The sequence below is a fragment of the Urocampus carinirostris genome, chromosome 14 (assembly GCF_059441175.1).
Source record: "Urocampus carinirostris isolate Australia breed hairy pipefish chromosome 14, RoL_Ucar_1.0, whole genome shotgun sequence".
Taxonomy (NCBI): domain Eukaryota; kingdom Metazoa; phylum Chordata; class Actinopteri; order Syngnathiformes; family Syngnathidae; genus Urocampus; species Urocampus carinirostris.
In genome coordinates, this window is record NC_142362.1 from 16,835,887 (window position 1) to 16,907,975 (window position 72,089).

Sequence of the window (72,089 nt, forward strand, 5' to 3'; positions counted from 1 at the left end):
CCACTATTAGGCACTAAATATTACACACTATCCTTTTAATGAATAAGTGTAAGACAGTTTATAATAACGGAACTGTATTTAGTCTCAAAGGCCAAAAAGTAGAAAAAAATTGATTAATGTTTATTGTCAATTTGTCATTGATTAAAACGCTGTCTACAGTGTTTACAGCAAGAATAAATGTGACACTCCAGGATAAACATGTAATAAAATACTGTAAGGGAAAAGTAAGATTTAAAAAAACATAAGAATAGATATACAGTATGTATAAAAATATTTACAAGGTAGTAGTTCTAGTCCAGCCAAGATTGGCTGCACATCAGAAATAGCAGACATTAGCAGCAACATTATGCAAAAACTTAAAAAAAACAATACAAATAAGAATAAATAAATAAAATACGAATCTAAATATTTCTATGTGCCTTGGGAGAAGTTCTTATAAATAATAATGAAGGAGAAAGTCGTATATATACACAAAAATCCCTCGTGAGGGGATATTTTCATATTGAAGAATGAAAATAACAGCGTGTACAATGCAAAATATTGTTTTGTTTTTCAGTCCCTTCAGTTAAAAAAACAGATTTCTGGACTCTCAAAAAGTTTAAGACAATAGGTAACTGCAGAAAAGTGCTACAGTTATGAACATTTTATTAAATACAATTGAAATATTTGGAATACGATAAACGTGGCAAAGAAATCCCTGCAAATAGACTTCCTTTAACTGTCATTCAATGATCCAAAATAATTTATGAAAATAAAATATAGCTATTTCAAATTTGCACTCAGATTCAGGATGGGAAGTACGTAAACAGCGTAATTTGGTAATCGGGTTAAGAGAGCGATTCAGATAGAAAATCACATTTTATATTTCTACGTAATCTACATTCCAGAACTGTTAACTTTTACATACTTCTTCGCTGTGCTTTCGAATAAAGTTCTCAGCACAAACAAATAATGAAGTAGCACAGATGTGTACACCAAATTCGGATTCGCTAATTCAAGCTAGCAAACGATCACATGACGTCACAAGATTGCCACCGATCGCACCCTTACCTTCATCTGGAGATTAAAGTTGAATTTCATGTGCGGAGCTCAAACTCTTTTGCACAAAAGGTACACACACACGCGCAAAAGTTAGGAAGTGGTGTTGAGGATATGGCGAAGTTTGTGTTTTTACATAGCCTACTTAGTGGAGTTGGGAACTTCCCTCGGGGAATCCCCCGCCGCTGAGTGCACTTCCGCCTTTGGTCGGCTTTGGCCAATGCAAGCGCGGCTTTGACGATACCGCGGCCCGCTCTTGGAATCTGGCCACGCCCACATGTCTGTGGTGTGAAACCTGTAACTCAGGGGTCTCAAACTCAATTTATTTGGGGGACGCTGGAGCGAGGGTCTAATGGAGGATGGGCCAAATGGGGTTTTACACAAGAAGAATGTTGATGAAAAACATCCCGGTGTTCTTAAATAGCTGTAAAAAATCTTTACAAACCAAGATCTAAGGATGAGGAAAATTATATAACCCAGTAATAAATCCTCATGAACTGTACTTAAAGGGACAGTGTGTGTTAATTAGGGCCTCCTGTTGCTCGAAAAGCACTTGTTTTTCTTTATTTTTCCCGTTTCTTCCCTCTTCTCATTTTTTCTATTTGTCTTATTTCTCTTCTTTTCCCATTTTTTCTTTTTCTTCTTTCTTTTTATTTTATTCTTGCTTTTTGATTTCTTCTTTGCCTTTTTCTATTTTCAGCATGTTTTACCTTTATAGCTTACTCCCTTTTTCTATCCTTTATTTCTTTTATTTTCCTTAATTTTCTTTTTAACTTTTTTTTAGTCCTCTTATTTCTCTTTTCTTTTCATTTTCTATTTCCTCCCCCTTATTCTCATTTCTTTTTTTCTTGGAATTTTCTTTTTTAATTCCTTTTTCTTTTCTATTTTATTTCTTTTTTGACCTTGTCTTGGCTTTTTTCCTGCTTCTTTCCTATTTCTCTTTTCTATTTCTCTTACTTTTTTTTTACCATTTTCTTGTCTTTATGCTTTTGTCTTCTTATTTCTTTTAATTTCATTTTTCTTTTTGTTTTTTCTCATTTTTTTCTTGCTCTTTTCTTTGTTGTTCCCCCCTTTTTTTTCTTCTTTCTTTTTTATATTTCTTCTTGCTTTTTGTCTGCTTATTTATCTTCTTTTAAAATATAATAAGGTGCTTTTTGGTCACTTTGAGTATAGTACTTTTTTCCCTTTGTGCCCAGTTGCACTACACAATGCAGCAACATCTAGTGGTCAACTTATACACACTGTCCCTTTTTACTCTCATATTAAGGCACCAAACATCCTCCTGAAGGCTGCAATTTGTCCCTGGACCGTTCAATGGTGAGATTGAGACCTGTGGTAAAAATAGTCCTCAATCGTAAAGCAACTTATGTAATAAATCGATTTAAGTTTCATTTTATGATCATTATTACTGTGATTGCTTATATTTCTAATGATACTTTTTTTCCACAACAAAAATTAAATTAATCTTTATTGTCATCGATAATAATGTTTTGAAAATTGTTTACAGTGAGATTATATGTAGTTCTCCAGAATAAACATGTAATAAAATACTCAAATTATAAAAAAAGATAAAAAAGAATGTCAACCTAAATCTGTAAATGTGTACAATGTTAAAAGTAAAATAATCCCGTGGAACAAGTTGTATTTTGTTTTCTTTTTTCAACTGTCACAACGAAAAGACATCTATGCGAGTTCGTTTGTTTTTACGTGACTTTAATCATCAGGCAAAAACTCATGTGATCTCAGTTTATGTTGCAACTTCCTTTTATTCAAATTAAAAATTGTGTGTAAGAATTGCTTAAAATAGCCAGCAGATGGCAGCAAAATGATTTACAAACTTCAGTGCAGCAATTGAAAAGGTTAACTTTGTAATGTGTCATGCTAATTTTGTTTTTTAATGATGCAATGTTCAAAATTTAAAAAGCGTTAGGAATACTTATTACATCAATGACGCATGTAGGTGAGATAACAAAGACGGTAAATAACTTAAATACATTTTGGATCGTAATAAGTAAGAAAGATGCAATACTATATTCGAATTGTAATTGGAATCGTGTTTAAAATTGTCTTTATTGTCATTGATAGCAAAGTAGTGACATAGTTTACAACAAGATTAGTCGAAAAAAATACTTAAAATGAGTATGTTTATCTGATATCTGGCGTATCAGAACATTTTGCTCGTTTGAAGTATCGCTTTCTTCTTTCAATAAAATAAATAATCAAACATATAAATAAACAAATGAATAAATACGCGTTTTATATTGTTTAAATGAACAAATTAATAAACAAACTCATAAAAAAAGAAAACTATGAAAACCAACTAATTAAACGATAAAATTAATAAATAAGTGTTGTTGTTTTTTAAATACGTAAATAGATATACTTATAAATAAACTTATAAAAAATAAATAGATAAGAAATTTCATGAAAAAAAGAATTAGATAAATGTATGTTTTTGTACTCCTAATATAGATGAATAACCATAATTATACAACTCAATAAATTAAAACTAACTAACTAAAAAACTGAAAACTAATAACTAAAAACTAAAAACTGAAAAACTAAAAAAAATCTAAAAATTAAATTAAAAAACAAAAACATTGAAAAACCAAAAATATAAAAAACTGAAAAACTAAATACACGAAAAAACGACATATTTTTTAAAAAAATTAAAACTTAGAAAACAAGAAAACTAAAAACATAAACAAAACAAAACAAAAATACCTAAAACAATTTAAAATAAGAAAACTTAAAAAAAAAATACGAAACTAAAAAAAAACAACAACAAAAATTTTTTAATAGGGCATATTTTTAAGTCCCCTCATTGATAAAATATGATCTGAGAGCAGTACAAAAGGTAGAAAAGCTAAACGTTTGTCTCAATGCACCACTTGATGTGTTTGTAGAGAATGCAGAGAGATCATCTGAGGTTGCCATGCTCCAACCAGCCAACGCAAAGATAAATTCTGACTGGACCTCTGCAATAAATCTCGTGACAGCATGTGCTTCATTCATGCTCCCACTGTGGAAAACAAACAGTGTGGTGTAGCATTGCAGAATTGCCAGATCACACGGAGGCCAAAGCAGAAGACTCGGCTCTTCGGCATGATGGTGGGGAGTGTGAGGAATGCAGGATATCAAATTTCAAGAGGACGGATTAACAGTTCTGCACAAAGGGACCTTAAATCAATCAGAATATTGATGTGAAATCAAATCAGTTTTTCTCAATGACAAAACTCCCCTGTCGCGCAAAGGAACACTAAATCTCTTGACTATGTTGCAATGGATTTTCTGAACTTCCAGGAATGCAAGCAAACAGGATGTCCTCAAGAGTGACGCGATGGGCTGTGCCGACTTCCACGCCAAAGTAACGCTGCAGCTATCTCAGTGGAGGCTCCGGCCAGGGAGCTTCCTGCTATTTAAATCCGAAGAACCACTCAGACCCGTCAATGATTTGTCATACAAATCATTCAAGAACTGCTGCTTGCAGGAGAAGAATTTATTATACCTATCTACTCACCATCACAATATCTTTTTTGACCACTTGTTTATTGTTCTGGGGTCACTATCATGATTCCTGCAGACACCAGGTAGTCCCCTAAGAACACATTTTCTCAACTGGTCTGACTTCAGGACCCATCATTCCACCCTAATGACAAGCTGTGACCCAAATCAAGAAAAAATGTCCACTTCCCAAGTTTAGTGGATAACAGTATTGTGCAGTTTAAACTAGAGATGAAACAAGATATTCACTTTAAAAATTTATTAAAAAAACAAACACAAAAATAACCAGCAAAACTGAAACAACTCCAAGCATATACTAATATATAAGCCTACATCGCATAAAAGCGACCCTCTAAAACTCCTTTAAAATAGCCACATATTAAAATAAATTTCTACAAAAAAATATCACAAAATTGTGTAAATAACCAAATAAATAATTACTGGTGTAGATAATAAAGATCAATATACTAGTAAAAAAGCTAAAAACACGACATTCTAAAACATTTACTGTACCTTCAAGGAGTGCTTCAATGGCAGACACTCATACAATGTTTTCATATTTCGCAATCATTTCCTTCTTGTGTCTAGTTTTCATTTTTTCCCCCCACATATCACTAACTTTATTGGGACACGTTATCAGGGTTGGGTAGGGTTACTTTAACTTGATTACTTTCAATTACTTTTGGATTACTCCTCTATCAAATATGCTAATAAAAGACAAAAGAAATTAAATATGAATAAAATTATATACTCACAACACGTGGTAAGCTTTCTCTCCTGACTTTGATCTCTTTGATCTCCGGCAAAACTAACATAAAATGCGACAGAAACAAAATTAAAATAAATCCAAACGGCTTGCCGACATGGCAGTTCGGCGGCGCAGTGGTTAGCGCATGTGCGGCACAGTTCTAAGGTCTTGGGAACCTCCTGTGTGGGTTCAAATCCAGCTACCGGACTTACTGTGCGGAGTTTGTATGTAATTTGAGTATTTTATTACGTTTCCTCCGGGCACTCCGGTTTCCTCCGACTTTCCAAAGACATGCATTTCAGGTGGATTGGCCGGTCCAAATTGTCCCTAGGTGTGAATGAGCAAGCGAGTTGTCTGTCCCTGTGTGCCCTGCGATTGGCTGGCAACCAGTTCAGGGTGTCCCCTGCCCACTGCCCGATGATTGCTGGGATGGACTCCAGCACCCCCGCGACCCTACTGAGGATAAGCGGTGCAGCTAATGAGATGAGCTTGCCAACATCATTTTTGCCGTTCCATGTATTCTGTTACTCCCCAAGCCTGCACAAAATTTAGTAATTTTATTCACATTTAGTTTCTTTTGTCTTTTATTAGCGGAGTAATCCAAAAATAATTGAAAGTAATCAAGTTAAAGTAACCCTACCCAAGCCTGCACATTATCATGGGCAGAAAGAAAATAAAACCAAATAACCACGATAAAATGAGTAGTGTTCCCTCTCAAACATGATTAGGACGGCACTGATTGACTGGACAGGAAGAAGAGATCAGGCTTGGCATTATCGCCATCCACTGTGTATTGACCCTTAGTTTTTTTTCTACTCCTTGGCATTATCTAGCCAGTGCAAGAGCCCACAACACACTGAAAATGTGTCCGTGACACACTTTTGGGTCCCAAACCACCAGTTGAGAAACCCTGCCCTAAGAACACCTGAGTAGCCCGTGTGGCAGTTATGAAAATAACACACCAGCGATGAGCATTGCAATATTCTTGGAAATTTTACTTCAACTACTTCCAACTAGCACCTTTCTGCCCTCCATTGAACATGACTCCTATCATTCACACTGTTCCGGGGTAATTTTAGAGTAGTAGAGTAGCGGTGGGCTGAACCAAATAAAAATTTGGGAGGGGAGAATTCCCCTGGATGGTAACTCTTACCTTATGTGCTACAATTTTGGGGTCAGTTTTCCCTGTAATCTTCATCGGGTCTGTGCATTTACACAAAATCTGTGAGCATCGCTTGAAATCACGGTGAGCAACATCAATCCCAAGTGTGCCAACAAAATCATTAACAAGCATGGTAAATGTTAACTTATTTTTCGGATTTGAATAAATTGATTAATGTTCTATTGAAAATGTTGTACAGCTCACAAAGGTCAGTGGTTTCTACAACTTTTACATGAGATTTCCATTTTTAAAAAAGTATATTTTGTTCCATAATACAACTTTTGGGGGGGATTTATTTACTCAGTTCCGCAATAATAAACTGTATTTAATCGCACATTTTAGAGAAAGTCGAATGTTTGGACTTGCTATATTTAGAAATTTAATATAGTCACCCCTCTCGAGGGATATGACCAGGGAAAATAGATAGATCTAAATTATTCGAATGCAACACAAGACCAATCAAAGAGACCACCCCCCAAAACATATTTTTCATTCTTCTTCTAGACTTTACCGTAAATACTTGCATATAAGACCGCATCGCATATAAGCGACCTCCTAAAAGGCTTTAAATTGCCTTGTATTAAAAGAAGAAATATGAATAAAGTATAATCTAAACATAGACAATTATTTTATTATGTTGTTAATAAAGAATAATATACTGGTAAAAAGCTAAAAATATAACAATTTTAAACCATTTATTGTACCTTCCAGCAACGCTTCAATCAGGGATACAATCGCAATTGTTTCCTTCTTCGACTCAATCGTTGTCACTGTTTTCCACTTTTCCTTCCCCTTATAACTCATTTTCTTGGGACCCATTATTATGGGCAGGAAACAGGAATAAAACCAACAAAATCACAATAAAATGAGATGCGTTCCCTCTCAAAGAAGAGATCGAGGAGGGTAGAATCACTATTTACTGTAAAGGAGTATGATAGACCCTCTGTTTCTTTCCTTCTTAGCATTTTGCAAAGATCCACTGAAAACAGGTCCGCAACCTACTTTTGGCTCCCAACCCAGTAGTCGAGAAAAACTAATGTAAACTGAACAAGCACCTTGATAATGTATGAAAAAAATAAACATGCGAGCAAATGTGTCTTTAACAGTAAAACTCCACACGGCGAGTCAGTGGTAGCTGGAATTGAACCCTAAACCTCCGCACCGTTGCACGAATTGTCCAGCTGCCATGCCGTCCAGTCCTAATGTTGATTTCTGCTAAATGTAAAGTATGCCACAAAGGTGAGTACCCCCCTCAAATTCTCAGCAGAAATTTAATTATAATGTTAAATAGAACATCACTGAAAAAACATCGCTTTGACACAATAAATATAAGTATGCAAACAAAGGCCATGGCTTACTGGAAGGATACCTTCTGGTCTGATGAGACAATGATTCATTTATTTGGCTCAGATGGTGTGAAGCAAGTGTGGCGGCAACTAGGTGAGGAGTACAAACATGTTTGTGTCATCCCTAAAGTCAAGCATAGTGTTAGGGAAGTCATGGTTTGGGGCTGCATGACTGTAACTGGAATTGGGGAGCATTTTATTAAGGGAGACACAAACTCAAGCATGTAGTGTGAGTTACTGGAGTAGAAAATGATCCCTTCACCCTGAAACTCGGTTACAGGGCAATGTTCCAGCCTGACAATGACCCCAAATACTCTTCCAACATGACAAAACCTTTTCTAAAGGGACTAAGGTTACATGAGATGGACTGGCCAAGCATGTCTCCAGATCTAAATCCAATAGAACATCTTTGGGGCATCCTCAAGCAGTAAGTGGAGAAGCAAAACATCTCGTACATCCCCAAGCTCAGTCATGTTTTCATGAAGGAGTGAAAGCGTGTTCCAGTAGTAATTTGCGGGTCTCTGGTGAAATCCATGGCCAAGAGGATTAAAGTGGTTCTGCAAATTCACAGTGGCCAAACAAAATAATCAACTTCAGGAACTTTTACTTTAGAATGTACAGTGGAACCTTGGTTCTCGACCATAATCCGTTCCAGAACCCTGTTCGAAAACCGATTTGGTCGATCACCGAAAATCTTTTTTCCCATTAAAAGTAATGTAAAATAGTTTTAATCTGTTCCAACACCCTGGATGTTTACAATGAACGTAAACCTTGAAGCTAACCCAGGCTAATCGTACGTTCGCGTTAGCGTAATCTTCCATACGAAAGATTACGCTAACATGAACGTGTAAAAATAAAAAAAAGGATTATGAATAGGATTTCTTACCTTTGTGGTGGACGGTGGGGAGAGAGAAATCATCAAAAGTTTTTCAACCTCTTCCAAAACTTGCGGCAGTTGCTTGCTTATAGCGCTAACTTCCTTAGCCGCATCACTCGATTTCACAGCCTCCTTATTCTTTACTATCGTACTGATAGTAGCTTTAGCCATGCTGTATTCACGAGCAAGATCGGAAATTCGTACACCTCTTTCATATTTAGCTATTATGTCTTTCTTAAAGGCAATAGTTGGACGAACAACTTGGTTTTTTTTCACCTGTCCTGCTTGCACTGACCTTCTTCGGAGGCATAATTAGGGGCTAAAACACCCGTACGCCGCTCAGCATCGCACCCTAGCGTACAGGCGTTCGAACTCCCATTTTTTGACCGAACAGCGAAGCAAGAATTTCTCGAAAGTTTTGGTCGAACACCGATTTGACTGAACTGAGAGGTGTTCGTAAACTAAGGTTCCACTTTACTTGTTTTTGTTACCAGGGGTTTAGCTACTAATGTGTCATGATTACTGATTTGACTCACCTGTGCCCGCTACTTTGGCGCCAACTGCTTCGGACTGTTGTCAGTCCGTCTGCGAATCTCAGTTTACTCTAGGCAGGCTTTTCGACCCTGACTCACTCCTGTTTTGGCTCCCGTCTGTTTCCCGGCTTCGACCCGTTTTTTGATCTTGACCACATTTACTCTTCTCTCTTCTCTCCTGGCTTTCGACTCGTTGCTGACCACGTTTTTATGCTCTTCTGTCCCGGCTTCGTTTTTCCGTTCCCGACACCGCCATCGATCGACACGGAAGTGTTTTCCTGCCTTCCCGACCAGCGATCACCAAATCGTGTGTGCAATCCTTTCCTCTCTTCCCAATAAAACTGAGAAAAACGTGACGCAAGTGGGTCCCGTCTCCGTTCTGGTCCTGACATAATGGCTATATTTTGAGTTTGTTTTTTTTACGGGAAAAATAGACACAGAACTACCTTTTATTGTGTCAAAGCGATGTTTCTTCAGTGTTGTTCAATTAAACATTATGCTGAAATCCCTGCAGAAATGTGAAGGGTCTACTAACCTTTGTGACATACCGTAGCTTAACCAAATTCATGTATGGCATTTATTTAGCTTGAAATACGAATTGTTTTTTGTTTTGCAAACGGTTCATTTTTGCAGTTTGAAAATAAAATGAAAACACCTTATGCAACTGCAACGGCAATCAACATGTACAATAAACCACAGTGAAGAAGTTACAGGGCAATTGAGGATCTTCGGAAAGTCCAATTAACGGCCTCAGGGAAAATCGGGTTACACAAGCGACTTGCAGTCTGCTTCGTTGATCTGTTGTGTATGATTACTTTTTATCAGTGGACTTTTTCCATCGCAACACAAAACGAACCGTGTCGTCTGGCGGATGATTGTGAACAATAGTTCCTCAGTCTCGATTCGAAATTCAAGTGTCTGAAGTGATTCATGGTACTGAAAACATTTGTTCTCGGGGAATCAAATTCGTTATCATTTGACTGCATTTTGTTACTAATTAGCCAAAAGGCTAACAGTTTGATATGCTTTTCTAAAATAATAACTTGTCATGCTATCACTAGGTTTTAACAATGTTATTACTGGTTTGTGATTTTTAAAAGTAGGATTAAAGTAGGGCACAGTTAACTATTAAAAATGTCTGCATTATATAAGGGAGCTAAGTGATTTCACAAGTTCACGGGTCTTTTAACAGTCTGGGTTGTCAGGGCACCACTTCCTGTGATATGACTTGGGCAAGTACAGCCTGGAGGCGCCTATCCCCCTCCAGGCTGTTTTTTGGGTAGGGGTTTGTTCCACCACTTGAAACAGATGGTTCTGGTTTCCATGGTTACCATTAGCAGGAGAGGCCTCCTGTTCTGATTCAGATATAGCACCTTTGTCATCTGGTCACCGTTGTTGTCGGTTCAAAGTGTCCTCCCGCTGTTCAGAGTTGAACCGGACCTTACGGCGCACTTTGCCCTCAAAGCTTTCTGGCATGCGTATGACGATACTGAGCAGGCCTTGCAAAAGGGAAGCTCTATATCTATCAAAAAATCTTGCGAACAATACTGTTTTACTCAATTTATTTTTGCACCACTCGGCCAATAATATGTATTTTTTTCTTCAATTTTGGGAGTCATTGGACTTAACCGTAAGGGTTTTTCTTATCTTGTTTTTGTAATTGTTTGATAACTATCATATTCCAAGGGTTGAGTTTTATTGTGAAATTTGAATATTGTTATAGCTCTATTTCTGGGACTACAGCTAACAAGGAAATCATACTAATAACACTGTTGTACCCAGTGTATTATTCCACCACTAGTAGTGTGCATTTTTTGTCTTTCAATTTGAGGATTTTGTTTTACTTTATTGTAACCTGTACACATAATAATTATAACTTAGCTTTGAAATAATTTTAAAAGAAGTGATTATGTATTTAAAGACACTGCTCATGTCAATATTTTTGCTTTAAAAGTTGAAATCAAAATTCCAAGAAAAAAAATTGAGGACCCATGTAGCGCATTCAACTTTGGGTCAGGATTACATTTTGCAATGTCAAAAGAAATGACGAGACAATGTCAGAACATGTTAACTGAATACTATGCTTTAATTCAATTATTCACAGTGACTGAGTTATCTGATAAAAGCGGGGCGAGAGATTTGTTATATTGCATGCATGTGTGAAACAAAGGAACAGGCCAGTCGGAGGGAAGGGAGTCCCCGGGTTTTGGCATTGTTGTGACATTAAGGGGGAATTCTATCAAATTACAATCACGTAATAATAAAGCCAACATTGTTTTCTATCTAAAGGATGCCAGTTAAGATCTCAACTCCTATCTTCTTTATTTCCTTATTCTGTCACGATTACCCATTACCCTCACCTGTTCTCGCTCCCCTGGCTTCCTGATAGTCTCCGGCTCCCAGACTTTTTCCTCCCTTCGACCATGCTCTGATCTCCCGTCCCGGCTACTTGACTCGTTTCTGCCCATCGACCACGCTCCGATACCCCGTCCCGGCTACTCAACTTGTTCCCGCCTTCCGACCACGCTCACAGCCCGTGAGCTCCCTGCTCCTCCTGCCTAGCGATCGCCGGATTGCTGGCGCTTGCCTTCCCATACCTGACTTCTCAACTTCCGAAATAAAGTTTGTTGTGAAACGTTACGCATTTGGGTCTACCATCTGTTCTGGTTCTGACATACTCTTTTTTGTTTCGTGTTCTTTACAAGTTAATTCTGTATATGTTTGGATGAAGAAAATTACATAAATCCGAGAGTGTGTGTGTGTGTGTGTGTCTTGATTAAAGTATATTGAACTATCAAAAATGGTGAAAAGAATTCACTTAAAGTTGTGTGTAGCCATCCTTCAGATTAACTAAAAATCTGTTTTTCCCGATATAATGATCTAAAAACGTATGTTGTGCTCCAAAAAGGTGAGACGAGTTTTGAAAAGAATAAACTCTGCTCTTTCATTTATTAGGTTGATCAATGATTTGTTAAAATCATTTATTTACCACCTAAATTTGGCTACACCCATAACTAGTTTTTTTTAACCGATCTAGGAGACACTTGGGTGATTTTAAGGGCAACCTGGTGCCCGCGGGTACTACGTTGGTGACTCATGCAGTAGGATTTGCTCCTTTTTAAGTTCTTTATTGCATATATACATATATATTCAATTAAATGCTGATAATTTGAAAAAGATGGAAAAAAATTTTTTGGCCTTTCAATGAACTTCAGGAACAAAGAGACTACATCATCATTAAAATGGAAAACAGTAAATTGTAATTAATTTCCCCGGGGATAAAAATGTTGAAAAGTGGCTTCAAATGATTTTTTTTGTATATGTGAGTTCTAAAAGAACACAATAACTCTCGGACATGGGACGAGAATGAGAGCAGGGCGGCGGAGTGAAACCTTTTTTGCCGCCGTTTAGGATATCCTCCCATTCACTGGACAGGATTTAAATCATCTGGGTGAAATGCCGCTGACAACTACTGTAATTTAAACACCATTAATGGTTGTTATGCTTGATGGCTTATACCGTACCAATACTGAAAAATGTGCATTACAGTTTTTGATACCAAGTCAATTTTTTTTCCCCAAACCCTTTCTAACTGTAGTTTTTTTATTGGTAAGTTGTTTGGTATTTCGGGGTTAATTACTTTGTTTTACTGGATACATAGTTTTTAATCCAATTTAACCTGTGAGTTTATGTACTGTATATACAGTGTTATGAAAAAGTATCTGATTCTTTTGTAATCTTGCACATTAGTGCACAAAATCACTTCTCTGTTCAGTTCAGAATCTTGAGTGAAAAATGTTAATTTGTTGAGCTCTGTATCCCAAGACTTGCAGTGATGCTAAAGGGAGAAGCAAAAATATGATGACAATGGAAAGGAAGTTAGTGATTATCAGGAAATGTGAAAAAAGCACACGCATTGCTACCGTCGCTGAGCAATATGGCATTTATTAAGAGTAAGCAGGCAACTAAAGCAACAAATTATTCTAACGTACCAGCTCAAGTCACTTCACACCAAATTTCAAATTGTCTGTTAGCGTCTTTTCATTGCTTTTCCCCTGGTTGCTCTGCTTCCAGATGTGTGCTTTCATATCTAAGCACTTAACCAATCAAATTTCAGCGATTAACTTATTGCCAGGGTCAGAAATGTTCTTGGAGACCTTCACAATCAGCTCTGCAAGCCCTCAGGCATGAAATAAATGACGATGAAGCTGTTGGTTAAGCCAATCGGAATCCGAGTTGGTGGGCCAGCCCCTTCTAGGTGTGTAAAAACTTCAATGGTTTCATAAATGTAGAGACAATTTCTTTGAATTACTTTTTTTGGGGTTCAGACTCTAGTTTGGTGATTACCGATTCGGCCAGCAGGTAGTGTTCACGGTTTCCCACCCAAATTAATTTGACATAGCCTCATATTGTGTCTAGCATTTATCATGAAGAAAGCAATACTGAATTGGGTAGAAGCGTTGAAAGTACTAATCAATAAACCCGGTTTTAAGATAATCAACTGATTTAAATGACCAACAATTATTTTCATAGCATGTCAGTAATGAAAGATTATTTGCGTTACACTTACTCACACACCGTTGGCGGTATCAGCCATGCAAGGCACCTACTTGCATGTCGGGGAATTAGGGATTCAGTGTCATGCCCAAGGACACTTTGACATTTAACTCGGAGGAGCCGGGAATTGAACCTGAAGCCTCTCTGTCCCGAGACATGCACACTACGTGCAAAAAATATCTCAACTATTCCATTTCTATAATTAATAATTGATTGAATTCTTAGTCTGACTGCATGCATTTATATTGCATCGGTTAGTCCAGGGGTCGGGAACCGATGGCTCTTTTCATGACTACATGCTGCTTGGAGATCAAATGGATCTTATGCAATTGCTTAATGCATAACATTCAACGGCATTTGTCACGAGCGCAAAGCTGAGACAACACTGTCTACCTCTACGTTTCAGTCCAGTATATACAGGACACAATTTTACAGTGAAGGTGTCACACCAACAGACCCTGTCTTAGCTTTAAATTGCTAAATTATCCTTTAAATGGAAGCTTATTAAACAATCTATGTCCATTGTTGAGACAGTTTATGATAAAAAAAAGCCCCATAACAAACTATAAACACCCAGAAGCTCTAGCAAACCACCTAGAGCAATTTGATTGGGTGAGTGGTAGGAATGGGCGGAACTACACAGGGTTGCGCACACACCCTCCCCTTGCCCGGCGCCGTCTGCCCTAAAGGTAAATCTGTCTGTATCCTCGTTTGCAGTACTGTATGTTGTGAAGTTTGCTCGTACCTTGGTTTTGAAACTATTTTAATTCGTATATACAATTTTATTGTTAGGCAGCACGGCGGCGCAGTGGTCAGCGCGTGTGCGGCACAGTTCTGAGGTCGTGGGAACCTCCTGCCTGGGTTCAAATCCAGCTACCGGCCTTACTGTGCGGAGTTTGTATGTTCTCCCCATGCTTGCGTGGGTTTCCTCCGGGCACTCCGGTTTCCTCACACATTCCAAAGACATGCATTTCAGGTGGATTGGCCGGTCCAAATTGTCCCTAGGTGTGAATGAGCGAGCGAGTTGTCTGTCCCTGTGTGCCCTGCGATTGGCTGGCAACCAGTTCAGGGTGTCCCCTGCCCACGGCCTGATGATTGCTGGGATGGGCTCCAGCACCCCTGCGACCCCACTGAGGATAAGCGGTGCAGCTAATTAGATGAGATGAGGAATTTTATTATTATTACCTTGGTTAACGGGGATTCGAAACACATTTGCCAATTATCCCGTTTGCGACAACTTTACTTTTGAATACCCACCTCAGAATGGACTCATGTCGTTTTTCTACTAAACACTACAGACGCTGGCCTAGTTACGAACGAGAGGTTCCGGGCGATCGTTCGTAAGCTGAATGTGTTCGTAAGTTGCTTCAGTGCTATATTTTGTATGTTTAAGGTTTATATGTTTAAGACTTGTATAAGTAAGTATTGTTTTGTATTAAAAAACAAACATTTAATAAGATACCATGCTTTATAAAGATAAATGAAGTGAAGTTTAACTTGTGGAAGATGGGCTTCAAGAGGTAGGTTACTTCTTCCTCCGTGGTAGAAAGTGGGCAAAAAAAAGCAATCCAACCATTTTCTCAACCGCATCAAGCTTTCTTATGTCTTTTTCATTTAAAAAAACCCGTCTCGCCTCTTCTTTACACTTTACACCAACCATATTGAATGGATGCACAAGTTATTAAAAAATAAAATGTCAAAGTTTTTAGCGCACTGGAGATACAGTATAGAATGTTTACACATGAACTAGGAAGGGGAAGCGGATTTCTTCTTTGGGGTGGATGATGGGTGACCTCTTACAGCGCCACTTGCTGGAAGGGCTGGAAAGAAGCAACACAGTACTGTCCCATACTCGGAAAAAGGTGCACACAATACAAAATCTAACTTTCAGCAATGTCCGGATATTTTTCGACATCCCGAAAAAATTGTTCGTACCTACCATTTTTCGTAAGTTAAATGGTCGTAAGTAGGGGAGCGTCTGAATTCATAATTATCTACTGTATACATTATTTGTACTTCTTTTGAAATCTCCGACACAACCGTTGATTAATAGGAGTGCGTAAGATGAAGGCTCAAACCAGTACCCTGGAAAAGATGAATTTGCTCCTATCCTGCATCCCCCCACTGAAAAAATAGTGCCAACTCAGACTTTTCTCTTTTTTCCTCATGCTGCTGACCCCATTGACATCTGTTGGCTGGGTAAACACATATACATGCTCTACCGGTGACCTTCAGGTTCATTTAGCAATGACCCGTCATAAATCTCACTAATAGTGCCTTAACATATATGGTTTTAGTTAGATACAAATGGACCACAGTGAAGCAGTAACTGCACTTTACCAAACCAATTTATTTCAAAACAAAATGTTGATTAACGCCATTTCTATCACAGCTATAGTATAGGAAAATGTTTTAATCACTGATAAGCATAATAAAGAATAATTTTGTTTTGGACTTCAGTGCTGTTAAGCAGCTACTGTTCACAAAAAATATTTTCGTCAATACAAATTAAATATATTATTTAAGGACGAGCGAGTACTGATGCCAAGTAATGGTATGGGTGCCATTTCAAGCATTTCAGGCATGCCAACCTTTTGTCATTAAAAAACGGTAGATGTTATCACGCACTCTATTTTCATGCGCAAAACACAATCCGTCTCCAGAATATAAAAAAAAAACAACAACATGCACTTGTTTAAAAAAGGAAGTTGCTAACTTTTACCAAAACACAAAATTGATGTGATTGTTGGGAGCGGTTTATTTACACACAAAACTAAGTCTTGCTTCAAAATAAAGCAGCTAAAGATTAAAATACGTACTCGTCTTGAGTCAAGATTTTGTTGTTGTTTTTTACATTTGAAAAGGCAGTAGGTTTAAAATTAAATAAATCAGGAGGCGTTTTTAGGGGGAAAGGTGGTCTAATGTTTAAAGCAGTAGTGTGGTAGGTATGGTATTTTATGAATTACATGTGAGGGGGCTTTTAGTGGCCATTAAAAATCATGACCGTAAAATTTGTTTATTAAATCATAAGTATGTTATATTAAGAAAAGGTATGATAAATTTATAGGTATCATATCAGTGATTTATTTTGCACACCAAGGTGATTTTCATTTACACATGGTATTTCTAAGTATTGCTACTCAATTGTCATATCAGTTTGGAAAATATATTGAACATCCTTAATACAGTCTATCCCCGAGATATAGTGAACCCGTCTTACAATGTTAATCCCTTTGCGTTGTGGAATAAAATATTTTTTCGGCCGAGCTTCACAGCATTTTCTCTCAAAAACAACATCAAATAACGAATTATTTTGCGTCTGCATTATGATACTTTTTTCTACTTGTTTTCGAATCAATTTACTCTCTATGCGTCCAGGACTTGCATTGGTGCTAAGAGAAGAGGCAAAAACTTGATAACTATGGAAACGAAGCTTGCAATCAGCAAGAAATACGAATCGCTAGCCTTGCTAAGTTGCATGCCCAGAATCGACGATCGAGATTATTATTAAAAATAGGGATGCGATTAAAGCAAGAAAATCTTCTAAGGGAATACAGTCTTGCAAATGGAAATTTAAAAACCATATTCATCAACCCCCTTGCATCCACCTGCTACTCCAGGTAACCAGGTCAAGTCACACCACACCAAAGGTAAATACAATTTCATTTTTCTTTTACTTGTATATTTATTTATAATCATCTCTTATCATACACATATGCATTACACCAAAGTAGTACTTACTATATAGTATTTAATCATTTAATCTGTAAAAAATAAATTAGCTAATTACCACCCCTTGCTATACAGCAATTCACTCTGCAGTGCCCACCCCAGAATGGATTGTTGTTGTATTCCGGGGTTTCTCAGCATTAGTCAAAACTGTCTTAAACTATACCTGTGTATGATTCAAATTTTAAGGGATTTTTTTTTTTAGTTTGAACAATTCTATTGACACTTTTAACAGCAATTAAACACATTCACAATTTCATTATATCATATTCTAACAATATGAGGTTTGAACAATTTTTATCAACACTTTTAACAGCAATTACGATACTATTGAATATATACTTAAAAAACAGGAAAAGGGGTGAAGGTATTCTGAGTAACGTTTCAGATTTCTACGACGAATTTGTGACGTCACGCTTTTCTCATCTATCATTCAAATGCACGGACGAGGGCGACGTCACGGTTTGCTGTGTTTGCGTGATCAAATTTAGATTGTATATTTTGGGTTATTTTGATGATTTTTTCTTTGTTGAAAGCAACGTTTTAAGCAAAAGGCAGGCAGAAAAAAAGAACCATGAGGACGAGCCACACCGTGGAATGTTAACTATGCATCATGTAACATTGCAAACAACATGGGTAAATGGCGCGGTCTGAGAAGAAATTTGCCATTATAAATTAAATCAAAGTAAAATACATACATCCACAAATATTAAAAATTGTGTTTTATTGAGTCGACATGGCCTGTTGTTGGCAAAAGATCATGATATTTCTGTGATCAGCGTTTATTATGACTGAGCACCCCCCTACGCGCCCTGAGGAATGGTTTGCCCTAACATTTCAGCCCCTCTCCTTCTTCCCGCTGACTACGAGTCATGAAGCCCGTCAAACGAGCGAGGCAGGGCCGCGGTCGAACTTGGGACGGGGGCGTCTTTTGCCGGAGAGTCGACGACACCACCGATATGCTAACAATTCCTTCTCTACTCGTCAATTGAACAGTTGATGTATGTTATATTTCGACTTGTTAAGCGTACTTTAGATAATCGCAGTCCAAGTAAAAAAAGCAACTCTTCCTTCATCAGACTGAGGATGATTTTTTCCAATACTGGAAACACACTAAGGACTCAGTTTCGCAAGCAGGTACGGTAAATACGACGTTTTTTTTCATATATTGTCTTCAAAATTAACTTATTTTCTATTGAATGAACCGTCAAACCGAGTAAGGCAAACTCGAACCTAAAATCCATGTTTATTTTGGTAAAATGGTAGTGTTGCGTTCAGAGTTTCGCTCCTCTGTAGGATTAAATTGTTCCGTGAAAAGGGAGGGTGGAATATTTTATTAGTAAAGTAGAGAAATAATCTAGTAGTGTTACTGCTTTGTGTCTGTTATTCAGAAGTCTCTGTGGAGTACATCGTAGATTGAACGAAACAACCCTTGGACTTGACATAGCATATTTTTCGGAAAATTGCCCATTAATTGTGAGGTGCGCCTTATAAACCGGTACCGCAAAATTCAGCAAATAGGATTGAAAATGCTTATATTGTTTATATGTGTGTGTTACTACAGTTTTACGGTATACTACCGTCTTAGTGCAATGAGTGATCAATCGAAAAACATCGCTGACCAAAACCGCAAAACATTGTATGCAACGGGAATCAAACCCGCAAAGTCGGATTCATCATCAGATAAACCAAAAGTTTTTTTTCTCCTCATTGTGTTTTTTGCAATTATTTATATATTTCTGAATAACTTTGTTTTCTCTATATTCTAACATTTGGTTCTGGCAGCGTAAGTAAAAACGGTGTGATAATTAGGTGACATTGAATGCCTTTTCGTATGTCATCTGTATCACTGGTGATCTTGTGGTCAGGTTTTGGCGCTCTAACCGCTGCGACACAGGTTTGATACCCTTTACAATATGCACAACCGCTATACACAAATATATATGGTAGATCTTTAATTCCATGCCCCTAATTCTCTAGTGTGCCTTGTATATGAAGTATATATGACAACATACTTTTTGCGGGCAAAGGGGTGTGCCTTATAATCCGGTGCAGTTTATAGTGTGGAAAACACGGTATGTTTTTCCTAAATACGTCAAAATGCACCAAAGGAAAAATAAAGTTCTACAACATGATGTTGGTGCCCCTCAAAAATGATCTTGTACATCTGGATTGTCCCTGAGAGGTGATAAAGATATTCCCTCTCTTTTGTCCCAGTTGCATTTACCGACTTCTCTGAGAATCTGCCCAAAAATGAGCATATTTGCTCATATCATCCTGTGGCGGGAGCATACTGGGCGAGGCCTGTTACTGGAAGCCTTGCATATTATACAGTATGACAGGCTCAGCTGGTCTGTTGCTGACTGATAAGATGTCGTCCTCTCCCCATTCTCCTCACAGTTCTGTATCCGTGTGAATTGATCGCTGAATGAAACCCAAAACCGCCCCTGGCTCTCGCAGGCAAAAGGAAATGCCAGTTTCGTTCAACTCAAAGTGAACTCTACATCTGGTTACATGCTGGAGATTATTTTTGGATTAGTGACCTGATATATTAGATTCTTGTATAGATTGTTTGTAGGATCTAAGTTATTATTGTGGTTTCTATATTGGTCATCTGCATTTTCTTTAGGGTTTTACTCTATTCTGCAAAGAACCACGCTGAATTTTTTTTATTACGTGTCAGAGCTTTCTAAAGTCACTTTTTAAAAACATGATTCAAGACAAACTGTACGTGCGCCAACACATATAACTATTTTTTTCAGAGTATTCATATTCTAAATTTCCCAATGTATGAAACTGATTTGTAGAACCCATCAAAATAGAAAAGTTTAGTCTTTGTTGTCAATGTCAAACAACAAAGTGTACATTGTTTATCATGAGATTAGAATTGGCACTCCTGGATAAATATGTAATAACACTTAATAGAAAAAAAATAAAAGAAATATTTAGATAAATTGGCTAATACTTGACTAGTTGTAGGTGCAACAGAACATAATCCAATCACAGTAGCAACACGGTGCAAAACAAGAACAAATAAATAAAATATGGATATAATTTTTTTTATGTCTGTCTGTCAGGATCCCTTAACAAATAGGGTCACCATTTCCCGTGTGTCTTGGGAAAGTACAGTCTGGTGGAACCCATCCTCCTCCAGTCCAACAAATGTTTCCACCTGGTCTTAAACCGGGGACCTTTCGCGTGTTAAGCGAATGTGCTAATCACTGCACAATAGAAACAGGCATTTTTTATACATAGGCACAATATTTTGTGTGCTTGTTTAGGGTGGGTATGATGGGGGAAGAAACTGTCTCTAAACCTGTTAGTCGAGGTTTTTGAGTTTTTCCTTGCCCTCATGTAGGTTTTAGATCAGAGGATGGTGTCATAATAGTCTGTGGTTTGCAATAATCTGTGGTATGTACAGCCCTTTGAGACTCTTTGTGAATAAGGGCTATACAAATAAACATGACTTGACTTGACCTAAGGGATCTGAAGCTGGGGTGAGAGGAGACTTTATTATTGTCAGCTCTGCTACAGTTGTGCGCACTGGCAATGTCCTCTAGACTGGGTTGATGACAGCAGATAATTTTCTGGGCTGTGTTGATGACTCTGTAAGGTTCTTCTGTCTGCTGTCCTGCAGTATACTACACAATGATGCCGTATGTTATTGTGTTGCTCTATTTAGACACAGGAAATGGTGCCCCTACAACCCTAGTGGTTAGGGGTTCCAACCAAATAGTGGAATTGTATACCTGAGACTTGTCAGCCAATCAAAACTGGAGTTACCCGAGCAGCAGCCTAAATGAGAAAGAAGACAATTTGTGTTTTTAAGAACAAAAATGTCATTGTCAAATATTCTATGTGCTATCAGCCCACGTGTAAACATTTAATAACAACTAGGTAAACAAAGTAATCATTTAAAAACATATGAGGTTTAGAATGAAAAATGTGCCAAGTATAAGCTGGAATCTAGTCTAGTTTTCTTTCTCCACCACCAGGCTCAAAAACAAAGTTTCTCCACAATTCATTAACAGCTTTCCAGAATTTTTGTTTCATTTTTGTCACCAAACTCCACCCTGCTTAACAGACATTCTTTGGCTTTTAATGTTTGCAACATTAACCTAGTGACAGAATTAATTTGTGGTTGAATATAATGATTGTAATATGATTATTTTCTTTTTGTGACATTTGTTTAGCTTCATGTCATGTAAAGCTAATGCTTTGGCTCAATATAAGGTTGGGGGACACTGGAATTATGATTAATTTATAGACTAGTGAAGCGTTTTGAGTTTTTTTGAGTTACTTGTGTGGTGGTAAGCATTCCACCTTGAAATAGATTATTTGGTCATTTTAGTAAAGCGCTTTGGGAGGTCTTTATCGACTTGAAAAGCGCTATATAAATGCAGACCATTTACCATTTGAAATAACTGCAAAATTTGTGAAATTGACCACTATGAAATGGCCGCTGGTCATTAAAAATTGGTCATGCTTATTATTTTTTCTTTTTTTTTTTAAATTTGGCAACTTATACTATTATATAGCGTATTCATGTGACAACAGTTGTACCATAATTCCTTGCAGTTAAAGTGAAATGAGTAGCCACCTTTAATTCATTAAAAATTGTCATCCCTCAGAGGACATTTTCTCATTTAAAAGAAATTGGACCGCTACATCGAGTAATTTAGGTCATTCATAAATGGAGAGAGAGCAATAAAAACAAACACAATTAAGGGATCATGATGACTACAGGGTTTGTATGGGTGCTTGAAATCCCTGGAATTGCTTGAATTTTAATGTTTTTCAGGTCAGAAATATGTTTTTAATTTTAGGTGAGGTGCTTGAATATGCTTGAAATTTTTGCCATGTTTCTTGTCAGCATGACTCTATAGACATCGCAATAAATGAGCATTTGTTTTTCTTAAAAAGTGCTGCAGATGTCGCCAACACGCTGGCTCTCATTCATTATGGCGTTGTTGTGTGAAGCGCCACCGCCCCCTACTTTTCACAACCAAGAGGCCAGCTCACTGAGAAGAGCAAACTCTTTTAGCTCCCGATAGGCTCTTCAGATTTTTTGTTTTTTTTTAATGATATAGTATCAATAATAGTAAAACATGCACCAACTTATTTAGTAATAAGTAATGTCACATGTTTTGCAAGACATCCTTAATAAACACATGAAATATAAATAAAAATATTCATAGATCTACAAAATATTTAGTAAAATATGAAACAATTTTGTCTTTTTACACACTGAACAGATCTAAAGTCGAATAACAACACAAAATCCCTAAAAATGCAAAACAATGAAATGAATAAACTCTTCAGTTCTATAAATAAATGATAAAATGCAAAAAAATACATATTTACCGTTCTATTCTAACCAATTTAGTCACAGATCCCTGTGAAAAACACGCAAATAATATAAATTGAAATAAGGAAAACAAACAGGCTCTAAGATTGAATGCTCTCTACTTCGGATCAAAAACTATTTCCATGAGTCCATGGCTCATTTTTCTGTTTTCATACATACAATACTTTATTTCTTTTTTGTCTTCTGTACCTAACTCAATTATTACCCAACACTTATAGAGCCCTCTCCGTGTTTGTAAACGAGTCAAGTATTCAAGTTGCGCGTGCATTGTTGAAGCATAATGGCAGAATTCATGTCAGTTTATAGCAGCCCATTGACACAAAAAGATCAGAGATAGGAACAACTTAAAGTGACACAAAGTATGTGCTAGCAGCACGATAGCGACTTTATTTTAGTTATCAGAGTCAACAAAGAAAAACTGTCCTTGAAAATTTTAATGAGTGCTTGGAAAAGCTCTGCAAACCCTATGACTATGAGTCACCCACATTGAGATGAATGGAGTGACTCAATTTCACAGTTCCTACAATTTGAGACAATAATAAATCTTGTAAACAGTACTCAGTTGCTTAGTCATGTTAGTAAAGTTTCATGGTTGAAATTCCATTTGCCCCCTCTCATTTTGAGATTCTCTGAGAGAGGGTGGGAACTTGTGGGGGATAATCACTGACAAATCCTCCCTGAAGGGGAAAGCTCTCTTCAGACCAGGACAAGTCACTGTGGAATTTGTGTCTTTCCGTGTATCGACTGGCCGAACAATCTTCCTGGCGGTTGGGCCCAAAGTTTTTCAAGTGCCTCTGATTATTGATTTGCTTCAACAGAACCCCTTATTTTAGATTTACGTGGACATCAATACTAGATAGTATCATTTTAAGACATATATATATATATATATATATATATATATATATATATATGTGCTCTTTAAATGTTCTGAAGCTGTGTTTTTCTTCCTTTTTGAGCCAAGCCAAATTTTTTTCAATAAAAAAATCTCAAGGCACACCCACCGTCTGTCAAGCATGATTAAAAATTCTTTCCGAAAACCCATGGCAGCAGGATAGTGGACAATCATGTCAGATCCCTCTAGCTGAGCCTCATATTATGTCAAATATATGGTACATTTCATGACTTACGAGTATTTAAAAGAATACAAATAGGTCTGATAGTTCAGTTTTGCTCGTTATATAAATCAATATTATTTTTTTAATGAGTGCTTGCTCAGTTGGGATATCAATTCATGAATAAACCTCAGTTTATTTTTTAGAGACAAGCAAATAAGTAATACATTAATATCAAGTAAATATCATGTATCCCTGTCAATCAAGAACGGGATTATTAGCAGCAGCAGAACAGTAAATAAAACAAATATGATGTACATTTTATGAAGTACATTCAGTGGTCATATATCATTCAAAACTATAATTGACGGGACAATAATAAAGGGACAGTGTTTAATATTTAGTGCCCCCTATTGATACACACAAAAAAAACAATTGATTTGAATACAAAGCAAAAATCCCTGAACTATCATACCAATGTTATTTTCTATATATATAAAAAAAAAATCAATCATAGGTCGAGGAAATTTGTATTTCTCTTGCATTATGGAATCCTTACCTAAAAAAAATGCCATCATGCTTGTCTGGCATCTTGCTATTACGCTGTGCTCTTGGCATTGCTTTTTGTTCGCATTAGATCATACAGTGCCATTTAGTGGTCAAATATTAGTCACTGGAGCTTCAAACTGTTGAAACTTTTTTCAGTTTATTTTTTGTGTGTAAATAATAAAAAAGAGCAAAATTCTGAGCAAGATTCCTACTTTGGTTTATAATTTTGTGCAGTGCAAGCTTAAAAAGCTGCATGAAATATGTACCGTATTTTCCGCACTATAAGGCGCACCTAAAAGTCTTACATTTTTTTCAAAAGCTGACCATGCGCCTTATAATACAGTGCGCCTTATATGTGGATCAATATTAAGTCGCAAAGTCTTGCAACTAATGCAACCAGCCGCCGACTAGATTTTCCCTCGCACGTGAAGTAGTCCGCGGTGTATGCTAGGATTTATTTACCGGCGTTTCATTGGCTAACCAATGTGACAATCATCATTTGAATCGATCACTATTGGCTAAAGTTATTCGGAGGTAAGTGGGGCGGATCCTTTTTATAATTTACAGGTTTGCATAGGCTACAGGGGCAAAACAAACCCTGCAATTGGCCGAAAAAGATGTGTCAATCATCATTTGAATCGATCACTATTGGCTAAAGTTATTCAGAGGTAAAGGGGGCGGATCCTTTTTATCATTTACAGGCTCGCATAGGCTAAAGGGGCAAAACAAAGCCTGCAATTGGCCGAAAAAGATGAATGTGAATAGCAAGTGTGGTTGTCTACGGCATAGAGGAAACATGTTTTACCATTCTGTATTTGTAAATATTTTACTCTCCTGGATTTACTGCACTCACGGATATAAGAGGACCATGGTTGCACATTATTATTGAACGCAACGACTTCGGTGAGCTACTCAGGCTATATATTTTCCCAGTATCTTGTTTCAGAGTGATCTAGATGTTTCTGTGATGGGTCTTTTTTTAAATTAAACTAAATTCCAAGTGTTTATTGTCATATGCACAGTAAAGTTGCAAGCGAAAAAGAAAATAGAAACTAAGGAATGGTTGGCATTTCTTGAATCACAAGACTTTAACCTTCCGAATGATATTTGGAACGATGCATTTGAGTGACATCGTACGGACACCGCATCCGCACGTGTCTACGACACGTATTTGCTTCTTTGCAAGCTTTCGGAATGTTAAGGGGGTAATAAGTTTGACTGAACTATCTGACTGTTTTGTCGACGTTCCCATTGTAGCGCCTTATAATCCAATGCGCCTTATGTATGGAAAATATAGGACCAAAAACTATTTTTTGGGGGTGCGCCCTACAACCCGGTGCGTCCTATAGTGTGGAAAGTACGGTAATCGATTATTATATTGATTGTTATCCACTACCTTATGAGAAAATAGTACATTTTTACAAAATGTTTCATCGCAATATTTTTCCGGTGCAATTAATAGTCTAAAAGCATTACATTGTATGTTGCCCATCGATCCTAAAATTATTTAATATTTTTGGGATTTTATATTTTCTTTTACTACATGCTAATCCTGAAGTGCTATGCCTAATGTCATTGTCAAACAATATGCACTATGATGTTATTAATGACAATTCTTTTCTATTCTAAAATATATATTTTAATCTGCTGCCACCTTTAGACACAGATGCATGTTAGTTACTCGGCTGATCACGAAATTAAAGCAAACTTGGTGATCAAAGGCATGTATTTTTAAGCAAATGTAAAACTGGGTGATTTCCTGCGGCACACTTGACAATGTCTCACGGCACACTGATTGAAAAACGCCGTTTTAAAGTGCATGTGCCTTCTTTGCAAGTCTCCTTAACAGTACTTATATTTTCTGTGTCTCAGTATTCTTTCAGGTTTATGCAGGTGCCTCTCAAGGGCTTCCAGGTGTAGAAACCTTAGCCGTGACACATTGACACCATTTGCATGTGTTTCAGATTTTGAATGGGAGCAAAGCCAGCTCATTAAAACATGCTTCAGTTCAGTCAGAGGCATTCCTCATTGAGTTCAGTGGCACATTAAGCGCCGGGGCAAGTCATTAAAAACACTTATTCTACATGAAGGCGTGAGTTCATATTATACCGACCCAACTGAGCATGAAGGTCAGAGCTACATGCTCTTGTGGACCTTGATTGGCTTATCCAGAAGATTCAATAGACATTGCTCGGTGGACAAGGATGACTGCTTGGTTAAAGATCAATCCTTTCACATAATGGGGCAAAGTAGCAGTTGCATCTGGTTTTGTAAAAGTTAATCTTATGATTCTGTCTGCAACTGGAGCAGGAGAGTGTTTTTAGGGTAAGAAATCTACGGTATAACTGCCCCGAGAATAACCACCTAATTTGTATTTGAAGCAGGACCAGTTCTCCATATTTTTCCCAAAATAAATAATTCATATTTTATATATCATCTGATACTATGCAGTCTATTGCCAAGTCTGCCTGTGTAATTCTATAATGAATTCAACTTGAATTTGAGATATTTTCACGTCGATCCACTTGGACTGCAGTTTACAACTATTTTGATAGCCGACTAGTCACAGACTAAAACAATTAGTCAAGTAATTGTCAGTTTTTTTCCTTAAATTTAGCATTAAGGTGATTTAAATATTTGGAAAATGACAATAAACAAAAAATGGTACAATGAAAAATCCATCTTTTTATTGAAAATACTGAGAACTTGTCAAATAATTAAAATGATGCCATATCTACAACCAATCACACACAATGTTCAGTAGGGGCATCAATTCATGAATAAACCTCAGTTTATTATTTAGGAACTGGCAAATGAAAAGTAAATGAATACCTAGTAAACATTGTTATCCCTGTAAACCAAGAACAGGCTCATTAGCAGCTGTAAAGTAGTAAATAAAACAAATATGATGTGCTTTTATAAAGAACATTCAGTGATCAACTGCAAAGTATTAAACGATACTCGAAAACCAACTTGTCGTTTTTAACGTTTTAACAACTGATGTTTGTTCTTCGGACTGCATGCATAATGCTCAAGTTCTCTTTTATGGCGAGATATACGCGTATAAAATGAACAATGCATGTTATCCAAACTGTGTTGGCTTTAATGTTACTTAAATCTTACCAAGGCGAGTCAGACTCCATTTTGTTTAACTATCCGACTTTTCTTTTTAAATGTTCATACATAACCAAGGTACCGCCAGGATATGCAAAGGTCTGCTTTGCAAACGTATTTTTTCGTCGTATCCTGGCTAAAATGCTCCTAAACTTTGCAAATTTTGGTACTCTAACCGATGTTGACGCCCTCATTTCTGTTCGTCTCAAGACAGAGACGGTATTGGACATTAGCGACTCTCAGCATATATTCACATAGAGTCTGTATTGTCTGTTGCCCAGTCTGCTTGTATGATTCTATCATAACCTCAATTTGAATTTGAGATATTTAGTCTCCAAGAATTTTGATGAATGCAATAAATAACATTCAATCCGATCTTTAATTGGACCTTGTTTTCTTCCTCCAGTCACCGATTAGCCTCCTTTCTCATCCCATGGCTCCGCCCAGCCCGAGTAACAACAGCAGCACCAACAACAGCAGTAGCAGCAGCAGCACTGCAGGCTGGGAACAACTCAGCAAAACCAACCTCTACATCAGAGGCTTGTCCCCATCAACGACAGACCATGACCTGGTCAAGCTCTGTCAGCCGTGAGTACTGCACTTCCTCTTGTCATTATCCACTATTGATCTGACATGGATTTGTCTTGTTCCAAATAGTGGGTTGACATACTGTACAACCGGTTTAGTACTATGAACTACTTTTAGTATCCAACAGTGACTCAGTGGTTACAAAACAGATGCCAGTTAAAAAGCACATAGTCTAGATCTGCGTTTCTCAACTGGTCCAATTTCAGGACCCAAGATCCCACCCTACCTACAAGCCGCGACCCAGATCAGGGAAAAAAATTCTCTTGTTTTTTGAATAAAAAGATTGTGCTGCTTAAATAGAATGTATTTGCCTAAGTAATAACATTCCCTTTAAAGGAACGTTTTTTATTATTTAGCACAAAAAAAACGTACTCATTTAAACAATAAGCAAAAATGCACATAGTACATATCAACATGAATTTTTAAAAATACTCATAGGTTGAGAAATTTGAATTTATTTTATATAATTTGAGGCTCATCTAAAGGTAGCGGACATCTTTGTCGGCCATCCTGTTGCTATGGGAAACCCGCAAAAACCAATAGAATGTGAAATTCCAAAAAAAAGAGAAGAAAAATGGTATCAATTGTTCACTTTGAGTCTCTGTATTTTTTATTCTTCCTTGTGCTTTTTAGCACTCGTTTTCAGTTGCACGACAAAATACAGTGACATCAAGTGGTCAAATAATTCACACATACGTTTTTAATGATGTTCAAAACGCTCCATTCAGTACTGTGTTTTCAATATAATAAAATCCATATCTCTGTATCCATATTATTTGCTGTATTTTCGTTTGTCCATGCTCAACATGTATACACAAACTTTACTGGTATTCTTCTGTTGTGTGAAATGGGATCATGAGGTTGCAGTTTCGATTCCTGGCCGTGTTATATGTCAAAGTGTCCTTGGGCAAGACACAGAATCCCTAATGCCTCCCTAATGACGCTGCTATCGGTATGTGAGTGTGTGTGAATGGGTAAGAGTGAAGCATATTGTAAAGCGCTTTCGGAGGTCTTTATTGACATGAAAAGCGTTTTATAATGCCATTTACATTTACCTCGCATTTGCATAAAATCATCCCCATCAAAGGAGTTTAAATGACCCACTATCATGTTTTGTTTTTGTATCTCTTCTGTTGCCCCTTCTTAAAGTTTCATATTTTCCTCATGCTGAGGTTTTTCTTTTTTTTCCTTGCCCGCATGCAGGTTTCAGATCAGGGGATGGTGTAATTGTGGTCTGTCCAGTCATTTGAGACATTTTGTAATTAGGGCTATACAAATAAATGTGACTTGACTTCAGAAGAAATATTTTGCCAAAGCAAAGGCCCGCGATCCACTAAAACCAGGTCCGTGACCCACTTTTGGGTCCAGACCCACCCATTGGGAACCACTGCTCTATATCTTATAGAATGCAATGAGTATCGCAAGGTTTTTACTGGAAAACGTAACATATTTACCTGACTTTAGGGTGAACATAAGTACCAAAGATTTGCTAGAAATTCAAAAGTGCGTCATATTATCAGGTGCGCCTTATTGGCTGGAAAATGCAGTTAGTAAAGTTTTGAATTCGTAATTACAATGAAATGATACTACATATAGTAAGTGTTTATGAATGAATCATTTTTGTGGTGAAACCAGATTTAACAGTATTAGTTTATATTCTGTTATGTTTTTTTCAATGCAAACCTAGCTCCTAAAGTACTTTTATTTTATGCGCCTTGTAGTTTGTTGCACCACAACAAAAAATATATTTTTTTGAAGGTGCACCTTACAATCTGGTGTACATCATAGTATGAAAAATACAGTAAATGAAGGAGATACTTTGGTGTTTCTGAATCTTCAATCAACTTCATTGCTCTAGTCAGTTGATGAGAACGGAGGATCAAGCTAGATTATAGTATTCATTAAATCTCAGGGCGAAAAAGAGGCTGAATGGGGCTTTCGGGACCTCAAGGTCGATGCTCACTAGAAGATGTATTTTAGCTAGTGTCATCAGAGGGTTAACACTCTAGGTTTAGAAGACGTTTTAAAGTTTAAGAGTATTAGACATTTTTTTTCTGAAGCAGGTAAGTGCTGTGTTTAAATACTTTGGATTGAATATCCTCCCTTATGCTAGCCTTTCAGATTTGTTTTGTCATCTATAATTTCTGTGATTTTGATGTTATTTTTAATAAAATGGTATCAATGTAGTCCAAATGTAGAGGGATTAATACAGTCGTATAACGACAACACATTTAAATGCAAGCCTATTTTCCATCCTCCTTCTGAGAGTCCTTCAATGTCGACATTTTCAATTTCTCACCATACCATTGTGTATATGTCATTAATTGTTGCTGAATCCTCACTTTTTTATGCCGTTCAACTGGCTCTCTTCCTAAAATGTGCAAGGCATATACCTTAACCTTCTGCTTCTCCCCTCAGGTACGGCAAAATCGTATCAACAAAGGCCATCCTGGACAAGACTACAAACAAATGCAAAGGTGAATGGAGTTGTTTTTATTCCAACAAGAACACCAAACCAAAGTTCTTTTAAGCTTGTTGCACTCGTGGTAACACCACATCATTCCATAAAGCACTGACAAGCACTGTACCTGTGCAATCTTTTTCTTTAAGTTCTGTCTTTGCTTCTTTGTCAACATCACGTGTGTTGAGGGTTCCCTGGATAGTAGCAGACTGTAGTGACACAGTATTGATCCCTCAGCGCTACTGGCCAATTGAGTTTTTCCAATTCACAGTATTTAGCACACTAAACACATGCGTAGACAATGAAAATTGTCCAGTAAAATACTGTTTAGCCTCATGTTATTGCATATCCACCTTTATTTGGTACAAACATGCTAAAAATAGCTATAGTAGAAGCCAGTGACTATGGGTTCAGACTGTTTCTACACCACAGAACAAAGAGCTGACCTCAGCCAGTAACATCACTCTGGTATCTGCAGAATCAGCGCTTTTGGCACTCTTCTTTCCCACACGTATATGTTCAAAGCATATATTCATAGACATGACAACAAAAATAACTTGTATGCAAGGCTTGCTTTTGTTAAGAATTCAAACAATACAAAAACTAGACACAGACGACAAGATATATATAGTTGGTTACGGTGGTAATATAATTCATCGCCCGCTGTCCTACGTGTCTCCTTAGGATATGGATTTGTGGATTTTGATAGTCCCACTGCAGCTCAAAAAGCAGTGGCTGCGCTCAAAACCAGTGGCATTCAAGCTCAGATGGCTAAGGTGAGAATTTACATGTTAATGTTTGCAGCTGCTGACATTTCTATTACTTTTGCATATAAAGGCTAAAGGCCTATTCATTTCTACATTTTGCATGCATGCAAGCAGTTTTGTTCCCCTTTGTGCTCTGTTGGATAACTCTGCAAACTCCTAATATTGTTTTCCAAATTTATACACATTGTATGGTATAATAAGTGCACATACAATAGACTACGACATTAATCAGTTCTGTGTTGAAGCTTGCAAACTGAAATTAGCCGTATTGGGGGTTAGATACCTATGGTAATGCATAGCTCATGTGTTTCAAATCCAGTACCCCAGATACTAAAATTAAAATAATAAAATAGTATACAGTAAGTACTAACGCACAATAATCAATATAAATATAAACAATATAAACAAATATACATTTAAAGGAAAAATGAAAATGTATGTACCTTGTTTAACACTACTTGAGCTGGTACAGTCAGTGGAGTTAGTGGGTGAATGGAGCGAGGGGAAAAAACATTGTGGAAGGTAGTTCATCCAATAACATATCTGCATTTGCATGATGCCGTGATGCAAGCCAATACAGCGCCAACAAAGTATTGTCCCCTGTTCTGATTTCTTTGTTTTTTTGCATAGTTATCACAAAGGATCATCAAACAAATTGTAATATCACACAGGGACAACCCAAGGAAGTAGAAAATGCAGTTTTGAAATGTTGATTTGATTTATAAAGGCATGAAAAAAAATCAAAACCTATTGGACTCCACTGCCCTATTGGACTCCACAGGAGGACTGCTTTTATTATTAAGGATCCTTATTCATCCTATTGCCTTAACTCATATTGAGTTAATCTTGTATTTGTATCTCTTTAAAATTCGTAATATTCTTATGTATACATGTATATAGTTTCTTAGTTTAATTTCGCTGGCAACTGTGTGGACAGCAAGTTAAAATTTAATTGTGCAGGGAATCGTAGTTCTTTACTGTGCTTATGACAATAAAAACTTAAATCTTGAATTTTAAAATCAAAACCCATGTGAAAGAAAATTGCACCCTTAACATAATATCAAATTGGGCCTTCTTTGCCAGCGATAACAGAAATCAAACATTTTTGATAATTGGTAATGAATCTTTCACAACTCTGCGGAGGAATTTTGGCTCACTCTTCTTTGCAAAATTGTTTCAAATCTGCCAAATTGAGGGTTTTCTTGCATGAAGTATTGTTTAACGTCACACCAAGCGTCTCAATTGGATTTGAATCCAGACGAGGCAACTACAGAACCTTAATTTTGTTTTATTTTTCTACACTATTCAAAGGTGGACTTGCTTTTGTGTTACCAAATAAGTTGTCCTGGTCCTGAGGCAGCAAAGCAGCCACAGACCATTACACTGCCACATCCATACTTTCTGTTGGTATCATGTTTTTTTGTCAAATGCTGTGCCATTTTTACACCAGATCTTCCAAACGTTCAGTTTTTGACTCATCAGTCCACTGGGACTTATGTGGCCCGTGGCATGTCAGGTGTGTTCTTGAGCTTTTGTAGCCTAATTCACTTTCACGGATTCAGTTTAAGGGATTTCTTTATTCAACGCAGGTGGTGGCAATCAATTTAGGGCGCGGCCTGCATAATTGAGCTGGGCTTTCCCAAAACTATGGTCAGTTACAGTTAGAGTTTTAACAACGGGGGGGCGATTGCTATTTCACATAGGTTTTGATTTTTTTTTGTTCCTTAATAAATTAAAACAACATTTCATAACTGCATTTTACATTTCCTTGGGTAGTTTTTGTGTGATATTAAAAATGTTTTGATGACCTGAAACCCTTGTGAATGATAAATATGCAAAAAAAACACAGAAATCGGGAAGGGGCAAACACTTTTTCACGGCAGATCAGCATTTTATATGCCGTCAACTAAGAGCAGACGCGCACCTTAGAGACTCAACTTGCACAAACACCAAAAAGTTTGCATTTCATAAGTTTTTGGGCATGCAAAATAATTTGTTGAAATACAGGACAAAAAAATCAAAGGGGGATTTCCATATTTCAGGGGTCTACAAATGCACATCCTATTTGCTTGTTGCCTACTCTGCTTTATTTTCTTGCCATTGAATCAAATATATGAAGAATACCATCGGTGGTCCCAGTAAGCAAATACTCCATGATGCCAATATATACAGATTAGTGATGCAAAAACAAAAGTATTTACCTGCACAATCAGGAACGGACTCGCATTTGTTTGCACTAAAGCAGCCCTTGATTCTACTCACACTCACAACCTGTATTCATGAAACAATCAAGCCTTAAACATATTTGTGGTGATGATATATGCAAATGTGGTTCAAAATGGAAACCCACTTGCAAACGCCTCACTTACTGTGCTTGATATTAGACATTAGCTTTGCATTGTCATGGCAACCAGAAACACTTGGCGAATTATTTCTCTTCCAGCAGTCAGCCAGAACTCTTGGCCGCCTTCCCTTGTTTGGGGATCTGTGGCCATTCTGGACATGCCACTGTGAAGTGGTATACTCTTAATCCCGGTCAGGTTTAGCCTCGAGGGGTGTAGAGAAGTTTCATGCCCAAAGAAATTAGGGTTTTACACTTCATTTTCGCCTGTGCCCATAAGAGCTTGAGCAAGATTTTCTTTGTAAGTTAGCCCTGATACACAGCATGCTATTGTCGTGTGGTGAATGTTGAACCACATCCTCATTTTAATACACCTTATAAAATATGCAAATTAAAATCCAGGCTATGTTGAAGCAGCATTATAATCTTCTTTTATATGTAATTCACAGTCAACTACAGTATACCCATTGTAAATCAAACTTATGTTTGGTTAGTTTTATACTGAGCAGTACATAGACAGTAGTTTCCTGCATTGTTTGTTTAGACAGTCAAGATGCACAAAAACATGCCTCGATCTCCTTCCTTCCACCTTTTGATCTTGCCAAACCAGTTCTGAACCAGTTTTGTACGTATATTATTTTCTTTGGCTCTGCTCGTTATGTATAATTGCAAACTGTTGATTCTCCCTTGTAGCGTGTCACCTTGGTGACTATCTGGCACCGAACGCAACGCTCCAGAGCTGATGAATATTAATGTCGAGAGCCCACTCCCTGGGGTCTTGGGGCCATCTCTCACATTTCTGCTGATACTATTAGAAGAGAAATGAGCTGATGTGAGCATGAAATGTCCGTGACGGCATTGCAGCCAAAGAAAACAGTGTCCATTTTGTACTTTGGGCTGCAGTAGCTCAGGAGGAAGAACACTCGTCTTGGGCCCTAGAAGTTGCATGGTCGATCCTCGACTCCTCTGAGTTAAATGTCCAAGTTTCCTCGGGCAATACACTGGACCCCTAATGCCCCTGATAGGCAGGTAGATGCCTTGCATGGCTGTGTGCGAGTTTGTGGGAATAAGTAAAGTGTGAAGAACATTGTAAAGCGCTTCGGGAGGTCTTCAGTGGCTTGAAAAGTGCTAAATAAATACAGACCTTTACCCTAACCATAGAGACAGTACAGACAAGGGCATACATATGAAGTTGTGCTTTTGCAAGTCGTTTTTATGGTTTGGACAATTGCGTATTTTCTGTTATGCTTTTTCCTTTCAGCAACAAGAACAAGACCCGACCAATTTGTACATTTCCAACCTGCCCCTGTCGTTGGATGAGCAGGAACTGGAGAACATGCTGAAGCATTTTGGACAAGTTATATCCACACGCATTTTAAGGGACTCGAGTGGCGCAAGCAGAGGAGTGGGCTTTGCTAGGTAGTACACATTGTGTCTTGTTTTCTGTGGTTATTATGAATTCTACAGAGTGTTACTACTGATTTAGTTTGAAAAAAAAAAACAGTTTGCATTCCAAAAAAGACAAGATGCTTGCTTGTCTTGGAAACATTTACCTCTAAACAAAACATAGTTTTGACGATCTCTAAACAAATACTCGAATCTAGGGATGCAAATGTAAAATGCTTGGCCAAAAAATGAAAAGAAAAATGTCAAAAACAAATACTTATTTTGCACCAACTTACAGAAAAATGTACACAATAATATTAACAATGTCTGATAGGTATTTTACTAAATGCTAGTTTGAAATATTTAACTTTCAAATCATTATAAAACAATAAACATAGGAATTTGAGTGCTTTAAAAAATCCAGTCAAACATCTTGGTGATACAGGAGACATCAAACTGTTAACAATAAGAATAAATAATAATGCAAACAACACTAACAAGTTCAATGTACTTCAAGTTAAGTGTCTGGTTATAATGAAAAATCCCTTGTAGCTGCTGCACTGCACAATCTCTCTTCCTATTTTTAAATACATATTTTCGGTCAACTTGGCTTATAATCGACAACAAGAGTGAATAGTAACAAGAAAACTGGAGTTGGGGGTACTGATGATGGTAGGGAAGCAATGCAACAGATGAGTTGCACTTCACTGTATTCACTGTACTAAAATACTAAAAATGGTAAATATAACTCGTACACGTCTTAGCACCAACCAATCGACTTTAGGGACCAACAGACCGAACGTCAATCAAAATAGTACGTGATCTATTGTAGTAAATTAGCTCTGTAGTGTCAGTATTTAAGTACTGGCGAAAGTCTGGCTAGCAGCTAACAAAAACCTTGTAGCAAATGGACACACAAAATCTTGAGAAAAGGTGTTGTTGGCAAGGCTCCTGTTTTGACCTCCATTCTCATGTGTGAAACGAAAAATAAGAAGCAGCGTAGTGCATAAAATGGCCCCCGAGTGAAAGACAGCCTTGCAGAGTCTGCCTCATGTTACATGTGACGTCATTACAGCATTGCTCTTTTTTGCAAGCCTTTATTCGGTTTAATATTTTTCTTTCAGTGGAAAAATGTCTGCTGAAAATTCAGTTCAACACTTCTTTATACAGTTGCATCAAGAAAATGTAGACTCTTAAAATGTTGTTGACATGCTAGATCATTTCTACAAAGAAGACAAAGTACTGATTAAATCTATTCCGGTATCACTATTTTGCTGAACTGTTACACCTGTCGAAATGAACAATAAAATAAAACCATTTTTAACCATTGTTAGTCCATACCGAAATCAGGAGGATCTCTGCTCATTATCCCCTTTGTAAATATTTTCACGGTGACTGAGCGACTTAATTACAGGGGCAATGCCAACCTCAGGCAGTTTCGCTCGTTTCGGCTTTATTGCTGACTCTGTTCGTTTCTGCGTCCTATATTAAATTCAGGATGGAGTCGACAGAAAAATGTGATGCAGTGATTTCTCACTTCAATGGGAAATTCATCAAGACTCCTGTCGGTGTGCCAGGTAAATATGATTTGATTTGTGCAATAAAAGAGAATAAAATTGATTTTGTGTTTGACATAGTAAAGTAAATTCAACGTTTGTGTCCTGATGTTTGAGTGGCATGAAGTGGTCAGCTAACCGCTTCCATCCTCCATCCAGGGGTCTGTTGCTAGAGAGATCATATACATTCGGCCTAAGAGGCTCAATGTTTCCTCCACCCCCTCTTCTAATCTTTTAAATTGGATTATCAGACAGAAATAGCCCCTGCCTCCTTTCAAAAGAACCGGAATGGAGTAATGGTGGGAGGGGGGGGGTGTTATAGACCCAGTCCCCATATTAGAACATTGTGTTGTCTGGCTGTTTTCATGAACTACTGGAAAACATGACACAAAATATTGTGTGTGGTTTCAAATGTCTTCCTCGATCTAGCACCTGCTGAACCTTTGCTTTGCAAGTTTGCTGACGGAGGGCAGAAAAAGAGACAAAGCCAAAACAGATTTGTTCAGAATGGTCGAGGATGGCTAAGAGACGGGAACACCAGATTGGTAAGTAGGAGAAAGAACATTTTGGCGGTGTATGAACTTAATTAGTGCCAGTTTCATCAAGATTTCAACCAATCTGTGACTATTTTTTCCTTCAGCATTTGATACATGTGTTTTTTTCCCCCCAGGCTGGAATGACACTCACATATGATCCCGGTGCCGCCGCAATGCAAAACGGGTATGCCCGTCCTACTGCTCTGCTACGTTCCTTACTCAATCTCACCTGGTGTGGTTCGGATTCTATACTTGCAGATTTTTCCCACCCGCATACAGTATTTCAAACCGGATGATAGCTCACACACCTCTGTCTACGTACATGTCCCCGGTTTCAGCATACCAGGTTTGGTCCTTCGTTATTGGATGTAAATACTTTGTATGTAATTGTATGCAACTTTAATCTATGTGTGACATTAAAGATGCAGAACCCGTCTTGGATGCCTCATCAACCCTTCATTGTGCAACACCCTGTAAGCATTCAAATGTTTTTTTGGGACTTAACACTTTTTTGTAGCTAAAGCAGACGTAAACCCATTTTGTTGCACACAAATCAAATTGGGAGGAGAGATTTTTGAAGTGCAATTGTTCTATATTTATGATGCAAATGGTAAAGATAGGTATCAAATGAAATCTCTGGGTTTGTTTTGTTCTAAAAATAGCCACCATGCATGCAAACCTGACCATGTGACAGTTCTTTGCACGACACAAACATTTTTAGAGGATCATAAAATCCTATAAACTCAAATTTCGACTGAATACATCAGTGAAAGGCCCTCTGACAAGGATAGGCAGTATTTAAAAACATTCAAATGCAATTTTTCTTCCAGGGTGCAGTCATATCGCCCTCTATGGAGCCATCATTGTCACTGCAGGCTACTTCCCTGATGTCTCCCCTGGCGCAACAAATGAGTCATATGTCTTTGGGCAACGCAGGACCGGTAAGAGAATAGTACTTTGTCCTTTAGCGTCTCTGAAGTAGCTCAGAAAAATTCCAGGACATTAGACACTGCTGTTTCGTTTTAAATCCTGACTAAATCCAATCAAAACATTAAACACAATTTCCTTGCCGTAAGCTATCATAGTGAGTCACTTTTTAAAGCAATTATTATGCTACACACTTTATATTTAGGATTACTGCATCTCAGGGTTTCCTCCAGAGAACTTGATAAGCCTGGTAGTCAGGAATAGGACAGACTCAAGGTTGTCGTTCAATGCAAGCAACTTTTGGGTAACAGGATGTAGCAAAGGAGGCTGAGTCATCAGACTACAAACGCCACTTGCGCAATCCTATTAGTCACGTGATGGGTATGGTAGGATGAGGAAGTTTGGAGGTCAGTTTGATATTACTGTAGAACACCGCGATACAGCATGAATCAGTTCTTAGGTGGGGATCGTAAGGTAAAATTGTCATATAGCTGTGAATAGAAAACGTTGGTTATGTTCTCAACTTCTGTACCCAAGGTAAAAACATTAAAATTGTATATACCGTATTTGCCGCACTATAGGGCGCACCGGGTTATAGGGCGCACCCCCAAAAAATAGTCTTTGGTCCTATATCTTCCATAGATAAGGCGCACCGGATTATAAGGCGCTACAATGGGAACGTCGACAAAACAGTCAGATGATTCAGTCAAACTGATTACCCCCTTAACATTCCCAAAGCTTGCAAAGAAGAAAATACGTGTCGTAGACACGTGCGGATGCGGTGTCCGTACGATGTCACTCAAATGCATCGTTCCATCATTCGGAAGGTTAAAGTCTTGGGATTCAAGAAATGCCGCCCATTCCTTAGTTTCTATTTTCTTTTTCGCTCGCAACTATACTGTGCATATGACAATAAACACTTGGAATTGAGTTTAATTCACTCAACTCATCACAGCAACATCAAGATCGTTCTAAAACAAGATACCGGGAAAATATAAAGCCGCATAGCTCACCTAAGTTCTCACGTTCAATAATGATATGCAATCATGGTCTTCTTACAACCATGAGTGTAGTAAATCTAGGAGAGTAAAATGTTTACAAATACAGACTAATGAAACATGTTTCTTTATGGCGTAGTTTAGCAAGCTTGCTATTCAGTCATCTTTTTCGGCCAATTGCGGGGTTTGTTTTGGCCCTCTAGCCTATCCGAGGCTCCGAATAACTTCAGCCAATAGCGATCGATTTAACGGATGACTGACACATCTTTTTCGGCCAATTGCAGGGTTTGTTTTGGCCCTCTAGCCAATCCGAGGCTCCGAATAACTTCAGCCAATAGCGATCGATTTAACGGATGATTGACACATCTTTTTCGGCCAATTACAGGGTTTGTTTTGTCCTTCTAGCCAATCCGAGGCTCAGAATAACTTCAGCCAATAGCGATCGATTTGACTGATGATTGACACATTGGTTAGACAATGAAACGCCGGTATATAAATCCCAGCATACACCGCGGACTACTCCCTGTTCGGGAGAAAATCGAGTCGGCGGCTGTTGCGTAAGTTGCGAGAGCTTGCGATTTAATATTGAGCCATATATAAGGCGCACTGTATTATAAGGCGCATGGTCAGCTTTTGAAAAAATTAAGACTTTTAGGTGCGCCTTATAGTGCGGAAAATACGGTACACATCAAACATTAGCAACAAAATAGTATAATGTGTGTAATGATTTTACATAATTCAGAGATCGCAGTTAATGGGACCAGTACTGCCCGCGAGAATTGAAAATCCGGGAAGTAGCTTCACACCTTCATAAAAGCCTCCAAAGGGTTAAATTTACTTTGAGATGGCATCATTACTGACTGAGAGTAAAAGACTAACAAAATGACAACTATAGATTCACAAATGATAACACACAACTTAAAATTGCTAATGAATGGACAGTTTTGTAGTCAATATACAAAAGTAGAACAAATTTGGAGGGCTTTTCCTTTCAGAGTAAGAAAGCAATTTAAAGAGCGGCTGGCTAGCTGCGCACTGCAATGGGTGTCCTTGATCAAATGTAGCGGTTTCCCATGAGTTGTAGCCCAGGTCAATTATTTAATGGTTAATGGATCTGGCGTTGCTGAAACTCAGGTTCCGCAAGCATAGCTTGTGAGGTTTCTTGGCCTAAACGTAGCAGTAGACCAGGCCTTTAGCCTCGCTGTTTTTCTTTTTCCCCCTCTGATGCGTTAGCTGTCGATTCCTGAACCCTATAACAATCCATGAAGCACCTGGTGATGATCAGTATTTCTTAGCGTTCTTCTGACTTTCCTCATAGTCTGATTTAATTGATGAATTTCTTATTAATGTAACGAGCCGCTTGAAGCAAGCGGCCGCTAACCTTCCCAGTTTGTTTTGATTCGGATACGTAGACTGTGCATGCAAACAGTCACGCCCACCCGATACACGCTCACACAATATGCCCCATTCTGTGTGCTATCTCTGGCCACAATAAATGATAGGTAGATATCAATGACAATGAAGACAATTCAATTCAAATTCCTCAATGGATTGAACCAGCGATAAAAGCAGAACGAAGTAGCCAGGGGTCTCTGCAAACATGTATAGGATTAAACCGCTTTATAAATAAATATTTATGTGAGGGGCAAAACTTTTTTTTATTTTTATTTTTTTACTTTTGTTGTGTCGTGACTTGAGCTGGTATAGTGGAGTTAGTGGGTGGATGCAGAAGGTGGAGGAGACAGCAGATTAAAATTAAAACTGATTTTCCATGTGAGTATTGTCATGCCCTCAGAAGTCTTTGTTGCTTTGAATGCCTCCCTATTCAAAATAATTGAGGGACATGTTTATACTTTCTCTTTTAATTAAATACTAGGTTCCAATGAATTCAAAATCAAAAACTGAGAAACAACCGAAAAAACAAAACAATACATAAAAGGCATGTCGGGCAAAAGATGGAGCTTATTTTGATCCAATCCTCTCGACAGTCTAAACAATTCTCACAAGTATTGAATCATGACACCAAATTTTTACAAATATGTTGGCCTGGAGAGGGATGGGCACCACCAGGCTGTACTTGCCCAAGACACCCCACATGAAATGGTGACCCTACGACCTTAGTGGTTAAGGAGTATAACCAATGAACCATTATATGAAAAAGTATCACATCTCATCATCATTGTGAAGAAATGAAATGATCTGCATTTATATAGCGCTTTTCAAGTCAATGACTTCCCAAAACGCTTTACAATGTGCTCCACATTTCCCAATAGCGGCCATGTAAGGCGCTAACCTGCTTTTTGAGGGTATTAGGGGTTCAGTGTCTTACCCAAGGACATTTCGACATGTAACACGGACAAGCCGGGATTCGAACTGGGATCCCTTGATCCCAAGATGAGCGCTCTACCTCCTGAGCTACTGCCACCCCAACATATGACTTTATTTGAAGTCACATAATGAAGGTGCGATTATTATTTGTCATCCCACCATCTTGATTTCACATAATAATACTCAATAAAGAATTGTGTTGTATTTCTATTATTCTATATATTATACAATTATAACTTAGGCCAGTTTACTAAGCACTGCGCTGTTTTTTTGCCTAGTTATCCTCCCAGCTATCTTCGGGCAGTAGGCAGGGGACATCTTGAACCGTTTGCCAGAAAGCCGCAGGGCACAAAGAGACTCACTCGCTCATTCACACTTAGGGACAATTTGGACCGGCCAATTAACCTGACTTGCATGTTTTTGAAATGTGGGAGGAAATCCACGCAAGCTTGGGGAGAACATGCAAACTTCACATAGGAAGGTTCGATGACCTCATAACTGTGCCATATACGCGCCAACCACTCTCCACCGTGCTGCCCAAATTCAATATATGTTATTTTTTGTTTTGTAGTACTTATAATTAATTGGTTACAATCATACTCCTTAGCCAGGATAACGATCTTCTTCATACTTCTTATCTCGAGCTTTGCCTCCACGGTTACTTTCTTCTTGCTTCTCCCTTTAGCGTCACTGCAGTTTTTGGGACCTATTACTAAACAATTTCAAGTTTTTACACAAGTGAGCGAAAGGGAGTATCGTGGGAGGGAGTTCAGCCAATAGCACATTGGCATCTACCTGACACCGTGACACAATCCAATAGCAGACTAGCATCTTATATGAAGTCGATCAATACCAGACATGCGTCATAGAGACGTATTAGGCAGAGTAATATGCAAAGTTTATTTTGTGTAAGTTTTAAGGTACACAAAATAATTTGTTGTTGATGTCGTACAGTGGGTAAGACACCCTAATTAGGTCGCAAAAAATATTGCAACATGAAAATATAAGCTAGGGATGCAGTAAGCCGGGGTTTTTCTTTGCTATTCCTCGACACTGGGTGAAACACGTGCATCTTATCAAGTGGTAACAGTGCAGATGAAGCGGTAATTCACTTGAGCCAGTGTGCTGTATAATAGTTCCCTGGAACTTGTCCGGGACCTCAGCTCTTATTTCCTTTTTTTTTTCAGTTCATGGCCACCAACATGGCGGGTGCTTACATCCCTCAGTACACGCACATGCAGGCACCAGCTGTTCCTGGTGAGGTGAGCGTGGTGCCACCCTCTGAAGGCTAAACATCCACACTTTGTTTTTGATGATTTGGGATTCTACTCTTTCAGGAAAACGGCATCGCGTCTCACGTGGACACATCGGGCAACCTTTCCCCGTACCCCTACCAACAAACTAAGTAGTGCGGATGTAAAAACCTTCGGACCGACCACTACAACAATCGCCGCAACGAATGAGACAGGACCTTCACTGTTTTGCACTGGTTTTCTCAATTGTTGTGCGGAGATTTCCCGCCACCCCCCACTTTTTTTAAAGAGCAAAAAAGACTCTTTAGTTGATTTTAAAAACTACAAAAGTTTTTACACTTAAAAAGATTTTGTACAAGAAAAGGATTTTTCTACCAAAGATTGCCAGCGAAAAGAAGAAGAAAAGTGCATGGTGACAAATGTCTTTTTTCAGCTTGATATTTTGACGTTTTTGTGCTTGCTGTGCGAGTGTTGCCATGGCCAAGCGGCGAGCTTTTTTCTTCTTCTGCTCTATCGGATTACAGTTTGCCTTAACAGTGATTCTTTGGATCGCCACATAAAGCGGAAGAGCGAGAGGGCTGCCGCTTTGTAAACGAGCTACAGGAATTTTAATTCCACCCTTCCCATGGATTGCTAGGAAATGTATGTATGTACAGAGTTCCGTTGAGTGTGTTGTGATATTTATTTCAGAAAACAGAAAACATGGTTCTCTTTTTTTTTAATCTTTGCGTCAAACCCAGGGGTCACCAACCTTTCGAAGCTGAAAGCTACATTTTTGTTACTGATAATTGACAAGAACTACCAATTATATACGCACTGTTTCAAAACATGTTATTACATAGTTTTTATGATTAGGTGTATTGTTAAAAAAGGATCAGTCTACCACTTAAAAAGTATTCTTTTTATGAGGGCACTGGATGATTTACATACACAAATGGGACAAGGTAAACTTTGAATCAAATTTTAGAAGTGATCACATAATTAAAAACACTCATTAAATCAATGATTTCTCATACCTGTTGGAAATCAAATTTCCTACAAAATCACAATGAACCATCACTAGTGAGTTCTTATCATAACTGGTCCGCGGGCTACCCAGGTGTTCTTAGGGGGGCTACCTGGCGCTCGCGAGCCACCACGTTGGTGACCCCTGATCCAGCCTTTTTTTGCCCATCTTGTAATTTAAGCTAGCCAAGGTTGAATTGGTGGGACCTTAACCTTTCGTGTGTGTCACAGATTTCAAGTTGTGAACACACAAAAATCTTAGCCTCGAAATATATGGTCACTTGTGTTGTATCCATAGGAAACTAAACAGTTGGCACTTTGTTCTATCACCAAAGATGAGTTTGGTTCAAGTAAGCTAGCAGCGATGGACTGTGCCTTTCTCAACATATACACTCAGTTTACGCATGGACATAAGCAGAAAAGCAGACCAATCAATAAACACCACAGTTTATTTTTTCATTCATTGCTATTGACTGCTATAGATCTCAAATATTTATGCTGGCCTTGTTAATTCAACATCTAGAGCCATTAATGGTATTGTGGACAGCACTGAAACTTCTTTTATCTAAAGCAGCACTTGTAGCGAGATGCCTATTTCTCTAACACGAGATTCTCACTTACTGGACGTCAAATATGCATTCTAGGCTAGCAGTTCTACCAAATATTAAAAATCTTCCATAATTTACTCCGCGAGTTTACAGGAAATTACGAAATTTGCATTTTTTATTAAAAAAAAAAATACAAAAATTGAGGGAGAAAAAAATAAATTATGCCGACTATCCCTTGGTTATTTATGATGTATTAGTGCCATCTGTTGGACACTTGTTGTAACAGCAGGTTCGGTGTGCGATTTGTTTTTGTTGAACTGCCTTAAACTTTAAAACGGGGCTCTTATGTACATACTGCTAAGAAAACAATTTCAAACTCTAAACATTCTCTTTACATTCGGAACTGACTGCTATAAATTTGAAATAAATGCCAAATTTTTATCTGGGCTGTAGCAGTGGGTCTATTCGCTTTTCTTTTTCAATATTAGATTCTTATTCCCTTAATTTACAGGTATAGATCTTAAATTTACATTCTTGCCTAGAAAATTTGATATCTACAGCCGTAAACTGGTTAATAAAAATCTAGTTTTGGCTTAGACAGTAAATTTGCATATCCCGGTTAGACGATTTTATAATTATAGTTGTCAATGGTAGTGTAGAAAAACGATGTAACAGCTCATGTATGCTTATAATCGGGACTATGGATGTCAATTTTGGATTCTGTTTAGCAAATTTAACCAAGATGTAGCTCGCAATTATCGTTTATAGTTGTCAACGGCAGTTAATGAGAATGGTTTGTGTTGACTTTAGTATAATATTGCATTCTGGGTGATAAAAGAAATTCACCTCCATAGCTGTCAATGATAGTGAATGATTATTGTAGCTAAAAAAAAGATTTATAGTGCCGTTTATGACAGTTATGGATATCAAATTTGCATTCTGGCTAGCAGATTTGATTTTTATAGCTGTCAACAGTGGTAAAGGAGAACTAGTGTTCAGTATAGATGTCAAAATTTGCAGGGAAATCCGATGCCCGTAGCCGTTAAAAATGACAGCTATAGATGTTAAATCTGCATTCTGGCCAAGGCAAAGTTGCCAACTGTAGTTGACAATGGCAGTTAATGCAAATTTATTGTTGGAAATATAGATGCCTCAGTTCTTAACTATCCTTGAATGCAAATGAGAATCTTGTTTGGGAAAAGGATGCAACCGCACTACTGCTTTAAATGAAAACTTGTTTTTTTCCCCCCACATAATTTGTAACTTTCTCAATCAAGGTGCCCTTCTGCTTTTCCATCGATTGGTCAATTAGACCAGAGATCTACCTCAGTTTTATTCCATATTACTCATTCGTAAACCAGGTTAGCAAATCCGACCTACTTCCCAGACCATATTTCTTTGCTCAGGAGCTGGTCAGACAGGGCAGTTTCCTTTTTTTTCCCCATCTGGACCTTTTTGTATATGTGAATTTTTTTGTTTTGTTTTATTTTTTTAACTAGGGTTAACTTCTACTTTCACCTCCGTAGCCTCCAAGGACAAAAAGTTCACTGGATATGTGCTGGTTTTGAAATGATAAGCTGGGACGAAACCCACATGTTTCGCTCCCGTGACCATTTTTGTGAGTTGATGCTGCTAGTGGCGTCCGAACCGAGTGCCATTGTGCAAGGCAGAAGTGCAAGAAGCGTGTCAAAGGAAAAACGGCATCCAATCATGTTGAACAACAGAAGGAAGATGTAATTTATAAGGAATGCTTTGTACAGAGATTGAGGAAGAGGTCTTTTTGTGTGCGTGTGTGTTGTTTTCTACCACTTAATTGTGGTGACTTGTTTGTACAGTTTTTAAAAAGTGTGTGTTAAGGCCAAACTTGTTTTCCTTTGTAGATTTCTGCCTCAGGTTTTATTCTTTTTACTTTGATTTTTTTTTTTTTTAATAAAAACAAGATTTTTTTTAAGTAGCTTCTGGGTTTGTTTTGAATAATTGCTTAATCCAGTGTCTGAAATAACGTCTGCCCGGGGCGTGCATCTTTTACGTCGGGCGTACAACTTACAAAACGTTTCCGCCCGGGTGGCTGACAACTTTTTCAAAAAAAAAAAGAAAATGATTTTTTTTTTCAAATCAAACGTTTGCTTTATTCTGATTTAGAAATCTTCGTTTGGTTTGGGAATTTCGGTTTGTTTAGCAATTTGCGTACTCAGCAGCGGATCAGAAGACTGCATCGAAAAAAATTCGTGCTTCCGGACTTTTCGGAGCATTTTAATGTTGTGCATTTGCATATCATTTTCCTAAGTAGGCGTAAACAGAACACAAGAAAAATGGAGAAGTTGTTTGGAATCAAGCCAAAACCTCAGCCCCAGAAGAAGGATTCAAAAGAAGGTAACAAAATTGATGACGCTACAAAACGTACATTAAAAGCATCGTGGGAAGAGTTCACGTGGCTTGTAGCAGACGACGCAACGCAAACATTGCATGAATAAAGATGAGTCAATACAGGTACATACTGATAGCAGATAGAAAACGCTAATGTCATACATGCAATGAATGTTATAAGTAGATTTATAATAAACTTAATTTTAAAGTGTTATTCTGTTATATATTCTTATTATCAATCCTTAAGTTTGCAACAATGGTTTTTTTGCGATGAGTCGTCTTATTGCGTTTCAAGTTGTGAAAAATGGGGCAGGCAACTTTATGGGTGGGAAGGGAACCTTTCAGAGTTGTCTGCCCTGGTGTCCGGTAACTTTTTGTCATGAGTTTCAGACACGGCTAATCAGATGGATTTCTTGAAATAATAGCTTGTGTTTAACTAACTCAGGGGTTGGCAACCCAAAATGTTGAAAAAGTCAAATTGGACCCCCAAAAAACATGTTAAAAACCACAAAAAATTAAAAGCTTTATATAAGACATACTGTGTATGTATCTATATATATATATATATATATATATATATATATATACATACCATGCATTATGTGTGATACAAAAGGAACAGGGCTGTCTATACGCTCTCGGATCTATTATTTACCTCATAGATTCTTCGTGTTAAGCGATTTATGAACCATGACACACGTTGATTCTGTGCGAAGTGCACTGGATCTCTATTAAGTTTTAGGGGTTGTAGTATATATAGTAGTATAGTATACAGTGCATCCGGAAAGTATTCACAGCGCTTCACTTTTTCCACATTTTGTTTTGTAACAGCCTCATTCCAAATTGTATTAATTAAATGTCTTATCTCAAAATTCTACACAAAATACCCCATTATGACAATGTGAAAACGTTTTTTTTTACTTTAAAATAGAAAACTAAGAAATTACATTTACATAAGTATTCACAGCCTTTGCCATGAAGCTTAAAATTGAGCTCAGGTGCATCTTTTTTCCACTGATAATCTTTGAGATCTTTCTACAGCTTAATTTGAGTCCACCTGCAGTAAATTCAGTTGATTGGACATGATTTGGAAAGGCACACACCTGTCTATGTAAGGTCCCACAGTTGAGTGTGCATGTCAGAGCACAAACACCAAGCATGAAGTCAAAAGAACTGTCTGTAGACCTGCGAGACAGGATTGTCTTGAGGCACAAATCTGGGGAAGGATGCAGAAAAATTTCTGCTGCTTTGAAGGTCCCAATGAGCACAGGGGCCTCCATTATTCATAAATGGAAGACATTTGGAACCACCAGGACTCTTCCTAGAGCTGGCCGGCCTTCTAAACTGAGCGATCGGGAAAGAAGGGCCTTAGTCAGGGAGGTGACCAAGAACCCGATGGTCACTCTGTCAGAGCTCCAGCGTTCCTCTGTGGAGAGAGGAGAGCCTTCCAGAAGGACAACCATCTCTGCAGCAATCCACCAATCAGGCCTGTATAATAGAGCGGCCAGACGAAAGCCAATCCCTAGTAAAAGGAACATGGAAGCCCGTCTGGAATTTGCCAAAAAGCACCTGAATGACTCTCAGACCATGAGAAACAAAATTTTCTGGTCTGATGAGACAAAGATTGAACTCTTTGGTGTGAATGCCAGGCGCCATGTTTGGAGGAAACCAGGCACCGCTCATCACCAGGCCAATACCATCCCTACAGTGAAGCATGGTGGTGGCAGCATCATGCTGTGGGGATTTTTTTCAGCAGCAGGAACTGGCAGACTAGTCAGGATAGAAGGAAAAATGAATGCAGCAATATATAGAGATATCCTGGATGAAAACCTGCTCCAGAGCGCTCTTGACCTCGGGCTGGGGCGAAGGTTCATTTTTCAGCAGGACAACGACCCAAAGCACACAGCCAAGATCTCAAAGGCTTTGCTTCAGAACCACTCCGTGAATGTCCTGGAGTCCAGACTTAAATCCGATCGAACATCTCTGGAGAGATCTGAAAATGGCTGTGCACAAACGTCACCCATCCAACCTGATTGAGCTTGAGACTTATTGCAAAGAAGAATGGGCAAAACTGCCTAAAGATAGGTGTGCTAAACTTGTGGGATCATATTCAAAAAGACTTGAGGCTGTATTTGCTGCCAAAGGTGGATCAACAAAGTATTAAGCAAAGGCTGTAAATACTTATGTAAATGTGATTTCTTAGTTTTCTATTTTTAATAAATTCAAAAAAGTAAAAAATAAACTTTTTTACATTGTCATAATGGAGTATTTTGTGTAGAATTTTGAGATAAGAGATTAAATTAATACAATTTGGAATGAGGCTGTAACATAACAAAATGTGGAAAAAGTGAAGCGCTGTGAATACTTTCTGGATGCACTGTACAGTATATTAGTCAAGTCATGTTTATTTGTATAGCCCTTAGTCTTAAAAGGGCTGCACAGACTACAGATTATTATTACACCAGCCCCTGATCTAAAACCTACACGGGGGCAGCGAAAACTCAAACCTCAACATGAGGAAAATGAAGACACGTCTTACATATTTTATACTATTATTTATTGAACATTGCATAATTACCACGAAACAGTCAAACACTACAATTAACCATTTTCTTAAGGAAACAAAGTGCTGCAGCAATAACAAAAAAATAACTTAAAAAGAAAAATGATGATGGCATGTTCAACTGCAGAAAAAAAGCTGCACAATTGACTTTGACCAAGGCATAATGAAGATGTTGATATGCTTTTGGCTGAACTATCTCCCACAATGCCTATATCTCCCTTCATTCGGTTCAGGATCTCTTGGGCTTCGTAAAGACTGCAGGTCGCCGATATAATACTGCATTTTTGGTAATGTATTTATTAGCAATGGGTCTTTGGATAAGGTGGTTGAAAAATATTTTACATATTTGCAGGTGTATAGCATACATTTGTATATAGTTTTGTTTCTTGTTAAGTTTTTTGACAAACGCTTGGATTTTTTTTTATTGTTTTATATTACAGAATATTCTGTTGTTTTTTGCACTGTTTCTCCATCTGTCCAAAATTCAAATGGTTTAATATAGGAGGAAGTTAAAAATCCGATTAATCGACCAATTCATCAATTATTTAAATAATATATCGGTATTCTTATGGAAAACGTTAAGAATGTTTGTGTAATGTGTGAAACCAAATCATTCTCCTTTATCAAACATTTTTGAAAAAGCATTAGGGAGCAACAAAGAGCAGCTTGTTGCTGACCCCCGGACCAACCCATTCCACGATTATTAATATCACCATGCATGAACATAAACCTTCATTGGCGTGGCATGATAAGGTGTTGCCAGTCTCATGTATCGTATTACTATTATACCATTGTATATCCCGTAGAGGCTTCGACCAAACTTTTTGAAACGGACACTTTTTTGTTACTGATTAGCACAAAGGGCTACCAGTTTGATATGTAGTTCTGAAATAATCCAGCACGTTTTTATTATGTTACTACTATGTTATTACAAGATTGTAATTTTTGCTATAGTTTAAAATTGGCCCCATCAACTGCTAGAAATATCTTCATTGTAAAAGGGCACTAATTGATTTACCTTAATAAATGATTAACTAATTTAAACTAATGTTTGAGGAACTGACAAGTGTATTTTATGAAACTGATAATAAATGTATTTTTTCCAGTGCAAAACTACAATAAATTCCCTTGCATAATGTATTAAATATTAGGTACTGATACCAAGACATGTTCCCATCTTATGGCATTTTTAACACAATTTCTCTTTATGTAGGAATTATTTAAATATGTTTTGTTTTTCTAATCTAGGCATCAAAATACCTTGTGGTACGTCAATACTTGAACAGATCTGAAAAAAGATCTGTAGTACTAGTGTACATTATTATTTTTATTTATTTGATGTACTCCTAAAATAAAAAAAGCACAGAATTTTGTAAAACAAACAAAAACATATTGATAATCTTATTTTGTTATGAAATAACTGACAGTTTAACAGATGAAATAGAAAATCTGAGCTTTAAAATCAATCTGAGGCGTTCAAGAGTAATCGGATTTAACACTACTGAGTGTCAATGCTTTAAATATAAAAAGAATAATAATTCCACTTGTAACCGCGGTGTACCACCAAGGATTCACATTTAGGCTGGACTGGATGATGAGGCTTTTTTTCCAATTGCTGCAATGAGCAACGCAACATCGACCAGGGGTGTCAAACAGGCGGCACGCAAGCCCGCTCAGGGATTGAATCCGGTCCGCGAAACAACGCTCAGAGAAGCGCAAGAGAAATATGAGCTCAAGGTTGAAAAATGTCCACTTGATGTTGCCAAAGCCCGGTGCCTCTCATAGAGACACTGTACTTGTGTTTATTTCTCTCTCTCTCTTTCCCTCCCTTTATCTCCCACTCTCTGTCCCTCTCTCTTTCACTCTGTCTCCTGTTTTCTCTTTCTTTGTTCCTCTTTTGTCTGTCTCTGTGTCGTTTTACCTTTTTTTGCCCTCTTCCTCTTCTCTTTCTCCCCTTCTCTCCTCTCTTTCTATTTTTCTTTGGATTTCTTTATTTCTCTCTCTTTCTTTTCCCCTCTCTCACTATTTCTCTTTTTATCCCTTTTATTTCTCACGTTCTCTCCATCTCCCTCTTCTCTCTCTCCCTTTCTCTGTCACATCCTCTCTCTTTTTCTCTCTCTCTCTTTTTCATTCTCTTTAATCTACTAGTCCGGCCCCTGAGAGAATGTTTGTTCTATCGTGTGGCCCCCAAGTTAAATTGAGTTTGACACCCCTGACAGACACACACGATGTGATCAGCATGGCTTTCAACATCGTTAACCATGCGCCAAAGAGTGCTATGAGCATAATAGTTTGTGTCAGATAACATAAAATATATTTCAGAAAACCAACTATCAAAATAAATTTTACATACGTACATTACCAAGATTCTATTAGCAGGTGATCGTATAGTGGTTTTAAGCTTTTACAATAAAATCGACTCGACATATTTTTTAATCTGAATCGTAACCAATATCATTCTTTTTTATATATTTGTGAAAATAGAAATATAATTACAATAATAAGTGTAAAAACGGGTACAATTTACCTGCACAACGTTGACACACACGATGTGATTAGCACTTCCGCTGGCTTTCAACATCTATGAGGGAAATTAGCATTTCAGTACAACGTACAACTAAACTTATATAAATAGTGAAAGAAACGAAACTACATCAAAACAGCGTGAAAACTTTAATTACATTACTGTGTATGTTGCAAGATTTGTCAGTTGAGTTTTAATGTAGTTAATAAACTTTTTGCGGAGTTAGCAGTGCGCTGGAAACTGCTAGCGATACCCGGATTTTCGTCATAAAATCAGAATCACTTAACCTTACCTTACCCCATACCAGCAGATGGCGCTGTTGAACTCGTCCTTGCAGGACACTTATACACCGAGTATACAAACATATTTCAGCAGGAATTTTACCAAAACAAGTTATTATTAAACCCGTTACACATCTATGTTTTAAATTAACATTATTTTATTTGTGGATGAATTTCTGAAGTTTTAATTGCGTGTGTTTGTGTGTCATAAAAAGGAGAAATTACCTTGTCGTGTTGTTTATCAACGCAGATGGTTATTTTAAATATGCGTGCTATCTCTTGATATAACATTCCACATGTTGAAATTTCCTTTAAAGCCCTTATATACTTTATAGAGGGACCCCTCGTGGTGTAAAACTACTTCACTTGTTTCAATAAAACACTATCGATTTAAATAATAAGAAAGTAATTCACACACCTAAAATTTTCAACAGCAACGTGGGGATATTAAAATAATACAATATACGTTTTTAATGAAAAACAAAAGAAAAGAGTGCTATCTTTCTTTTTCGCTTGTTATGTCACAAAAGTAAAAGTTGCAAACTGTTGTGATTTCTACGCAGGCGTGTTGGCGCTGACTAGTGGGCGGGGCTAACTCCCCTTTGCAAACATCAGAGGGGAAAAAAAAAAAGTCTGAAGTTTTGTTGCGTCTTGTGGTTTTCGTTTGCAATGGAGTTGTCACCAAAAAGTGGTCGTCGTTCATTGTCCCTGACGTTCTATTTATGTTTGCTTTATCTCCAGCTGCAGGCGGCTTGGACGGGGGGTAAGACCAGCTATGAACTTCGCCCTACTCGCGCAATGTTAAAACTTAACTTGCTATGATTAAATCGCCTGCCTTTTTCCTTCTAACGTGCAGAAATCTCGTGCGTTGTTCCATTTTTGGGAAGTTAAATGACATTTAAATTTATATTTTTTGTTTACTCTGCTGCAAGATTTAGGACATGCGTAGTTATTATCAAATTGCACAATTTCCTGTTTATCCTGTTATATGATACATCTTTGTTTTACCGAACATTAATCTACATGGCCCACAAAACAAGTGTATCACTTTTAATAGTTAACTCGGGATTTTGATTTCTTTATTTTATATGTATTTGCTATACATCTATCTATTTACTTCACCATTAATCGTTTTTATCGCAATAAAGTTTACTTAATATAGGTACAGTTGATGAACAAGTTCTTAAAACAGGTAAATTATCCCCCATTCCCCTAAAAAACCGGCAATAAAACAAAATGCTCGTAGTTTTCTCATATATTGTTATTCAGTATGTTATATATGTTTTAACAGGCATCTACTGTAGATGGCATACTAAGCAAGTTCATCACTTTTTTTAGTCAACTTCGCTTGTAATGTTTTCATCCTTTCGAGCTTTACTGTTAGATACATTTTCATTATCATAAAGTTTAATTAGTAAAGCTACAACTAATAATTAAGAGCTTAAAAAGGAAAATTATCAAGTAAAAATGCTCATAATTTATTATTACAGTATTTTATTTTAGTTACATCTTTTTTTCATAGGCATCTCAATGGCCTACTAAGAAGGTTTATTACCTTTTATGCTTAACCAAATATTGTGACGTCATACATAGTCTCACACATCGTATTATTCATGTTCAATTTGAGTTAAGAAGGGTACATCTGATAAACTAGGTCTTAAAACAGGTGAACTATATATTTTTAAGAAAAAAAATCAATTGAAATAAAAATGCTTGTAATTTCCTGTTATGTGCTACATGTTTTTTAAACAGGCATCTTAATGACCCACTCAGCAAGTTAACCATCTTTTATAGTTGACTAAGTTTTGCAACGTACTAATCTTTTATAAATGTATTGTCTCATCAATCATCTTTATGACAATAAATTCAGCTATATCGGGAATTCAAAATGCTAGTTATTTCATGTTATCCTGTTTGTATGTCACAACTTTTTTTAGATGGATAGATAGATAGATACTTTATTCATCCCCGAAGGGAAATTCACATTAAACAGGCATCTACATGGCCCACTAAGCAAAATTATCTTTTATATAATTGTGATATCCTCATATTTTATATTACTACCTCATAAATCACCTTTATTGGAAAAAAGTTTAATTAGTAGAAAGCTACAGCTAACGAAAACCCCTTAAAACAGGAAAATACCACAAAAAGCAATTGGAATGAAAAAAAAAGCTATACTTTCCTGTTACGTGCTCCATGGCAGGCATCTAGTTGGCCTACTAAGCAAGCTCATCACTTTCTATCGTTTACGTTTCCTCATCTTTTAGATATATATTTTAAAAAATCGTCTTTATTGCAATTACAGTCATGAAAAAGTTCTTAAAAAGGGTAAATTGTCAATTAAGGGAGAAATCTGAAACCAAAAATTCTAAGAATTTTTTAGCAGATTTTAGCTTCAGATTTGCCTTATAAACTCCTCCAAATGACTTTCAAACCAGATTTAAATGCTGTTCTCTTTTTCTTTTGGCAGACTGTCCCTCGGACGGACGAACCTGGGTTCCCTTCAACGGCCGATGCTACCATTTTGTCCACGGGAGCGAAGACAAACTCAAAGTGTACAATTTCGATAGTGCCAAAAGCCTCTGCCCCAATACCGGTACGTGAAAAAAATAAGCAAATTAGTTTTACATTTTATATATATATCTATCTATCTATATATTTTTTTTTTTCACAGAGCTGCTTTCCATCCAAAGTGCTGAAGAAAATGACTTTGTGGTCAAATATAGTCCAGAGGTATGGAAAGGCGAAGTCAATATGTGGCTTGGAATGTATTACGATACAAACAGTAAGTGGCATGTGACTTTTGCTTTTTACTTCTGTAAAAATAAAGTCTATTGGTCTATACCAGTGATTTTCATCCAAAGTAATTAACTGGCGTAGGAAAATTTCCAATTTGTGTGCCTGTGCGGTCTAGCGAAAGCTATCTTTCATTTGGACTTACTTTCATTTTACTGCCATGATTAAGGGCTATACAAGTAAATATGACTTGACTTGACTTTTTTACCAGAGATGCAAGAAATGAAAGAAAAGTACTTTGGCTCAAAAAAGGTTGAAAAACACTGGTCTATACAGTAGCCCCCCCCGGGATATAACATGAATCCTTTCTGAGTTGGGGATCTCAAAGCGAAATTGACGTACAGTGGGGAATAGAAGCCTACAGTAACAGTGCCATGAAAAAGTAATTTGATTTACCTATGTGTGACTGAAGCTGGTTGAGCGGAATAGCAGGTGGATGCAGAGGGTGGAGGAGACCGCTGATTTAAATTGAAATAGATTTTTAAAACTATAGATTTCCTTGCTTTAATAGCCTCCTTTTCTTATAGGGACTGTGTGTGTGATTTGATGACTAAATGTCGCTGTATTGTGTAGTGCAACCGAGAACAAGTGCTAAAAGGCACAAGACAGAACACAAACTATGAAGACTCAAAGTGACCAAACATAACATTTTCATTCCTTTTTTTTGTTCAGCCTTTAGCAAGATCTTTGTTTTGAGTACCTATAGCAGAAAGATGGTGTACAATTTTTTCAGCTTTCACTAGGTGAGGCTTATGTTAGGAAATAGAAATGTAAATTTGTCAACCTAGGAGTGTTTGAAAAAAATTCTTGTTTGTATGATGGATCAAGTGTTTTTTTTACAAGTAGAGGGGTTAAAGAATACACACTGTGCCTTTTTAAATGTCCCTATCACTGGTTGGTTTTCGGCCATATTCCTTAGCAAGATAAACCATTTTTTTATCTTACTATTTCTTGATAATTGCAAGCTTCGTTTCCATGGTTATTATGTTTTTATTTCTCCCTTTAGCATCTCTGAAAGCCTTAGGACCCATAACAAAACATTAAGTACCAAAAATGCTATATTGTATCGTTAAACAAGCACACGCGATTCTGAAATTAATAAAAAGAAAACAGGCATTGTGGGAAGTAGTTTAGCCAATTGCGTATCAGCATTTTCATGATGCTGTGACACAAACTCATAGCAGGCCGGCATCTTATATGACTTTGGCCAATAGCAGACAGGCATCTTAAAGACGTAACTCTTTATTTGCATGACCAACTCAAGGATTTTGGGCATGTAAAATAATTTTTACTTGATGCTGTATCGCGGTGGAAATGCTTTGAAGAGGTGTCAAAAAACATTTTATTCCACACTCCAAACACGGGGACACCTTATTACCGAGAATCTTTGTTTGCATAAGTGTGCACACCCTTTTCCAGTAACTAGGACTCTGACACTAAAACCCACCTAACTTACCCAGCTGACTGTTCATCCTGTCACTTTTTTGCATAATAGTGGCACAAAATGTGTTTTTTTTTTATTAGAAAGGAAGTGAAAGATGCACATAAGTGATTTTTTTAAAAACTTTTTTGGGGGTGTTTGTGCTGATGCGGTGAATCTTGTCCAGGCGAAGGCATGATGTGGTTGGGCGAAGAGCCGGTCAAGTTCACCAATTGGGAGACGGGCTCGTCCCCGTCGGACTTTGTCCCCGTGGAGACGTGCGTGGCCTTGCACAGCGATACCGGAAAGTGGGAAAGGGTCAGTTGCCTCGACGATCTGGAGAACGGAGTCGTCTGCGAGGCACCGCAGAGTAAGTGACCCATGTTTTTATTGTCTTAACTCGTACGTTCCTGTCGACGGTCATACACGTCAAAGATCGACTTAAAAATCCCAAGTGTGTAATACGTATTGATCCTTGGTGTTGTAAGAAGACTTCATCCATTCAAAGGGATTACAGAAGACCATATTCATTTTCAATCTGGCACAGAACGTGTCGTGTCCTTCCCCACAATTATGCAGAAATGTTCCAAAATATTCCATGCGCCATCGATCTCGAGAAATTAATTCTCTAAGTAGACAATTTGACCCCATATCCCTTAGAGCTGTGTCGTCACCGGATGACAACGACTCAAAACAGACGGCGATTGTAGTATTTAGCGAATGCGTAGCGCTCATTTTTGCTTGGAGTAATTGGAACTTTGCTTACCGTGTCGCAGACTGTTTTGTCTGACTTGTGTGCTTTTATCATTAAAAGCTGTATGTTTGGCTGCGTGCGTTTTTTTTTTACTTTGCTACCTTTAGGTTATGGGATTGTGACTTCTCCCTTTATGTTTGTTTTGCCACATTTCACAATGAATATAACATTGTCCAGATAGCTTCCCGTACGGGCTCCCGAAGGCTACCAGTTTTGTTTGGTCCAGGATAGCCCCGTTAGCAGTTGGCTAGCTGGCTAGCCTACCGTGCTCATTTTTTAGTTTGTTTGTTGCTGTGGTCGTTTTTTTGTTGTTGTTGGCTCCCAGTTATCCTGGCTGCTCACTGCATACTCTCGGTCAGCCAGCCTCCCGTTTTTTTCCGCCGATCAGTCCCGGTTAGCCATTTTTAGCAGCCAGCTAGCCTGCCGTGTCCTGGCGGGTTTAGCTGGTTTCATTTTTTTATTCAATGTATTTTTTTTTTAATTTTTTTTAGGATTTTCTTTATTAAGACAAAGTAAATAAGTAGTAAGTACAAAATATCGTGATTTTTTTTGTGCAAAAGCAGGACAATCCACAAATGTACTTTGATAGTTGACTTCTTATTGTTTTATGAAAATAGCAAAGCTTACAGTTGCAGGAAGTTAGCACACGCCGTTTTGTGCTTTTTGATTCCATGACAAATTGTGAGGGCTTCAGCATTCACTGACAAAGCGGCAGTAAATTTAAAAAGGGTCATTAATAAATTGCCTCACAAATAGGCCTTTCATTTTTATTTTCACCCCCCAGGAGTATCAGGAAGCAATCAATCGAGCGGTCTGGTATCGGGTCTGGCCATCTTGTGCGTGGTGGGGATCTTAGCGCTTTCGGCGTTCATCTGGTTCGTGTACCACAAGCAGCTCGCAGGCTCCACATTGATGACGGGCTTCGAGTACCATCCTCCATTCCGGGCCCCTGACACCGACCGCTCCTGCCTGGTGGAGGCCGAGGAGATGGACGGTGCCCCCTAGGGACCAAGTTTGGCAAGGGAAAAGTGTGGACACTAACAACTACAACTGAGTGGCATTCAATTATTCAGCAATCAGCATACGCTCTTTTTGCTTGGATTTGAGTATTAAGCCTTTTTTCAAATTTTCTTTCATGAAGTTTCGGGTATCGATGGCAGACTATTTTTTTTTCCCGTAATCTCCGAATTGTCTTTGTGATATGTTTTTATGGCAATGTTAATACCGTTTTTCAACCACTCGTGTGTCGTGAGAAAATTTTCTTTTTCATGTAATCACTTACACGTTCTTAATGATTGGCTTCCGGTATCAGGAGACTAAGTCTGAATTTTTTATGACCAGTAGGTGACAGCAGATCACTATTTTGTTGTCATGTAGTGATACCTCGGTATGCGACGATAATTATACATACCGTCTTTTAAAATGGGTAGATTTATAAAGCGGTAGATTTAAAAAAAAAAAAATCTGTAGACATCTTAAAAAGGAGAAAAGCAATTGGGTCAGTCAGCATGCATAATCCAATCAGGATCGAAGTTCCAACACCGAATTGTTCGAGTACCGAAACACTTTTTTCTATACAAAGTAATGGCATTTAATTTAATGCGTTCCTATCTATTTCTAAATACTCCAAATTAATATAGCACGTACCCACACTTAAATGAGATACTAAGAAATAAACGTAACGAAGATAACATGAAACAATTTGAAAGCATTTCATGCATTTTTCAGCAGCAGTTTAATGGTAAACTATCGTACACAGTTCTCATATTTTGCAATAATTTCCTTCTTCAACTCGTTCAGTGTTTTTCTATCTTCCCGTTATTACTAACTTTCTTACGGTCCATTATGATTGGCAAAAAAGGCAAGAAAACACACAAAATCACAATAAATTCTCAACATGTGTTGTCAGACTGGCGATCGCTCTCAAAATGAAGCAAACCCATTTACTGACCAGGTTTGTGTAGCTAAGATGGCAGCTCACATCCTCAGCAATGGTATAGTTTGGATTTTTGTTGTAATATTGAATCAAAATAACTTTAAATTTTGGGTCAAACATCGATTTCTTCGAATACAGAGTTGTTTCGGTATCGAGCTATCTCTGTATTTGGCAGATATTTCTCATTTTACGTAGATATAAAATTGATTTCACTAGAAAACAAGACATCAGAAATCTCGCTAAACTAGAAATAAGTAAGTTATAATTTACAACAGAATTAGTTATAGAAATGATGTATCCATACTATTTTTCTTCCAAAGCTGTTACCACAACAAAAGAAAGCTATAAGAACACAGTTAAATTGCCAACTTTGGTGATATTATTACCTGTCTTGACAATTACAACGTTACAAAATGACACCTGGAGCCGAGAATGACATTTTTCAACATTTTTACGGGCCTTGAGATTTTTTTCAATGAAAAATGTGTGCCTTGGATCACGGAAGGTTAAAAACCTTTTTTTTTTTCTTTTTTTTTTTTGAATGATGATTTGTGTAACAAACAGAGCCTGAATTTTGCCATTGAAGTGGGCCAATGAGATTTGAACAAAGAATTACAAAGGATATTTGTTACGTTGACTCTTAAAGCAGCTGTGCAATCCCTTACAAACCCAATCGTTACTATATATGCTTTTCCAAAGCTAGATATTTTTGGGCAAATTTCTGTGTCTGTTTTGGAATCGATTTGTGAAAGATGGAATTTGCTCAGAAAGTTTCATGATGATTACTGTGCTTCCATTTATCGTGCAATATATTTGAACTTGTATCCAGAACAAAATTGTAATAAAAACAATTGGTTACAAGGACTTTTTGTATGTTTTAAGTAAATGAATTATGAGGAGGACTTTCGTTGTGCTTCAGCTAACATCAACATTTTTCTAAAAAGTGCCACCTACAGACGCTCCCCTACTTACGACCGTTTGATTTACGTAAAACTGTAGATAGGAACACTTTTCGGGATGTCGAAAAATATCCGGACATTGGTGTAAGTTGGATTTTGTATTGTGTGTGCCTTTTTCTGAGTACAGGACATTACTGTAGTGCTTCTTTCCGCCTCTACTGTCTACTGGAAGTATAAAATCTGCTTCCTCTTCCTAGTTCGTGTGTAAACATACTGTATCTCCAGCGCGTGAAGAACTTTGCCATTCAATTTGGTTGGTGTAAAGCGAAAAGAAGAGGCGAGCCGCTTCTTTTGAAATGAAAGTGGAATAAGAAAGCTTGATGCGGTTGAAAAAATCGTTGGAACGTTTTTTTTTCGGCCACTTTTTACCACGGAGGACCTCATGAAGCACATCTTCCAAAAGTAAGTTACACTTACCTTTTTTATCTTTATGAAATGTTTATTTTTTTAGTACAAAACATTATAGGTTACTTATACAAGCCTTAAACGTACTTATATAAGCCTTAAACATACAAAATATAGCTCTGATGCAATTGACGAACAAATTTAACTTACAAAGTCGGGCAGCGTCTATTTTGATCATTTTGGGCAGCAGTTTATAGTTTTGTTTCGGGTTACAACCAAATATAATTGTGTTAACTCTTTCAAATTTATGTTACTGAACTAATGTCAGGGATTGCTCACCTGGTAAAATATCTTTATTAGGGTCTGGTGGTTTTAATGTGAAATAATTCATCACTATTGAAGTTATCATGTTTAAAGCATGTGATATTCACTCAACAGTCAGATGTCTGGTTGAAACGAGGTTGTCTGTGTCTACTTTAGCTGAAATGATACTAGACTGACAATTAACGCAGCTTCGTCTGCAAACTCTGTAAAACTCCATTGTGACGTATTTTTGCTTTTAATGCAATAAAAGGCTTACGAGGGGGACAGCACTTTGGTAGTTTTGGAGAGCGCACACTTGAGTGGTTTGCTCGGCTGCCCCTCACGAGTGACAAAGACAATCTTGGTTGGTCTGAATTCACTTCAATTACAGTCCTCAGGCTTGTCACAGTTGTTTTGAAGAAACTTCTCTGACGGATCCCCAGTCAAAGCTGCACAAGTTCTCTAATTAGGGTTTTGGTTGGAACTCGGGTTGATCTACTGGTAAGCTGCCTGATTTCTGCATACAGGATTGTCGGCTTGTTACCCAGTCAAGTCAATGCAAAATTAAAGTTTACTGGGTTAGTGCGAGAGCTGGGGTTAGGATTATGGTTTGACCTAGGGTTAAGGTTTTGGTCCGAGTTGGTTATTTGATCATTCCCCATCATTGGTAGCTTAACTGTCAGACTGCCTGATATCTGTACACAGCATTGTGGGCTCCGACCCAAGGTAGAATCGTAGGGTTAGGTACCTTGCATTGGAGAAGTGGTTTATCGGTAAATATTGGATTTAGGATTTGGAGTTGAATCCAAGTATCCTTTTCTTCCTTGTGAAATGTGACCTATGGGTTCTTCAGGGTTAACTATGCATATGGAACAGAAACAGAAGAGGTACAGTACTTGCAGCCCAACGGGTAAGATGGTTGTAATGGGGTTTTCAGGATTAATCCACAGTTAAACCATTGCAACTTCTGGGTTTATGTTGAGTTATGGTTTATGTTGGAGCTTAGCTAGGTTTATATATAATTGGAGCTAGGGTTCGGTTTTAGTTGGAGTGCGTTTTAGGGTTTTTGCTGTAACTAGGGTTAGAGCCATGGTTAGTTGTTCAATGTTGAACCTAGGGGTGAGAACTTGGTGGAAGCTAGGGTAAGAGGTTTGGTTAGAATATGTAATAGCACTGGTAGCACAAATGGTAAAATGTCTGAATTCACTCACGGGGAGGGGGTTCTATCCTCAGTCAAGGCCGTACGAATAAGGATTTTGGTTAGAACTAGGGCTAGGGTTTTGGTTGCTCTAACATAAATCTGTATCTTAGCATTTGTAATGCCTTGACTGGGAAAGTATAAAAGTAATTGGTGAAAAACTACTCAAGTACTGAGTAACTGTGGTAAAATCTTATTCATTGATTTAAAAACAAATACAAATATATTTTAGTTGGTTGGTTGGTTCGACCCCTTAACCACAGGGGCACCATTTCCTGTGGTGTGTCTTGGACAAGTACAACCTGGTGGCACCCATCCCTCTCCAGGTCAACATATGTGTCCAGCTAGTCTTGAACCAGGGACCTTATAAATAAATATCTATCTACCTTGATCATATCCCTCAAGAGGGGTGACCGACAGCTAGACACACACATACAATAACAAAAAAAAACAAAAAAAAAAACATAAATTTTTTGGACCATGGCCAACCCAATTGCCCAAACACCCAAACAAGTTAGGCACCTCAGCACCCAAGTTGGTCATGCTTTCGTCCTTCCAGATGAAACGGGACACCAGAAAGCGCCCATCCACTCGGGTCAGGGTGACACAACACACTCTTTTGATCAACAGCAGGGCCCGACAGCTTTCACTGGTTTACCCCTGCCGCATCATACGGGTGCCCAGCCCATCCTTAAGAACGCGTCCGCAATCCCACTATCCTTTCACAACACCTCTCCACTCCTTTCTATCACCAACAAGAGATCTAGCTTCCATTTTATTTAGACCTCTTTCCTGCAGTGCACTCATAACACCATCCATCCACGTCAATCGCGGCCTTCCTCTCGGTCTCTTTCCATTGACTTCTTCTCTGTAGATCCTCTTCAACATTCGCTCCTCATCCATCCTCTCCATGTAAATAAATATAGATTAAATATATAGACTAAGCACAAGTGGCACATTTAAACCCCAGTACTATTTCTAACAGGATCTGCAGGCAGAACAAGCTAGCCCATTAACTCGTAAAAATTATGTGCGTCAGTCTCTGAAAAAAAAAATAAATAAATCGAATGACATCTTGGGGGGGTCCTCTCAATCAATATATTACCAATAAAATTGTAACATTGTATACAAAATGAATAAATAATATAGAGAAAAATATATTATTCTACTAAATTATGACCATTCAACAAAAAGCGTCGTCCCGGGGTTGCTTACGATGTGGCGTCTCCTTGTGGATAAAGACGTCAACGCTTTTAATTTGGGTTAATTCAATCCATCATCGAACCTGTGTTACTGTTTCAAATCAAAAACATTCTCAACTTGTCCAAGGAATTCAAAGTACTAGTTAGGTTTTCTATTTGAAGTTTTAATAAGTAAAATTTTATTCGCAAAAATCCAACTTTTTAATCGAAATAACACAAAGTGTAGTCTCAGGTTGTGTGCAATTTGGCGTCTCCTTGTGGACAAAGACGTCAGATCAGCCAAACATTTTTCAAAGAATGATTTTAATTAAGCACTTAATTAGTTGGTTTGAAGTGTCGGTTTTTGAACAAGCAGGGTTTCTAATTAGGTTTTGTAACCAAAATTAGAATTCAGACTAGGTTTATTTGGGTCACAAGTAACATGCAGATTTTTGTTCTTCAGAATCCCATAAGTTTATTTGATTTAACATAATTATATGGCAACTTTTGTTGATCCTCCTACTTGCCACAAGATGGTGCCAAAGCATCGTGAATTTTTTTTAGGTGGAACGTTACTAATATCAGTGTAGTAAAATGAAGTAATAAACTACTCTAGCTTGAAAAAAGAGACATAAAAGCCCGAAATCCTACTGGGACATCCATCAGGGTGTAACCATTGACTTTTAAGATTTATAATTTACAGTTTTACACATTTTCTTTATCTATAATACTCTTCAAAACACACTTTTAAAGATTGAAATTATAAATCCCGGAAACTCACAAAAAAGGCATTTCCTCATTTGTCCACATGAGGACACTGTTTACATACCGTTGTCGTTGGTTTTAGGTTACCGTATTCTTCAACCGTTTCGGAAATAAAAATCCTATAATTATTGGTTCATTTTTGTTTAAGTTGATGAGCTTATTGCTTACAATATTTAATAATGAAATTAAAACAGACTCACAATAGTCAAACTCCCCCATTTGTACACAAAAAAGTGCTGCTTAGTTAGGTAACAAATCTTCAGGAAAAACATTGTTAATACCATACAAACATATTTCAGATTTTAGGTTATTCTTTAAGGGACAGTGTGTAGTATTAAGTGTCCGTTTTAATAAATTTCATTTATTAAAAAAAAAGATTGAAATTATAAGCCAAAAACCCATAACCTCTCATCATATAATTATGCTTTTAAAAAATAAGGGGGGAAAAAAAACACAAACCTAGTTCAAGAAATTTATTTACAACATAAGCCGCACCCAGAGGAAGCTGTCATAAATATCAGTCATCTTGCAGCTACAGGTACCCAAAAGGGGTAAAATGGTGTGTTTTGGTCACTTTGAGTTTCTGTGGTTTGTATTCTTCCTATTACTTTCTATCATTCGTTTTCATTTGCGATACAACATACAGCGACATCTAGTGGTCAAATAACAAACACTGTTCCTTTAAAAGATCAGCAGACAAAAAGTGTATTATGATTACTATTTTACCGTATTTATTCCTATCAATTACTCAGGTTATTTATTGTTTTGAAAATAAGTAATGTAGTTTCCCTTATTTCATTTTATTTTAAGTTAATACTAATTTGACTTTTAAGAGATGTTTAATTGCCTGTTTTTGTTATACACATCATTTCATTTACATTATTATTCAAAAATAGTATATTTTATAATTATAAATAGATTTCTTTACCCGTTTAATACCAGTATTATAAAACTACTATTACATATTCCAAGAATAAGGCTTCACTGTCCATTTATCAACAGATTCGATTAATATTCCACTTGTTCTTGAGTTTCTTTCTTCTTCTTTTTTATTTATATAATACATGTATTATCTTCTTTTTCAGTGTGCAGAATCCGAGCTGGAGCAGAATTGGTTCCAAGGTCAATAAGCGCTCATTATTTTCAGCGTACAAACTCCATCATGCTCAATGTGGACTTACCGCAATGCGATGCTTGGCTTGCCATTTTCCAGGAATACTTTCCTGATTATTGGCTTGGTAGATTAAAACAAATACACTAAAAAATGTGAGGCCAGGTAAACAAGGGAGGTGTGGCCTACACAATGTCTGCAGTGATGTCATCATGTGTGTTATGTAGGGGTGGGCAAACTACAGCGAGCGGGCTATATGTAAAGTCAAATCATGTTTATTCGTATAGCCCTTAATCACAAGGAGTCTCGAAGGGCTGCACAAACCACAGACTATTGCAAACTACAGACTATTATTACACCATCCCCTGACCTAAAACCTACATGAAGGCAAGGAAAAACTCAAAAACCTCAACATGAGGAAAATGGAGAAGCCTTGAGAAGGGACCGCACATGAGGTAATGCCCCTTCCAGGATGACCAGGCTGCAATGGATGTTATAACAAACAATACACAGATATGGTCAACATGAAATATAGGTCATTCATAAGCCAGAGAATATACATGTTTTTCAAGCCTAGATTTAAACATTTCCACTGAGGTTGCAGATCGAATCTCAGGGGAAAGAGCATTCCACACCACCGGGGCCCGAATGGAGTACGCTTTCGAACCTGCAGATTTCTTCTTGACTCTTGGGATCATTTGCAGAGCAGTATATTTTCAGAGCAAAGGCTCATGACATGGTTATAGGGAGAAAATAAATCTGAAATATATCAGGTCCCTGTTTTAAGCACTAAATCCAATAGTTAGTTTTGTAGTAGAATTGTGGTTGTATTTTTTAGTATTTTGTAATATTACAATTTGCAGCTATATCACAAAATTGAATCGTTAAAAAAAATCATGCATTGTGATTTCTGGATTTTTCTTTTTCATTTATCTCTCTCACAGTGGACATGCACCTTCAATGAAAATTCCAGAACCCTACATTTCTAAGTGGGATAAGTAGCAAAATAGCACGGTGTTCAAATACCTATTTTATTCACTGTAATATATATATATATATATATATATATATATATATATATATATATATATGCAACCTTAGTGAAGGTGTTTAACTCTATGCTTAAAAAGGTTTCTTAATTTTCCTCATGTTAAGTTTTCTCGAGTTTTTCCTGGCCCTTATGTAGGTTTTAGATCAGGGGATGGTGTAATAATACTCTGTAGTTTGCAATAGTCTGTGTAGCCCTTTGAGACTCCTTGTAATTAAGGGTTACTGTATACTAATAAACATGACTTGACCTAATATATATTGTGATCGTATTAAGATCATTTCGAATATACTCATCTATTTAAAAACAAATATAATTCAATATAACATGTAGATGTCTAAATGAAAAAAAAAAATTCTAGGTCATCAGGTTCGACCCCTGGCCAAATTTTATAACCCAATGTGGCCCGCGACTCCAAATAGTTGCCCATCCCTAGTCTTCTGCATCTGCTCGAGTGATTTCTGTAAGAAAAAAAGACAAAAATAGACCCAGAAAATCTGAGGTTTTCTTCTGGCACAAGCAGTCTAAAATGTGTAGACTGGCAGACTCCACATGCCCAAATCTGGGCCAGCAACCGTACTGGTGTCGGCTTGTCATCCACGGCAACCGTAATAATAAAAATGGTTCCATTTTTCATCTTTTTTAGTTTGGAGTTGGTGCCGTGAAAAAAGCCAAGTGAGAGTTATTTCAAAACTCTTTGAGTCGTGTGATCAATCACGCTGAGCTCCATGGAAAGAGAAAAAACATCATTTTAAGCAGAGTTGAAATCCAGCTATAAATAATAGGCTGTAATTTATGAAAAATAGGATTTTTATAACCATAACGTGCGTCAAAGCACTCCTACATTTGGTTAAATGTTGCATTTCCCCCCCTCGCTGACATATTGGTTCTTTTGACACGCCGATACTTAACTGTAAGCAGCATAAAGCTTTCTAAACCAGGGTTAACAATGTACTGCTATGAAGTTTTAACTTAAGCACTATTTTAAAAGAATAGTTTAAATATGCCAGTAAAACCTTGAAATCGTTCTGTGTACTATCTTTCTTTGTAAAATCATTAAAATGATCTTGTTACCATGTAGGCAGTTGGCAGTAATACGTTTTATAGAATTAGAAATAATAGTACAGTTAACTTGAGCACTACATTCTGAATTTCAATAGTAAGTACTAAATCATCATTTCATGGTAATATAAAACAGCAGTGACGTCAAAAATCGGAAGTACTTTAAGGCGAACAACAGCTTAAGGAGTTCTCATTTGCAATATTTAAATATCATGCCACAAGAAATATGGTCATGATGATTGATTTGGAACTTGTGCCCACTCGTTTGGCGCCAACCGCTGCAGGCTATCTGATTGGTTCCCTGTCCTTTTTAAGTCCAGTCCTTTCACTCTCCTGTTGTCAGTCCATCAGTGAACCTCTGTTTCTACCAGGCAAGCATTTTGACTCTGACTCCTGTCGGTCCCGCTTTTTGCATCCGTTTATTCACCCGTTCGTTCCTGATCTCTAAGTTTGTCTCTGGCTTCGACCTGTTTTTGACCCCGACCACGTTTGCTCTCCCGTCCCGAATTACGACGCGTTTTTGATCCCGACCACGTTTTTGCTCTCCTGTCCCGGCTATCAACCTGTTTTTTCCGTCCTTGACACCCCCATCTCCTGCTCCGGAAGATCCACTTCCGTATTCGGATCACAATCCGATTGTGTGAGTGGCTTGCTTCCCGCGTCCAGCGGGCACTGGATCGCGGGCGTTGCCCTTCTTTTTATCAATAAACTTGTGGTCTGCATTTGGGTCCTGATTCCGTTCTGGTCGTGACAAATACAGTTTAAGTTATTTCCATATTTTGATAAAAATCTGTAGACTGTACAGCCCTTTACACTTATTGTGATTAAGAGCTATACAAAAAACATGACTTGACTTAAGTTAATGCTGCTTTAACTCTGTCGTTAATTTCAAATTTAAAGCAGTTCGGGACTTTAACAAAAGAGAGCCTAATTTTTTAGGGTTAAAGTCAAGTTGACACTGATTTAGTCAACTGCAACAGTAACAAAACTTGAAGCTTTAACTCAATGTTGAAGCTAAATTCAAGCAGCTTAAGATACTTGGTAGAGTTAAGGTTTTAGCTCAAGGTAACACTGCTTTAACTCTGGAGTTAACTGCAAGTTGAAGCTTTGAAGCCACTTTAACTCTTAAGTTCAAATTACCAGTCAAAAACTTTTAACTGAAATTAATGCAGATTTAACTCAACAAAATTAAAGCAGCTATTTACCTGTAAAGTCAAACTTTAACTTTGTTCAAATCAGTGTTGACTGTTAATTTAGACGCAAACAAATTAAAGTAGCATAAAGCTTTAATTGAAGATATTCAAGACTTTAACTTTGTAGAGTTTTAACTCAAGTTAAAACTGCGAAAACTCTGGAGTCAACTGCAAAATTGAAGCAACTTGAAGCTTTTAATCCCTTCAAGTTAAAGCTTTACTTTAAAGAAACTTTAACTCAAATGTTCTATGCATTTAACAGCTTAAACCATATAGGTAAAATGTATTCTCTTAAGTTTAAGTTTTAACTTAACACAGCTTTAACTCTGGAGTTGACTATACTTGCAGCCTTAGCTCCCTCAAAGTTAATTCTTTAAAGCCACGTGATGGCCAATGTTCAAAAAACTTGAAAGCTTTAACTCCACAGTCAAAAATTCCCTTGTAGGTTTTAAGTAATGCCGCTATAACCCTAGAGTTGACAGCAAAGTTATCGCAGCTTAAAGCTTTACATGATGATAGTAAGAACTTGTTTAACTTTTTACTTAAGTTAAAGGTGATTTATCTCTGAAATTCGACAAAAGTTAATAAGTTTAGAGTTTTAACTCAAGAGTCAAAATATAACTCTCACAATAATATATTTTTTCAGTTTTACCTCTGGCTAAACAGCTTGAAGTCTGGGGTTGACTACAAAATACGGAAGGTTTAAAGGGCTAAAACTTTTAAACCACTTTTATTCCAGTGTTTAAAGAACTTAAACGCTATAACTTCAGAGTAAAAATATTACCAATACGTTAAATGTTTGAACATAAGTTAATGCTGCTTTAATGCTACAGATCAATGCAAAATTAAAGCAGCTAAAACCTTAACAAAGGACAGTAAAAGCTTTAATTTTGTAAAGGTTTAACTCAGGATAAAACTGTGTTAACTCGAGTTAACTGAAAATTTTAAGCAGCTGAAAACTTTGCTGAAGAGAGTAAAAACCTTAACTTTGTAATGTTTTACTTGAGTAATGTTGATTTATCTCTGAAGTGAACTACAGAATTAAGGAAGCTCAGAATCTTTAACTGAAGAGTCAAAACTTAAAATTTGTCGTTTCAACTCAGGATAAAACTGCTTGAACTCTGGAGTAAACTGCTAAATTAAAGCTTAAAGGAGTTTAAGCTTTTAAGCCACTTTAAATCCAGTGTTAAAAGAACTTAAAAGCCTAAAATCCAGAGTAATTATATTACCAATTTGGTGAATGTTTAACTCATGTTAATGCTGCTTTAACTCTAGAGCTAATTGCAAAATTAAAGAAGTCTGAAGCTCTTGTCTGAAGTGAGTCAAAACTTTTACCTTTTTAGTCAAATTAATGCTGATTTCTTTCTGAAGTTAACTACAAAATTTAAAGCAACTTAGAGCTTCAACGAAGAGTAAAAACTGTGACTTTTTGGAGTTAAAGTTTTAACTCAAGTTAACTCTGATGTAACTCTGAAGCTTTACCCGAAGATACTCAACACTTCAACAATAAAACTGCACGAACTCTGGAGTTAACTGAAAAATTAAAGAAGTCTGAAGCTTTTGCCTGAAGTGAGTTAAAACTTTTGACTTTGTAACGTTTTTAGTCAAAATAATGCTGATTTATTTCTGAACTACAAAATTTAAAGCAACTTAGAGCTTCAGTAAGAGAGTCAAAACTGACTTTTTGAAGTTAAAGTTTTAACTCAAGTTAACTCTAATGTAACTGAAGCTTTACCTGAAGATACTCAACACTTCAACAGTAAAACTGCATGAACTCTGGAGTTAACTGAAAAATTAAAGAAGTCTGAAGCTTTTGCCTGAAGTGAGTTAAAACGTTTACCTTTGTGACGTTTTTAGTCAAATTAATGCAGATTTATTTCTGAAGTTAACTACAAAATTTAAAGCAACTTAGAGCTTCAACAAAGAGAGTCGAAACTGTGACTTTTTGGAGTTAAAGTTTTAACTCAAGTTAACTCTAATGTAACTCTGAAGATACTAAAACCTTCAACAGTTAAACTGCATGAACTCTGGAGTTAACAGCAAAATTAAAGCCACTTGAAGCTCTAACTCACAAGAGTCACTATGTAAAGTTTTAACTGAAATTCAAATCACCCCAAATCTGGAGTTTACAAAAAAACAAAGCAACTTGAAGCTCTAACTCCATAGACCTAATGCTCCAAAGCTGTTCCAACTCGAAAGTTCAAGCAACCTAAAAGCCTTTAACTCATGTTACTGCTTAAAGTTTGGCAGTGCAACAAAATATCGATTATTTTACGGTCCAGAAAATTCCCCCAGGTCATCAAAGACCAAAGCTCAGAGTATTTGGCCGTCCTGTTGGTTTTATAGTGCGACGGGACGTTTGGGAATCGCTCAGTCGATCTGCGAGCGGGTTAGAGCTTCAGATGTCGGGATTTAGAATGTTTGATCTGACAATGACAAGCCGGAATTGGAAAGGGGAAGCGTAAGCCGCTTTTATCGATGCCCCGATTATCCCGCGAGACGCAAACACGGCCTGAAATCTTCTTTCAGATATTTGCGTGCTACAAAAACCCGCCGTTGATAATACGCCATTACCTCTTAAGCCGGGCCGGCAACAGGATTGGCGGCGACGGGGTCTTCCGAGGGGCAGGTTGCTATGACGACTGCTAGCTGTTGCGGTAACACCATCACCAAAAACAAACAAAACATCTTCTGCATCTTCACCTTGAGGATATAGAAACTGTTTCTTACATAAAAAAGAACACAAGTTTTGACTTTAAATTAATGATGCTACTCAACTTACATCTACGTAGCTCTTTGGTTTAAAAAATTTAGCTGTCAGGGTACCAAAGCACAACTTTTGTCTCAATGACTCAAATACATTTCAGTTTTTTTGGGGGGGAGGGGCAAAAGCACTACTTTTTTACTAACAACACTCCACAACTCACTCCTGTCATGATTACCGATGTGATTCTTCTGTTCCCGCTCTTTTGGCGCCGGCTGTCTCGGACTCTGATTGGCTCCCGATCAGTACATGTACCCACTCCTGTCTGTCCCCTTTTGTTGGTCCGTCTGCGATCCTCAGTTAACACTAGGCAAGCCTTTTTCAACCCTGACTCCTACCTGTCCCGTTTTTTTGCTCCTGTCTGTCCCCCGGCATTCGACCTTTTTGTCCCCGACCACGTCTACTCTCCTTTCCTGGCTTACGACTCGCTTCAGACCCCGACCACGTTTTTGCTCAACTGTCCCGGCTACCAACCAGTTTCTGTTCCCGACACCGCCATCGCTCGCCACTTCAGAGTGACCTGCTTCCCGCGTCCAGCAATCACCGGATCGTGGGCGCAACCCTTTTCCTTTCTTCCAATAAAACTTGTGAGAAACTCAACGCATGTGGGTCCTGTCTCCGTTCTGGTCCTGACAACTCATTCATATCAAATAACTACTTTTGTCCCGATTAAATGTATAAACTATTACGGGGAACTTTTTTTTTGGTGCTAAAAAAACTACTTCTGTCTAAATCTGTCATCAATTTATATGAAGTGTTTTGGGGGTACTAAAGCACTAATTGTGTCCAAATGAAATGTATAAACTATCATGAGGTAGTTTTGGGGGTACCAGTACACAACTTTAGTCAAAATCACTCAAGTCAAGTTTTTACACGGGTACCAAAGCACTACTTTTTCCTAAACAATGCTTCCTCAACTAACTCCTTCAGTTATTTGGTTAAAAAAAGCACTACTTCTGTCTTAAAATACATGTACCGGTAGGTACTAATATTAGGTAGTTTCAGGATGATAACAAATCACTACTTTTGTCTGCAATAGTGTAATAATTTACTGTGATGTGTTTTCAGGGCACCGAATCTTGCAATGTTGTGTTGTTGGGGGGGATACCAAAGCACTAATGTTCATCCATATTTAATGTATTAACTACAATGGGGTAGTTATTGGAATACCAAAGCACTATTTTTTGTATCTGAATCAGTGGTAGTATAATAATGGATTTTTTGGGGGTACTGAAGTATTAC

The 72,089-nt window shown here is 37.5% G+C and overlaps 3 protein-coding genes across 4 annotated transcripts in view; 2 read left to right on the forward strand and 1 right to left on the reverse strand.

Moving 5' to 3' along the window:
• The window catches only part of tank (TRAF family member-associated NFKB activator), a 16,055-nt gene extending 14,799 nt beyond the window's left edge, over positions 1–1,256 (reverse strand). Inside the window, exons 1-2 of one of the 2 annotated variants that reach the window (XM_088352798.1) lie at positions 1,184–1,256; positions 1,051–1,096 (exon numbers count right to left, since the gene is read on the reverse strand). The gene's annotated coding sequence lies outside the window, so the exon portion shown is untranslated. Of the gene's footprint in view, positions 1–1,050 lie in introns of both variants that reach the window. The other variant, XM_088352797.1, reaches the window with a different exon arrangement.
• Positions 1,257–18,357: 17,101 nt separating this feature from the next.
• On the forward strand, positions 18,358–46,222 carry rbms1b (RNA binding motif, single stranded interacting protein 1b). Its single transcript, XM_088352579.1, has 13 exons — positions 18,358–18,631; positions 27,987–28,168; positions 30,587–30,645; positions 31,314–31,405; positions 34,999–35,156; positions 36,621–36,700; positions 37,109–37,224; positions 37,350–37,399; positions 37,474–37,561; positions 37,638–37,688; positions 38,046–38,156; positions 42,656–42,730; positions 42,806–46,222. Exons 1-13 carry the CDS (start codon positions 18,494–18,496, stop codon positions 42,875–42,877), a joined length of 1,272 nt encoding a protein of 423 aa, XP_088208705.1. The 5' UTR covers positions 18,358–18,493; the 3' UTR covers positions 42,878–46,222.
• A 6,373-nt stretch (positions 46,223–52,595) lies between these two features.
• Positions 52,596–59,782, forward strand: cd302 (CD302 molecule). The gene is made up of 5 exons (XM_088353298.1): positions 52,596–52,772; positions 54,483–54,608; positions 54,687–54,797; positions 56,416–56,598; positions 57,767–59,782. Exons 1-5 carry the CDS (start codon positions 52,679–52,681, stop codon positions 57,985–57,987), a joined length of 735 nt encoding a protein of 244 aa, XP_088209424.1. The 5' UTR covers positions 52,596–52,678; the 3' UTR covers positions 57,988–59,782.
• The last annotated feature ends 12,307 nt before the right edge of the window (positions 59,783–72,089 follow it).

Coding starts and splice junctions, on each gene's coding strand:
- rbms1b (XM_088352579.1), top strand. CDS start 18,494: ATGTATGTTATATTTCGACTTGTTAAGCGTACTTTAGATAATCGCAGT. Junction 36,701..37,108: donor GACTCCTGTCGGTGTGCCAG/GTAAATATGATT, acceptor TCCTCGATCTAG/CACCTGCTGAACCTTTGCTT. Junction 37,562..37,637: donor CCCCGGTTTCAGCATACCAG/GTTTGGTCCTTC, acceptor GTGACATTAAAG/ATGCAGAACCCGTCTTGGAT.
- cd302 (XM_088353298.1), top strand. CDS start 52,679: ATGGAGTTGTCACCAAAAAGTGGTCGTCGTTCATTGTCCCTGACGTTC. Junction 54,609..54,686: donor AAGCCTCTGCCCCAATACCG/GTACGTGAAAAA, acceptor TTTTTTTCACAG/AGCTGCTTTCCATCCAAAGT. Junction 56,599..57,766: donor CGTCTGCGAGGCACCGCAGA/GTAAGTGACCCA, acceptor TTCACCCCCCAG/GAGTATCAGGAAGCAATCAA.